Here is a 60,948-nt window from a genome sequence, read left to right as displayed (position 1 = left end):
CCCTGCAAAAATTAAAAATATTTTAGATTAATATTTAGTTGAATTAAAGTTCATCCTCTCAAAAGAGATTTTCTGACTTCGTCTATGGGAGAATATATGTTAGAATGGATATTATGGAGCGTAAGGTCACACTAGTTTCACTTTAACTAGTCATGTAGATTCGATGTGTCATGTAATGTTCCGATCCTTTAGTTTAATTATTTATTAATTTTTCTGCGGATTTCTGAATTCTAACTATATTTGGTAAGTAATAAATGGCATTTTGTAGGAAGAACATATTTATTTTTGAATAAATTTTACATATACTATCATGGTTGAATGGATAATACATGAATAAATTTTGAATTTCAAATTCAAATTTTGCACATATGTCATATATCAAATGGTGATAATGTATACAAAATTAATTCTATATATTTTTTTTTAGACTGCACAATTAAAAACAATGGACAATTCAATTATGAGATCGGCAAGACATAGAATGATGGTGATCTCAAGCGTATGTCTCACTATTGCGTGATACATACTACAATATAGGATTATAAATTTTATGGGCGAATATTTCATACCAATATGTGTATCCATGCAGATTGGATGTACAAATTGTGAACTTGTTTTGTACATCTCTTTCACTGGAAGGGAATTTTAATATCTGTAGTCATGGTTTGGCTATACAAGCCATCAACCTTAGTGATATGAGGTGGAATAAGCACTTTTCTTTGGGATTTAAGAAAGGGGCACATAATAATTCTCTAACTTTATCAGCAATATGTATTTGATTTAATTCATACATATATTTATTTGATTTCACCCACAAGTATAATTAGCTTGTTCAGATAAAATTAAATAGAGATATATAACATAAAATTAAATCAAATAGATATATTCATATATACATGAGTTATAAAAAACAAGAAAAAACTATTTGTACACATGGTCAATGAGAGATAAAAACTTTATTTTATAAAATATGAGGGACGAAAAAATTCATCTTATGAATTGTGGGAGATTATGAATCGGATTATGTGAAATATGATTTGACAATGTTGCCTCTAAAAAATGATCACGTGTAAGGCTTGTGGTGAATTTCGAATAAGAACTAATCGGAAACCTAAGTAGGGATCAAATTTTATGAATGTGAATTTGTAAGGGACGTAAAATTACACTTTTAAAAATAAGAAACGAAAAAAGTCATTTTACAAAATATGAAACACGTTTTAAGCAATTTTCCCAAAGAAAATTTCACAAAACACCTCTCAACCATCATTATCTAGTACAAGAAATTGCTCCATGGTTAAACATGAAGTTTCTACAAAAGCACAAGATAAAAAAAAAAAATCAACTTTAATTGTAGTTTGTATTAGGAATTTTTTTTGACACGGAAAATGTAGTGCGACAAGTATTGCCAATTTTTATGTTTTCTAGATCAGCTAAAATTTCTTTTAAATTAACGTGTATTACAAAGCCAATCTTGCGTCAAAAGTACAGCTTTTGACTATTTGACCGAGAATTTGATTACAAGTACTCAATCAAATTTAATAAATTATTTCTAGAATTAGCTTTTTATGCACTAACAGTGTAGTAATTTTTTTTATATTAACAAATTTTTATATATGCCATGTGTATATGATTTGAATTTTAAATTTAAATTGATATTATGTGGCATGATTTAAATCTATTAGTGTAAAAAAAATTGTACACTAACAATGTATAAAAAAAAAAAAAGTTATCCTTGCCTCTAGAAGTTTAAATGGTATATACTTATATGGGTCGGGTACCCATGCTCGCCAATTCTCAAATTTATGATGTGTTTGCATATATGCAATATCTACTTCTAACTTCAATTCATTGATAATAGACACTGAAAGCGGATTTCATATTTGTTTAAATATGCAAGAATTAAAGAAAAGTAAGTGATACCAAAACTCGAAGCTTCACTCACTTGAACCCAATGCAATAAGAACATATGAAATTCATAATGAAATGATAGTATTAAGCTTGAAGAGGCAATTGAAATTCGAGAAGCAGTTGAAAGCAAATTGCGTTTCCAATAGAGAAATGTTAGTTGCACTCTATATTTTATTACTTGCACTTTATTTAGAGAAATGTTATTTTTACTTACATTATTTCATAAAGGTTCGTGATTGGGTAACTTCCTTTACTACTTTTTATGAATTGATCATGTTTTATTTTCATTTATTTCAAATTTTGTGATATGTAATTTATGTGTTTGATTATAAATGAACTCTTTTGGACATGGCAATCAATTTACTGAGCATTATTTCATCGAGGTTAATAGCTTAACCTTTCTTTGTCTCTATTAAGCTCCCAAGCCAAAGTTTCTTGCTTCCAACAAGATCAAGATTCACCTTATTAATGGCTCTAGGTTAGTGAAAATTAAGGGTGTGAATCGAAATCGAAATCGGTAATTTGGAATTTTGAAATCGAAATTTTTCGAATTTTTGGTATTAGAATTTTCGACCGATTTCGATTTCGAATTCACCAATTTCGAATTCAATTCGGACTTCAGTAAATTCCGATTTCACCGAATTCATGAACATAAAAATTATTATTATTATTATATAAATATTATATTACATATATATATAATATTATATATATATGTGTGAAAACGAAATTGAAATCGAAATAGGAATTCCGATTCCATCGAATTCATGAATATAAAAATTATTATTATAATATAAATGTTATATTATATATACATATGTGAAAAACAGATTTGAAATCGAAATTCAATTTCGATTTCAATTTCGAATTGTGAATTCGAAATCGAAATTTTCAATTTGAAAAATCTCATTACCGAATTCGACTAATTCGAAATCAGATATTCCGATTTCCATTTCGAATTACCGAATTCAAAATTCCAATCGGTAAATCGGAATTTTTCGATTTTTCACACCCCTAAGAAAAATGACTTGAAAAAAAATCAAAAGATTATTAGTGTTTAAGCATGAAATTGTTTTGGTGACTCTATACACCTAGAATGCAACGTTGAGGGGACATTTTAAGGTTTTTGAAAGGCTTTTTCCTATAGTGTCTTAAATATTGTATCAAAAGTCCCATTTAAGACTTTTTCTTTTTTATTTGTATGTATTCATTAGTTTCTTCCTTTCACATTTTATTTTACAACAGGATAGAGCTCGTGTAGAAAGTATTAATTGGTTTCTTGAAGGAAATTTTGTTGGGATAAATCAAACTTTTTTAGCCCAATGCGTATTTGTCCACAAGACGCTAGGGGGAAATTCCAATAACTGGTTTACTGCTGCCATTTTGAAAGGATTAAGGACTGAAGTAATGTATAAAGTCTAGACCCAATGATGGGTAAGAATCCCAGAACAAGAAACACCATCTTAATTATCTCAATAACTAAGCCCGACTTAGGATCTTAAGATAAGAAATAAAATTTTAAAGGAGACGAATAAAAGGGGTAAAAACGATCTGAATTTTGTAAATGAAACAAAACCAAAATTACAAAATCCATTTTTATCTTATTTAAATGACTTTCTTGCATGACAATTGATGAGTTTTGATCAATTGAAACTTTAATGAGCAAAAATTGTTAATCAGACAATTATTGATGCCTAGTCAAAATAACCACTAAAAAGAAAGACTTTTTTTTAACCTTTTCACTCCTAGCTATCATATCTAAAATTCAAACCTTGAACCTAATAGGAGGAAGAGCTCTAAGAGTCCTTCTTTAGGCTAACTCCAGTGTTTAATCCAAAAAGAAAAACTTGTAAATGGAAACCAATAACCAAAATGTGAGACACCATACTGGATCGATGGATTCTATTGCTATACTCTCCAACTAGTTTCAAGGATTTTTTTTTAACTTCTTTGTTTATACCATGAACTACAAATGAATCAACCCAAAAAAAAAGTTACACGAAACAAAAAGATGAATCTAGGAGACAAGAAATAAATTAGTACTATTTAATTGTTAGCATTTTCTTCTTCTTTTTTTTATTCCATAAATTACTAGGAAATACACCCAAAAAAAATTTAAGAGGCAAGACATAAAAAGAGGTGTTCTAGCCGGGAAACCTTTATAATTTGTTTTAACCATTGATCCATCTAGTGTCCCTCTTGGAGTGCTGGTTGGGGGATCATAATTCCTTGCTAGTATCAAGCACCAGAAATTCTAAATTTTTTAAATTTAGCGAGTACTACAGTGCACCCATTTAGTTTATAAGTGATTTAATCCCTTTTGATTCGCCCTCTTGGGGTGCTGCTTGGGTTGTTAAAATTCTCTAGTCAAGAATTCTAAACTTTTTAAATTCAGGGGGTGTTATAGTACACCCATTTAGTAGTTGGGATGTGGTTTAGTACCTTATGGTTCCAATAGCTCCATTGGACCTATCCCTTCCTTATATAGTGTAGGAATAATTATAGAACGTTGCCATCTAAAGAAAAAGAAAACCGATAACTCCAGCCTAAGATTAGACAGCAACTTCCTGTAATTTATGGGCCACTAACTTAAGAAAATAACAGATCAAAACCAAGGCCCACAAGATATACATCAGTCTCAACAGGGTGAACGGTGAACAGGCTGTCCACGCCCATGTAAGCACAAAAAGCTTCCTGTAACAAAATCAGCCGTTTGTTTCTTTGTGACGCCTGACCGGCCACGCGAGGCTCAAAAAAGTTTATTAGCTTCTTGACAAACAATTATTGAAGTAAACTCCACAATTTTTTATGATTCACAACTGTACACAAACACAGGCCCATGCTCCACGCGGCTCATTATTTCACCGTAATTAATACAACACTGCCATAATATTTAGCACGCCAAGAGTAGCCAAGCCCATCATTTTACATTTTAGAACGGTAGCCTGTCACTATAACAATGGTTAGTTTAGTCGTTTTTGTAAGGTGTAAGAGTTTTTAAACAGGTTATAATTTATGATTAATTGTTTGAGCATTTTTATAGAAAAAGTTTATATTCAATTAGTGTTCACGTGGATTTATACATCTTAGTTGAGTCAAAGTTAGACGTTATATTTTTTTGTTATCATATTTTGAATTTTTGCCTTATTGATAAATTTTAGGCCATAAACCTTTTGGACGGTTGACAATTGTCCATATCTCTTGTTCCTATCCATTTTGTCATCGGACTCTCAATTGAAATAAATTACCAATATCAAAATGTAATAGTTAATTGGGTTTTGTAATTGGTCTCATGTGTGAATTTTTTTAACAAAAGCGAAATTAAATTGAAAAAAGTATTTAAATGTAAAGGACGGGGTGTACTGAATGTGAGTTTGTACATTCAAATAGTAAATTGGACGTAGTTAGATGTACTAGGAAGTATTGCATTAAAAAAGACCTTAATTATTTTGAATAGTAAAAATTTAATTTTCATGATCAACTTTGCATGTGAAAAATGATGTTTGACCAACTAGAAGTATATTCTTTCCATGATTGCTTCTCAATGTAGATTAAGAAATTGATCATTTGCCTTTGAATTTTTAAATTTTTAAAATTTTCTCTCTGGAAATCATATGAAGTGTATAAAGGGTATAATAGGGATGTTTAATTTCCTCTCTGAGTGTCCAACCGATACTAAAAATATATTTTAACGAGTGCTCCATAGATACCAATTAGACAAACCCTTTGTATAATAAAGCAACGCAGAACGAAATTTACCAAAATGCGTACGTAAGATAGAGTACTTTTTAAGCAAATAGTGCACCAAAACTTTAGATTATAGGTATTCCTCCAATAGAGATATATCAGATATTCTTTCTATCAAAGGTAATAGTAGAATTATCCTCGTAGAATACAAATACATTTATAAACCAATAAAGCTCATGTTTAATAATTTTTTCCACCCTGTACTTCCCATTACTTTTTAGTGTTCATCTTGGTGTAGGATTTGCCACGAATAGTATTTACTCTTCATACTCATTTCACTTTTCCCTAGAATTTCCGCAGGAAAAAGGAAAAGAACTTATACAACGGAGGTGTGACATTCAATAAGGTCTCAAAAAGATAATTACATTCTGTTACAAAATTATACAAATAATTTATCTATCAATGAGGGTGTAAATGAGCTTAAATAAGCTGAATACTTTAAGCCTTGTTTGGATTGCCGGTTTTCGTCGAAAAATTACGTCGTTTTCCGTGATCACATTTCCCTATTACCTTTTTCCCTCACATACATCAAATCGCTACAATAATTTTTTCATGAAAAATTACGAAAAATGCAATCCAAACACGACCTTAGTGTTCAAGATTATTTAATTATTTTGAGAAATTTGAAACTTTGTTGACTTATTTACTTCCCAAGTCAAGCTCAAATCGGTTTTTTTATCTGGTTGAGAATTGAGTTTGAATAATTTGAACTTTTTATATAGTATAAAATTTACTTATATACTAATCAAGGTGAATTTGAGTCGTATTTAAAAGTTTATCTAATCTAAATTATTTCCTTCGTCCCACTTTGATAATCCGGTTTCTTTTTCACACTGTTTAAGAAAAAGTAGTTAATTTTGTTGGAAAAGTAAATTTAGATTGCTATTTTCTTAAAATACTCTTATATTAAATATGGTACAACTTTATGGGAACTTGAATTAATGGTAAAAAAGAATCAACTCTCATTAAATGAGGTAAGTTTATAGTAACAACTACTTATATTGAATAAGGGTATTTTAGAAAAATTAAAATACAACTATATTCTTTAATTGAAAAGTGGACTGTAATTTGGGACAAATGAAAAAGGAATACAGGACTATCAAAATGGGACGGAGGGAGTACTATTTAACCTTAGCTAACAAACCAAATTTGCGTCAACTCTTCCTTATCCAAATTTAATTTGAGTATTAAATAATTTTGTTCGTCTTTCGGTCTTGTATTACGCTATTCAAGAACCATTGTCCATTTGTATTGCCCACTAACACTCTACTGTTAATGCCAATTTAGCAGCAGAGACTTATCAGCTGAATGTTCATTTTCATTGTTCAACGAAAAAAGAAAGAAAAAGCGAATTCACAAGTCCTAAGCAGTATATTCAGTCCACCATTTTCTCTCGAAATTCCTGGTTTTTAGGCGGGAAATTAATAAATGGGCGGCCGGCGCCGCAGCAGCAGCAGCTACAGCAGCTCAGTCGCCACGGTGGTCAGTACCGCTGATTCTTCTCCCTCTTCCGCCGAGTCCTGCTTCCGCGAGCTTGACGATGTCTTCTTGCAGGTACGTTTAATTTTTTTGTAGTGTGTGATTAATATTTAAGATTATTTAGATTAATCTACTTGTATTTGCCAGATTGATTTCCAAGAAATGAGAATTTTTTTGATTAATGAGATCATAATCGTGATTTTTAACACATTCCAGACACAAACGAGGATATGGTTAGGAGAGGTGTTGAAGATAAGATTGGATGAAGGGATGAATATTTCCGATTTGCTTGCCGATGGGGAGCTGCTGTAAGTTCTTCCCTTTTTGTTATTTTGTCTATAGCTTCAGAGCTTTTTGTTTTTCATTAGATTTCAAGAAGTAAAATAAGAAGAAGAAAGAAATAAAAAAACAGAGAAATTTTGTGAGGCCTAGATAAATTATCTGGTAGTCATGATTTAGTTTGATAATGGAGTAATTGTTTTGGTGTCAATAGATATGTCAATTTTTTGAAAACTTTTGAGTTACCTTGTACGAGTTTTTCGATATTTTTAGAAACTTTGATTGTTACCATCCAAGAACTTAACTTACATGGTATACTGGCTTGGGCATTGTTAAATGGTACTCCAATTATTTTTAATGGCACTCCATCTTGTTTGTAATTTTGCAAAAGAACATGAATCAAATGGAGTTCCATAAAAAAAAAGGTGGACTACCAATTTTAACAATTAAGTTATGGACTAGTTTTTGCAGTGCAATTTGGTCCCTCGAGTGTGAGTGTGACTTAAGAGCCATATACTTTCAAGTGTCAAGCTGTTGCATTGTTTGTTCTACGTATGGCTTCGTTTTCAAGGATAGTTTTAAGTTAGGTGTCCTTTGTATTGATGTTTTGGGCAAAAAAGAAACGTTGGTCTTCAAATTCCTGTCTGAAGCTTTATTTTATCCTTTCTTGATACTCATGGACACAAGTTTCACCAGTTTATATATCTGAAAACTTGTTTCAAAAGATGAGGAAAGTTGAACTGCTTCTGGATTAGACTAATCAAACTGCAAAATTATGTTTTCTAATGAAATTTCTTTGACTGTTTTTCAGAGTAGTCTTAAAGAAGACGTGTTAATAGTACATGTTTATCATCTGATAGTGCCAGACTTTATGCCAAAGATTGCAATTTGTAAATTCAATAAAGTTTAATTACTAGCTATCAATTGCTTTAACGTTTGGTTGAATTGTTAGCTTTGAAGTCTCTAAAATGGTGTGGAATATGTTGTTGGAGAAGTCTGTGGAGCTTAGACAAATAAAAGCTTATCAAAGCCCTCTTGGTTCGAGGAAGAGCAGTGGGAGATACAAGCCTTACTCTAACGTTGACTCGTTTCTTAAGGTAAAGCTAGCTTCATGTGCATGTTTCTATGCAATGATTTCTACACATGGTCCGCAAGTATTATTTACTTATAGCATAATTAGCTGGTTAAGTTGACACAAATTATGTCAACCCAAATTCTTTTACATTTTTTAGAACTTAACAAAAATAAGCCCGTAAGATTCTTAACCTGAAATAGAATTTAACTTGGTGTTTGTTGCAATTGGATGAGTTGTAGCAAGAAATACCGGTTTGGTGTATCTAAATCAAAAGACTGGGGGGAGGGATGGGTTGTTTGGTTTGGGGAGAAGGAGTGTAAGTGAGAGGTCTGAGGTATGAGCCCTCCCACTTACACTAAAAAAAAAAAAAAAGAAAATCAAAAGACCAACTATCTGACATTTATTTATTCAACTAAACTTCTGGGCTTATTTGCTTGATTGAATCTAGGACTACAAACTTTTTTTTTTAAATAGTAATTCTGGTGGATATATCGTAATGAGCATCATAAAGACAATGGTAATTCATTCTCTGCTAATTAGTATCATACAAGAAGTGTCTATTCAAAATTGTAAATCTCAAGTAAGTTGAGAGGCAATTTCAAATGCTTTTAGCACAGAAAGATTGGATGTTAACTACTGTGGATAATGCAATCCATCCGTCTTGACAAGGAAGTTGTTTTCAACTAGATATTGTGAGTGGAAGGCTGGGATGGAGTTAACATTTAGTTGTTGGAGAGATTGAAATGTCCAAATTATGTTTCACCTCTCATGCAACCCCATTCAGTTCCCTCAGCTTTTCGCTTGCACTAATGTGTCCATGGTGTAATGCTTCTAAGATAATTGCCCAAGTATTTCATCTTTGATTATTGTGATCCTTCCTTTGCTTGTGGCTGCAAATGAAGCATTGCTTGTTGTGTAGTCAGGTTAATAACCTATTTGGAAGAGTAAAAACAAAAATTATGTCTCCCTATATTAACCAATAATTTTGAAATGCTGGAAGTGTTGGTTCATGCTAAAGCATCATCTCTGTACCATAAATTTGTCACCTTGTGTTATAATCAAAAGTTGATTTCTCTACTGCCTTTCTGTATCTTACTTGGTTTTTTTTGTTTCACTTACTTTTTTAGGTTTGCAAAATCTTGGGATTGAATGGTATTGATCTCTTTTCCCCATCGGATGTTGTTGAGAAAAGAGATATTCGGAAAGTCTGCATCTGCATACGAGCACTATCGAAAAAAGCCAGATCTAAGCAATTAAATGTAAGAAATCGGCGCATATAGTCCTCTTTCATATTGCACTTGATATCTTTTCTAAAAGAGCGCATGTGGTTGTTAAATTTCTGCAATAGAAAATGAAATAACTGTAGTTATGTCTTTATAGGTCCCGGACTTTGATTTGGTCACCTATACGGTTGTCATGCCAACAGATATGGTAGGATGCATCCGGAGAAGCTTAGAATCATCACAGTGTAGCATTTCAAGTTCTTCTAGTTGCCATTCCTATAAAGGAACAAGATCCAAAAGGCAGCAGGTAAGCCAATAGGCGAACAACTACCATTGAAATGACTGGAATTTGTTTACCAAGTAAAAAGAAAAAAAGAATATTTTGTTTGACGTCCACAAATCTCAACAAGCTTTTAATTTTTGACTAGAAATATTTTTTATCTTCTGTAGAAAACATTAATTCCATCTTATAGTGGACACTATGATTCTTGTTCTGAAGAGTCTGATGAGGCAGAAAGCGCTTATTGTGGAAGGGAATCATATAGCTTATTCACAGACAAGTTTGATCATCCTGCCACCCTAAACTCTTGTAAAGAAGACTCACCAGGTGCTTTTTCAGCAGTCAGACCTTACACTGCAAGGCAAGCTGCATCGAGATCAGACATGAGAAATGGTCTTGGAATTCATTGTTCTTCGTACAATTATAGAAATGGTTATCAGGCTGACAACTTGCATGCGAGTAATGACTTACGACTTACCTATAATAATAATGCTTCAGATCTAGCTGATATCGACTATGCTCTGGGGAAAGATGCTTCTAATATATTGGATTCATTGGGTGAAAATGTAGCAGAGAGGGACTTTATTGCAGATTATTTAGCATTTTCAGATTCAGTTGTCCTTAGAAATGATGGCAATAGTCCCATTTTCTTTGATGGAGAAGACAATATTTGTAATTTCTTTATGAGTATGGATTCTCATGGATTAGGCTCAAAACAGAAGGTTTCTCAGAATGGGTTTTCTCACAGATATTCAGATGATATGGAAGATGTGGAAGTGGCATCTATGGCAAGCATGACCTCCGTTTTAGGTAGGGTGCTTAACCTGGAATTCGATGACCAATATAATTACGGGGATTCTTCAATTGTGGAACACAACTCCATTGAGTTTCTTGGAAATGAAACTGACGACCAAGGCAAAGGTTTTCATATGGAAGGTCAAACACAGGACTCACCTCCATATGATATCCTGTCCGACCGTTCAGGCACTGATATTAAAGAATCACAGTCAAAGATGGTACTTGAAAATGAAGGCTTTTGCACTGCTTCCCTTTCAACTTGTAAGGAGAATGGACAACCAAGTGCCAGGGAGTCAGAAAAATCTGAAGTATGTGGTCATTCTCAAATATATCTGGGAAGCATGCATCCTGCAAGCTGTGCAGGCTTGGCTTCTGCAGAAGATGACGAGGAGGATATTAGTAGTGGAGATTTGGAGAAGGCAGTGATGGGTATGTGTGAGTTAGATCCTTATTTGGAACAGGGGAAGGATCAAAGTCCTCTAGAGACTCTACATCATAACAATTTTCGGGAAGCAAAGGTTTCATGTTGCAGATGTCCAATGAAGGGGAATGAAATACACGTTTGCAGCATGCAATATGAAGATGTAATCGTCAGAGATATTACTTGTCAAGAATCACAGCATTTACAGAAGGATTCACTTTGCAATCATGATTTTGCTTCTCTCGCAAATGAATGTAAGTCAATGGCAAGCTCCTCTTCCAAGAATTCACAGGATGTTAATGGAGCGGGACATCAGGCTTCTAGTGGAGATAACAAGACTAATCAACATCTCTCTGGAGATGGAAATGAGGTGAGTACTAGTTCTTTTTGTAGATCTTCGTGCCGTGGTTCTCTTGAATCTCCTATCATCTTTGCATTAATGAATGATGTTGTACAGGATGGAAGAAATCAGAGCAACCTTGACATTTGTGCAGCAAATGTTTTGGATGGGAAGGAGGATGCAGGAGGTGGTTTAAAAGAGCACAGGTTCCTTAGAGGGTCGCTGCTTAAAACATTTGTTAAAGGCACAACCCTTGCTGGAGTGTTGTTTCTCATACTACACATCAGGTCCGTGTTGCCATACATATTAGCTATAGCATATGGTTTGGATGTACATTGGTCTTTCTTTTCAACGTCCAGTTTGCTCATTCTTGTGGATGTGGTATTTGACTTGACAGTAGAAGAGGCAAAGAGCAGGCTAACAAACCAGAAAAGCCACTGAAGACTCGGCAATTTGGTGGTGCAAAGCACGCTTCACTAAATGCAAAATTCAGTAGATCAAATGGCACTTATCCTGCTGAAAAGCTCAAATTCGGTAATTAGAGATCGGTTCCACGAGAATTGATCTTACTTTAATAGATACTTGCTACATTCCACTTCTCAAGCCTTGTGCTTATGCATGGAAAAATGAGTTATAGCTAGGTCTTCTTCACAGGGTCTTAGATTTGGACATCATCTGTTACATTGAAGATAGGTAAATACCGATTTAAATGAGCTTGGAAGCGGAATTAGTAGCACTTTTCCCGTATGACTTTGCATTTAGCTGTCTTCTCAACTTCTCTCTGTCCATGTATACAGTAGCCAGTATTTTTTTTTTTTTTTTTGGTTGCACAAAATGAGTATAACGAAGCATGATAAGCCCCTCAGACTTACGACTCTAGAACTTCATTGTCATTAATGAATATGTGGACTTCTTGGGATGTTTGTAGCTGTGGGTTCCTTTGGACAAACACAAAGGACGATAATCTTCTGAGTTAGATTATCATCCAAAGCCTTCTCTGTTTTCTTCTTCATATACTGTCCATGGATTTCGGTCAAGAATTAGCTTGCTGTAGTCAGGTGCCTTGTAATCAACAATTATCTTCAGTGATGGACTAAGTTTGTACTTAATAAACGATTTTTCCACTAAGTGTTCTTGATCTAAATACAGTATATAATAATCCAAACCACTGGCGGAATCAAAAGTTGATACTGGGTAAGACAAGTAAATAAGCATGTGCTTAATAGGGCATTAATTCCGACATTTTCGTTAAAATGCTCCTAGGGCAAAGTTTAATGTTTTCAAGGATATTAGTGAAAAATCTGGACATGCCTAAGGATATACAAGGATTTCTAAAATCTTTGGGGGGCAAAGTCTAATTTTATGAGGATACGAAAGAAAAGTTTTAATTAGTTTAAGGGGTTGCTTAAGAATTCCTAAAATCCTGGACCAGTTGTACAAACCCATCATGACCTGAGTCAATTTAGCCAGAATCACGACATAATTGTCTGAACACAAAGACGTGGATCTGTTAACTTGCCAAAAGTCCCACTATTAAACCTTTCAAAAGAATAATAAAAATGAATTTCAAAAAGAAATTTCTTTTAAATGGCAAACTCCGTACACTGGAGAATGATACTAGCCTAATTTATTAAAATAATAAAAATGAATCTAACAATTAACATTTAGCACCATTCAAATTCCTTGCCTCAAATGATTTTTTTCCAATAAAATGCAATTGTCAACCCATTCAATAATTTCATCATTATGATAATCTTGACTTTCATTTACTTAGTTATTTATTTTTTGCTGGTTCAAGGGAGAGAAGGTGAAAAAGGAGGCCTGACATCTGGATCCTGGGACTTCTCCAGCGATTTGTCCATTAAGAAGCAAAATATAGCAAACATTAATAATTATCCATTGCCAAAAAGCAAAAAGGGAGATGTAAGTAACTTCTAATAGAAAAATGAATAAGTTCTAAGATTGGATATATAACGTCGAATAAATATCTCTCTATTTCAAAAAATAAGCAAAAAGTAAATATGAAAAAAATGAGAAGAAGTTGCTATGCCAACAACTTCAAACTGAAGTGATATTTGAAAAGAATATGATTTCAAAAAGTAACTATGAGACAACCAAATTAAGTGATGAATTTCTCTGCAAAATGGCAACAATAAAGAAGTACTTGATAAAGATTCCAACAGCAAATTCAATTCTGAAGAACCAATGTAAAATCCCAATTGTCCAGTTAAAACCAGTCTTCCATGATTCCGTGCCATGGGAAATAAATTATATGCTACAGTAATTAGGGCTAATATATTTAAAAGGGATGAATATATTTACTTACAAATAAAACATAAAAAAAATAGGCTTATTTTGATATAGAACAAGGGGCCTAATTCTTCAATCCATCGTTCTATATCAATAGGGCTATCAAAAAGTTAATTAGGGCTGAATAACGAGAGTAGTCATGGTATATTATTAATAGTTGTATTATTATTTTTATTTATTTCTATTGGAGTTTTATTATTATTACTAGCATGGGACAAATATGAAATTTAGGAATCATGGACCAGATGATGTGCAACCCTATGACCGGCCCTATGTCAAACGCTAGACATTATCGCAGCCAAATACATACGTTTAGGATTTTTAGTGGTATTTGTTTTCCATTTTGAGTAGGACTTTCGTAGCCTATAAAAAAAAAAAAAAAAAAAAAAAAAATTTTCTGGGACTTTTGTAATCAGTCTTTTATCAATTATTATATCAAACTTGGTAAGTTTTACTAATTGTTGTGAGTTTTCTCAAACCTCACATTTCTATGAATATTTTATTCATACCTAAATTTCATTTGTGTAGACTCTCATATGGAAACTGTTCGTGTAACCTCTTCGCTTTTCACGCTTCCACTATCTCATCATAGTTCATACATACAATGTATGACCTATTGAATAATATGAGAAGTATAATTAATAGGAAAATCCTATTCTAATCATGTAATACAACTGATACAAATTAAATGATAACCTACCTCCTTGATTTTAAAAATTTTCATGTTTGAATCTATCGCTTAGACACGTTATGATTTTCAGTCACTTTTGTAGGTGAACTATAATTCACATTGATATCATTATTTATCAACTTTGACAATCACCAAATGCAAGGAAACAACAAATAAGAACCAAAGCCGAATTCTTCAAAGGCCCAAAAAAAAAAAGAGAGATAATTAAAAAAACCCAATATAATTATAACAATTAATGGAGATCATCCATACTGCATCCAGACTAAAAGGTAGTAAATTGCGAAAAAGTAATCCCAAACATACCCGGGGGATAACATGGTGAAAGTAACAGAAAAGAAAAATTTTGGCCACTAAAAGGCGCCAAAAAGAAAAAAGATGCAGCAGCGGCTTTGTGAAATTGGGAGAGAGGAATACGACACTTACACAAAGCAAGTTAGCCAGAATTAAAAAGAAAAAAGAGAAAAAATTAGACTGTATAAGGTAAAAACAAAGATTTTTTTTTTTTAAATTTTCTCGGGAGAGGAAAGCAACAAAATACATTTAAGTTGGCAATGTATTGTCACGCCCTAAACTTAGGGGTTGTAGGATGGGTTCAAGACATGGCATGCCATATTCGTGAAATCTTATTCTCACAAATACATTTAATTAGCCAAAAATTCTAGGTATGAAAATGACAATATTTATTTTTAAATCAAATTAATATAAAAGATGAAATATATTATATGAGAAGTATGGAAAAGATGTGAAAGTCATTAAAAAGGGAGAAAAGAGAAACTAAAAATCGTTAGATAAAGAATATTAGGTTGTTTAATTAAATAAGAATTTTGAACATAATTAACAAACAATGGTAGATTTGGTAGATAAGATAAGATAGTTGAAATAATTCTATTGATTCTTATCAGAATTAAGCATTCAGTTAGGATTCTTGTGCTGAAAAAAATACACACAGGTTCAGCACTGCTTAACAAGTTCAGCAATTAGATTTTCATTTATCAAACACTCAAAACATCTGAATGTCTGAAAAAATTCAGATTCAACACTTTTTTATATTATCAAACAGACCCTAAGACTTTTATCGACTATCTCATTTTACTAGGATTTATCACCATTTTTCCATGCATAAAAAAATGTGCCACTCAATGTCATCATAACATTTCATACATTAATATAATTATGCATGAATCATTTTTGCATAATTGAAATAAATTAAGACAAAAGAGCACCCCATGCCATACACTAATTCTGAAGATGATAGAAAGGTAAAAACCCTCCCGTTAACTTGCAACAGCAACTGTCATAAATCATAAAATAGCATTTGGCTTTGTTTGGATATCAAATTTTCCTAAATAATATTTCGTTTGTATCATAAATATATTTGCCAATCCACCTGTTTATATTTTCAATCACTTTTTTATTTCACATATATCACATCACAAAAATACTATAATAATTATTTCAAATAATATTCTATCCAAACTTCGTGGTCGTGAACTATATCAAAAGGCCAAACTATTCCTTGGCCAACGGAAGAACACGTCTGGGAAAACGTGCCATGATCCAATGCGGCAATCAGGCCCATCATCGTGGAATGAATTGGCTCACCTGATGAGATTCAGTTTTGGTCATTAAAATGGGTCTAGTAATTAAAGTCAATCCCTTCACCAATTATGATTGCATTTGCAAGTGGCATATTATTTAATGAGATTTAACTTGGTTCACGTTAGTCATGTCCGTGTAAGGATCCTGGTTTTACTCTCAAGCCTTTTCTCTTCGCCTCTGTAAGGTTTGAAGTTTCCTTATGAAATAAAAACAAAAATGTATAATTAATCAAAAAAGAAAAGTCAAATTGTTATCTTAAATGACTAAAATCCCCTAAATGCAACTGATGAAACTTACATAAAATGGAGAAAAACAGTATTAACCTTTATAACTATGCTGGCCTTAATTTGGAAGCTTAACCCACAAGAAACCTCCCAATTTTTGGTAAAACTTTTTTGTAACTCAACTTAATGTAAACAGCAAAAAAAAAAAAAAAAAGATTGATAATATAAAATAGAATGCTCCAACACTCCGATCAGTATAAGATTCCTCCACAAGTTGCATTGTTATAGGAGAACATACTTACACGCGCGCAAAGGATAGCAGTATGAGATGAAGGAAAACAACCAAAGATTAAGCTAAACATAACTGGAATAACTAATCGTCTTCACTTGCTTTATTGTGTTTGAAGCCCATCTTATGTAGTCCAAAAAACTTTTTTTAAAATATTTTTTTCTTAATAGGAAAAGGATGGAATTTAAAAAAACAATGAGGGAAACGAGGGGACAAAAAACTTTCTGGATGGCACAAAAATATGCACAATTATACATTCATGTGAATCATTTAAGTTGCTATCGATTATTGTTTCTTTATACTTTGTTTTATTTCTTTAAGCTAGCATTTATCATTTCAATAAAAAGAAAGAGATTCATGCTCATCATTTCAAGGTAATTTTTTTTTCAAAAGAATATTAATAAAGAACTTGAAGTTCCGTCTCAAAACTAATAAGCAGTGAGTAAAGACGCCCTATTTAGTCGAGAAGATCTTGACCAACCAACGTAAGATTGGTTTGTTTGGTCAACATCCTCTCTCACAAACTAAGGCAGATATCATTATTAGCTAGTCTAGGGGATCTTTAACTAAATGATGGCATATCCAAACATATATAGAGTGAGTAAATCAGAGCATTGGCATGGTAGAAACTATATGAAACCAAGGCCCAAGGGAAGTGTCTGAATTATGTAGGTTTGGCCGATGTCCAAGGGTGACCCTAGTACCATGATGAACAACATGAAGTTCCATCACAAAATCTACTGGCGGCTAACACTAATTGAGTGTAGAAACTCATAATCTTTTATCAATTAGTCCAGAGGGTCTTGAATATTGATGTGAGATTATTTTGTTTATCATTGTTATCAATATCGTCTTAAAACAAATTGGTTTTAAAGTAGAGGAAGATGAAGAAGTTCTGTAGTGTATTCTATTGTCTTTTGATATCACTTGTAATGCCATCATTTTCACACTAGCTCGACTAGAAAGGTCAGTTCAGCTAAATGAAAAATGATAAGCGCCACATAAAGATAAATATCATATCTTGAGGGAGGGAAGATACAACAAAGTCATTATCACAGTACTTAGTCATAATTAGCTTCGTATATTTGTCTAGCAAGAAACAAGACTATCAAAATCATATTAGGTGTTCTACTTGTCGAATGTGCAGAATCCAATGAATCATTACAACTTACGTAAATTTTCCGTTCTCTGCACATTTATAGTAGTTAATTAATATATTTAAGTGATTACGTACATATCAGAAACTGAGTTTCATTCTAACTCATAAAGTGCTGCATTTTGTCTTGACCTTGAATCTACTTATAATTTGTCTCATAAAGTTTATTTATTTTCATTAACTTGGTCAATACGTTTTGTCGCAAAAGTTAGGGGTGGACATGGGATGAATACCTCCCATATTAGCCTTTTTTTGACTCTCGCTTCACATGTGAGCAGGGACCTATTCATCGGGTATCCTCTAGGAGAGGGTTGAAAACCAAGCACATGCCCTGCACCTCTTATAATTTATTTAGAAAATAAGTGTGTTTGGTTTAAGAATTATTACACCTTATTTGCACACACTAACTTGCTTTCATTATCAACATATTTTCCAATCACCTTTTTATCTTACATACATCATATCAAAAAAGTGCTACAATACTTTTTTCACAAAATTGTCTCAAATAATTTACAATCCAAACAAAGAATAGTGTAGACCAATTTCATCTTGTATTTTACATGTTCATATAAGGATCAACCTAGATTTACCCAAAAGTCTCATGCCTAATGAGGGAGAGAGGGGTTTTGGGAGCAACATTATGAAAAAGAAGAAATGCATTAAAACTTAGAATCGAACACCATGATGAAATGCTACCGCAATGCTTATATCATCTTGAGATTTGATAATAGAAAGGTGCATTAGCAGTTAATACATTATAATTGGCTAAGTTACTAGGAATATGACAAAATGAAAGATCAAGTAAATAAAGAAAAATGCCCTAAAAACTTTAAAAACAACAAAAGCATCCAAAACCAATAAGATTGCATTGAAATTCTTACTCAAATCCCCAATACAACTCAATGGGAAGGTCAAATTGTTGCTCAATTTTTGTGTTCTTAATGAAAGAATTTTGAGCCAAAAAAAAAAGAGAGAATCAGATAATTCTAAGCCAAGCATGAAATTTTAACATTTGGTTAAACTAATTCAAAAAGATAAAAATTTGAAACAAAGAAAATAAAAATTGATAATCATTCTTCCTTATATCTTCTAGAGCAGCTAAACTCTCTCTAGAAATAAAATTATAGCCTTTACAAGTGAACCTTGTAAATAAATTATGATCTTTCAAAATTATGTTGCAATTTGCTCAATGAAATTATTTAATTATCTCTAAAAGAAATGGTATCTTGTGTGTATACATAAGAATGGAAAAAAAAATACAAAACATATATTTGAGATGAGTCAGGTACCCACAGGCCGTGGGTACTCAAACCTCTACCCTAACATACCCTACTTATTGGATACCTGAGCCTAAATTCTGGAGCGAAACACAGGCGGGTATCACGGGTCAACAGTCTTTTTCTTTTTTTTTGGGTCTGCCATAGCAGAAGTTACTTGTTTAGGATAAATCACCTATTTGGGGTGTTGTGAGAGGCATAATATATATAAATGGAACCAGAAAATCCATTTTAATAGAGTGGATTTTAACATATCTAAATTTAAGTGTATAACATAAACGTTTTAAATTTTTACAGGATAAAAAAAAAATTAAACTTGAAAGGAATACTTTTAAGATTTTCAATTTTTTTTAGAAAGGAAAACATAATTTCATAAAACTTACGGGTAAGGGAAGCTCCTACTAGTTCCGACTATGATTGTACATTGATTAATCTACTCGATTTCCATAGAATCATAGCTTATCGACCAATTATAGATTCTGTTTGTAAATGGGGGAAAAAAAAGTACTCATCAACCGATTATGATGAACACCTTTTTTAAGAATAAATAGCTAATTGATAGGAATATGCGAATTTGGTTGTAGTTTCCTCAAAGTGGAGATTATCAATGACCAACGGATGATTTCTTCCAAGCTTCAATAGCTGTTTTCTTTTTTCTTTTCTTTTTAATTTCTCCTTCTCATGAATGAATTTTAAATTTTGAACTTTGGAAAAGAATATTTGGAAATATTTAAAACTTATGTTTCTGTTTCGAGGGTGATAAACATTGAAGTCGAGACCATCCTGTCCTAAGCCAATGGTGAAAATGAGTGAAAGTTGCAGGTTTCGACAAACAAAAATGAGACTGTTATTATACTTATGTTTTTTTTGGGGGGGGGGGGGGGGTTGTAAAACACCTAAATGGCTGTCAAACTATATAGTTGATTGGCTTTTAATCTTCCAATTTTTAAATGCATATTTTTATCCCTCGAACTTATACAAAGGTGTTCTCTCCACCTTTTTAACTAGAGATAATTTCATAAACCTCGCTTGAGATTTACATTAATATTACTTCACATCTTTAAAGTTTCAGAAATATCATTCAACTATCATATTGGTGAGATGGGACCATTAATCATTATCATAACACACAAATTGACAAAATTATCTTCACCACTTTAACAATTTTTGGGCAAATAATTCTGAAAAAGGCAATTTTTAGGCAAAGTATATAAATATTATAGTATAATCGATTAGGCAGAAAATTCAATATTAAACAAAACAAAAGAATAGAATTAGGAGAAAAATATATCTCTCTTGTTAAATGATTATTATAAAAATATTTTAAAAATACAAGGGTGAAATTATTACAGAAGATATGGTTTTAGGGAGGTTAGTGATATTTTTAAAACTTTAGAGATATCAAGTAATATTAACGTAAATTTTAGGAAGGTTTCTAAAATTATCTTCAATCAAAAGGTGGAAATTGTACCTTTTTTCAAGTTTGAGGGGCAAAAATATGTACTTAATACTTGAAGGATCAAAAGTCGATTAATTTAATAGCTTTGGCCCATTCAAAAATTTTGCCACACTTTTATGCATTCAGCATTCATCAGTGCAAACGTCAATATGCACCAATTTCCATGTACGGCAGGTTGCTGTGTTAGTGAACCCAGGCATCGGATTTGACGGTCCAATTATTCTACGTATGTTTGACTAAAAGCTAGAGGTGGCAAAATGGGCGGGATGGGCGGGATTTGCTTGGGTTTGTGATGGAACCGAGTCATATGAGTTTGGGCCCAATCTTACCCATATGTGTTTTGGGACTAACTTGGGCGGGATCACTTTGGGATGGGTTTAGATTGATCCCGCCCAATACCCAAATCTATTTTCTACATATTTTTTTTTCTTTAATTCATTTTTTATTTTTTTTTATATAATTTTAATATTTTTGATTTATTAAATTTTTTTTAGTTTTATTAAATAAACATGCAAGTGCTTTATACTCAGGATTCCCATCAAAAATTGGATTAACAAATAAAGGAAAAAATAGATATACAGCCATATTCCAACATATATCAAGATGGCCAAAGTACTTAAGGTGTTGAATATTTATCCTTATCATTGTCCAAAGATGGCAGGTCTAAATTGACTGAAATGTTGAAAATTCTTGTGGATAATGACTAGAAAAACTATAAGATTATATTCTCTAGTATGACGATAAAAATTGTTAAAGATAATTTTTGAATCTAAGACTCCGTTTGGATTGGTTATTTTTTCAAAAAATAAGGTTTTCAAATACAATGTTACAGTAATATAAAATAACTCAAAAAACATCACATCCATATTAGTATATCAAATATTTCAAAAAAATTTTATAGTAAAAATTTTTCATATACACTGCTATAATAAAATATTTCAAAAATACCCCCCAAAAATAGCTAAACCAAACAGAGCCCTTGTTATTTGAGCCCAATGGGTACCCAAGTATTTCCCAAGTATTCCCATCAATTAATGGGTACAATTGGGATTTGTCCCATTTTAAACCCAATATCAAAATCCAATACCCATCCCGCCCAAAGTCCCCATGGGTATGGGTAACCCATTGGGACTTGGGACAAATTGCCACCTCTACTAAAAGCAGATATTATTCTACACATAATATAGTAAATAAATACCGCTTCATTTGAAATATGGAAAATATGACATGCAATTTTGCAAATACTCATAGTTATAACGCTTTTATTTCTTCAGTCTTGAACTCGTGTTACTTGACTTCTATAATTTCAATTTCAACATATTCGGTTTCATAGATTTGATATCGGGATAATTTAAAAAACCTACCCTAAGGTTTCTAACAATTTCATTAGACTCCCCTAAAGTTTATAAAATTGCACAAACCTCCCCTGAGGTTACGGTTTTGATAACGAAATTAGTCAAATTAGAAAATGTAATATTAAAAAAATATTTTAAGAAGAGAGCTGAAATTTTTACTCTATAATTATCTCTTATGCATGTATATAAGGAGGCAAAATTTAAAAATTTTCTTTTCAAAACCACAAAAATTATAGCAAGCATCATGTCAAAAGAGATGACTAGTCTATTTTACTGAATCGTATGATCATTAGTATATTTTTATTGTCTATTTGTGTTGTCTAATTTATTAAATATGAACTTTTTGAATAGTGAAATAGATGTGTTAATTGTTAATTAGTTTCATTCTTATATACATGCATAATGGGTATTTATGTAATAAAAGTTTCATCTCTCTCTTTAATGTACTTTTTTAATGTTACTTTTTCTAATTGAACTAATTTTGTTATCAAAACCTTAACCTCAAGGGAGGTTTGTATAATTTTACAAACTTCAAGGGAAACTAGTGGAATTATCAAAAACCTTAGGGTAGGTTTTTAAAATTATCCCTTTGATCTCCACATCTTGCTATTTGGTCCTACCTGTCTTCCAAACCGTTTTATTTATGCGAACACAAGCTAAACACTCCAAAGATGAAAACTTGAAGTATCAAAAAGAATCATACCAAACTAAAAACTTTGGAAATACCAAAAGTACAAATTGAAAATGAAACTGTGTCCTGTTCCAAGACATGAAGCTTGCTAGATTTGTAATTAAAATATAAAGCATTGTTAATAGGCAATATTAGTAGACATTTTCAGATTATCCTGTTCAAAACCTCCAATTGTCCGTATTCCTTTTTTTTTTTTTTTGAAACTTACAATTGTCCAGATTCTAATTCCGCCAACATATACCAATTGATAATAACTAAGTTTAGCTTAGCATTTTAGTACTTGTCATCATCTCTCGCAGCATATGCATAAATTCAAGCTAGAACATAACTTAAGACTCAAACTTAGAGAGAGAATTATCATCAAAATCAAAATGTCTTCAGCCTTCATCTGGACAACGTTCATACTAGTTGCAGCTGTTCTTCTCCTCGATTCATTGTGGAGAAAGAAAAAGAACAAGAAATTGCCTCCTAGTCCAAGAGGCCTTCCTATTCTAGGACATCTTCATCTTTTGGGGAAAAATCCTCACCGTGATTTCCATAAGCTGTCCAAGCAACATGGCCCTATCATGCATTTACGTTTCGGATTTGTATCAAACATCATTGTTTCATCTCCTCATGCGGCTGAGCAATTCCTGAAAACATATGATCTTGTTTTTGCTAGTAGGCCACCTCATGAGGCCGCTAAATATATCAGTTTTGGGCAAAGAAACCTATCCTTTGGGCAGTATGGTCCATACTGGCGCAACATGCGTAAATTATGCACCTTAAATTTGCTTAGTAACCTTAAGATCAATTCATTTCAGTCTATGAGAATGCAAGAGCTTGAATTGCTTTTGGAATCACTCAAACAGGCTGCTAGTAATTGCGACGTTGTTGATATTAGTGCTGAAGTTGCTGCTCTGAACGCTAACATGAGTTGCTTGATGGTCCTTGGGAAGAAGTATGCTGACAAGGAATTTGACGAGAGAGGCTTCAAAGCTGTTATTAAAGAGGGGATGCAATTATCTGCAACACCTAATGTTGGAGATTACTATCCTTATCTCGGAGTACTTGACATTCAAGGCTTGACCAGGAGAATGAAGGCTATTGGCAAAGTTTTTGATGAATTCTTTGAGAAGATTATTGATGAACATGAGCAATATGCAAACCAAACTAGGCATGTAGATGACTTTGTCTACACCATGTTGGCCCTCATGAAATCAGGAGAAACTGAATTCCAATTTGATCGCCGCCACGTCAAAGCCATTTTGTTGGTAAGTCATGATTTAAGTTTGCACGTATGAACGAAGTTCATAACTCTCCTGTCAAATTGGATACCAAATTTTTTTCTCAAGTCTGCTTCAATCTAATTTTTACTTTCTTAAAAAGTTAGTCTTACTGCTTATATAACATACAACATTTTAGTAGGTTTCTGGTGATTATTACATGCTTCTTACATTTCTTCACTATTATGTTTAATCATTTGCATCTGTTCAAAACTTTTACCTTAATAACCATTTCAATTGAAAGTAGGATTTTTTGTTCAGGAACAGGCGTATATGTACTCAGGCCTGATTGAATTCTGAATCAACTTCTCTATAATCATGATCATAGTGTGAAGTTAATTCATAGTGTTCCGTTTTAGTCCACCAATACGGAGTACTTATTTGCTTGTGATTTTCCTCAACATTAACTAATCTCCTGAACAACTTGGATACAAAACCACCTTCCTTTCAGGACATGCTTGCAGGATCAATGGACACTTCAGCTACAGTTGTTGAATGGATAATGGCAGAACTCCTGAAAAACCCCCGAGTAATGAAGAAAGTCCAGCAAGAGTTGGATGAAAAAGTAGGCCTAGACAGGATGGTCGAGGAATCAGACTTGGACAACCTAAGATACTTAGACATGGTTGTAAAGGAAGCACTAAGGCTTCATCCTGTGGCACCATTACTAATCCCTCATGCAGCCATTGAAGATTGCACTGTTGATGGTTTCCACATACCGAAAGATTCACGAGTAATTATCAATGTTTGGGCAATCGGGAGAGATCCAAATGCGTGGTCTGATCCTGACATGTTTATACCAGAAAGGTTCATTGGGAACAGTATAGATATAAGAGGACATGATTTCCAGCTTCTTCCCTTCGGCTCAGGTAGAAGAGGTTGCCCTGGAATTCAACTGGGGCTCACTGTAGTTCGTCTTCTAGTGGCACAATTAGTCCATTGTTTCACTTGGGAACTTCCGAATGGAATGCTGCCTTCAGAGCTGGACATGACCGAGGAATTTGGCCTTGTAGTGACAAGGGCGAAGCATCTGATGGCTGTTCCAACCTATCGATTGAGCAAATAATTAAGTATTTATTAAAATGCTTTATATCACTTCTTTGTACGTTATTGTTAAAGTCTACTGTCCTGCATCGACTAATCATCTTCCATTAAGCAATTACAGTATATAGCGTTTACTCATTTGATAAACTAGTAAGACAGCTTCTTCTTGTCACCTGTGTCAAAACAATGTTAAATACTGTGTCTTTTGTATCTCTAACAAAGACAAATTTTCTTGTCACGATATCGTAGTATATAAATTGGTATGTAATTTGACATGGCTGCAAACTAGGAAGGATCGAAGGATCTTTCTCTTTCAACCGTTTCCTTTTTTTTTTCTCCTCTCCATCTTGTTTTCTTCAATATAATTGTTCTCGTACCAAGAACCTGCATGCTAAGGCCTGCTAGTAATGAAAAACTAGCATTGATTATTAACTCCTTGACTCCTGAGGGACTTTATAGCCACTTCAGGGGATGAAAAAAATTTACATTGTAGGGCCACAGTTATTACCTGATTAGCACAAATCGTGGTGAGGAATCTTCCCTATATGTTGTAGGCTTCCAATAGTTGGAAGCCCTTCTAGATAGGGATGGCAATGGGGGCGGGTGACCGCGGGCACCCGCCCGCGAGGGGCTAATGGGGAGGGTGTTGGGGCGGGGGGTGGGGCAGGGACGGGGGGAATTTTTTTCCCCCCGCTTAGAAACGGGGCGGGGGGCGGGAGAGTGTACCCCCACCCCGCCACCCGCTTTAAAAACATATATATATGTGTGTATATATAATATATAATTTAATTAGTTACAAACTTATGATAATGATATTAATAGTTATATGTATTATATAATGTCTATTAGTATATATAATATAATTGATATTATTAATTATACTAATAATTATATATGTGTACTAATACAAATTATTAATTGGTTATACTAAATTTACTAATACATTTATACTAAATCCCTAATTACACTTAATACAATACATTTTTTTCTTAAAAAAAGTACAAGCACAATAATAAATTAGTGATTGTATTTGTGCCAAAAGTGAAAACTTGACTACTTTAGTTATATTTATTTCATCATGTTGGATTGTATTCAAATAATTTTTATTTGATTATTTTTATAAGTTTCAATTGTAAAATTACAATGAATAATAATTTGATGATGTTTTGATATTTTAGTACTTGATTATTTGTTAAAATTTAACTATAATAAAATTATATAACAATTTTTTATTAACCCCACGGGGGAAGCGGGCCGGGGCGGGGGGAGCGGGGGACGGGGGATGGGGCGGGGGCGGGGGGAGTTTGTAGGCAACCCCGCCCGTTGCCATCCCTACTTCTAGACGAGGAAGCAATCTTTTTTTACTTTTCACGAACAACAAATCTTGGAGGATCTAACAAATTGCGGTAAAGGGCTCAAGGCTAGTGTTTTCAATCAATGATTGCAAACTAGAGTATTTTGTGATCTTATGTACAGTTTTATCCAACAAAACCATTATTTGAGCTTCCTTCACCAACTGTGAGGGACTAATGCTTGTGAACCATGGACTAAAACTCATAATTTGATGACTGCAATTCATATGTCATATATATACCTAATAAAAAGCTGTTCAAATTCCCATTTTGGTAAGTTGTTGAGTTAGTTATTCTATTCTTCTATCAAGTGGACTCGCTATCTTTTCGTCGCGTGGTCAAATTTAATTTTTTTTATTCGAGTAGCTTCTAAATATTTTACTTTTGACAACAGTCAATTCTATTTTTATTTTTCTTATCCACTTATTTTCTTTTTTTTTTTACTCTCTTAACTATAGCAACTTTCAATGCTTTTAAATATTTTATTTTTAGTACCAATCAATTCTATCTTTTTTTTTCCATTCATTTATTTTCTTTAACTTTTTTCACTTTTTTGACTATAACAACTTTTAATCAATTTTTTGATTTCTTACTTTATATAAGTTTTTATTATGTATGTCTTTCTAACCTTTGTTTTTTTGTCAATCACCTCATAATTTTTCTATTTTTTAATTCTTTTCTATTATTATTTTTTTGGTTTGATTATGTATTACTATTATTGAAATTTAAATAATTTTCATTCTTTCTAAAATTCAATACATTTTTGATAAATTTCACTAAATCTATCATATCATATCATGCCTATCATTTAAGAATTTGCTATTCAATTCTCTATATGGTAAGTTATTGTCTTGACTACTCTCACATTCAGCCAAGTGGAAGCCTTATCTTTTTTGCCACGTTTACATATTTCACAATTTATTTGGTCAACTTTAAATGTTTTATTTTTGTTAAGAAGAATCAATCCCCTCTTCTTTTTTTCCATCCCCTTTTCCTTAATTTCCATAATTACTGTTTTTAATAGCTAATATGGACAAGTTTTAGTTGATTTATTTTTTGTAATAATTTAAAACTTAATTTTTTATTTTTGTTAACAAGAACCATCTTTGTCTTTTTCTTTTCTTTTTTTTTTTGAAGTTTAACTTGGGCAGGATTTAACTATTTTATTTTTTATAATGATTCACCCTTTAAGGGTCCGTTTGGTAGGGAGTAAAATATTTTCTTTGGAAAAAGTCTTTCACAGAAAATCCTTGACAGGAAAATAGTTTCTCTTCTCTATTATTTTCCGGTGTTTCGATACTGATAGGTCATAATTTGTTGCTAAATTTATAATTATTCTTCCCTTGATTTTAGTCAAATATTGTTTTAACTGTCGGATTCTACTTATATTTGGTTAATGGTGCTAATTGTAGAAAAAGGAGCAAAACGTAATTAAAAGTGACAATTTTCCAGTTAATTTGATGGTGGTACGTTCGGGACCTACATTTAAGGCCAGAAAGTCGGGATTGATATTGGGCAGTTTCCCAATCCAAGTCAAATTCCGAGTTTTATAACTACTGGAACTTCCCTATTTGTATTGGACATTATTTCCGATTAGGGAGGAAGTTCAATGTATTTTGGAAACTAGAAAATACGAAAAGAAAAGGCCGGCTCCCGTTTGATTACTACTTCTTAGGGAAGAAAAGAGGAGGCCGACAGACTAGTAGTCGTATTCTTTTTCTTCTTTTCGGTTGCAAGAGACAATGAGAAACATTCTCTTCTTCTCCATGATGGGGAGCTAAATTCTCTTTTTTTAGTCGAAAGTCAATTTGAGAACTCGATTCCAAATATCTGTGAGATCGAATTATTTTACTTATTTCTTTTATTCATTGGTATTTGTACGTTTTCTGATTTAACTTCTTATGATTGTTATGTTATTTGAATGTCAAGGGCCCGATATTCGAATTAACCTAGTAAACTACCGTCAGATTAATTGATTGAATCCGTAATTGTTTAATTGATTAATACTAGTGGCGACTACCATGATTGGTTTCATGTTAGGGAAACGTATGATCTAATTTAAACAAACCCTCATAGCGTGTTTGTTAGTTAGGGTTGGACTTTTCTAATTCTTATTGCAATCGAGAAATTAAATTCTCTGGTCGTAATTAGGGTTATTTCTTGGTTAGGAAAATAATTAATGGTTGTACCTTGACTATCGAAAAAGTAAGGAAAGGCTAGCTGTTCATCACGTGTATGACAACTATAACCAATTTATTAATGAGTAATTGAATTATCTTTGTATCGATAATCAGTTGAATGGACCGTGTCTGAAAAGTTGCACCTTTGGCTAGTGTCGTATTGGTTATTGATTAATTCATGTTATTTTCATTAGTTGTTTCATTAGTTGGTTAATTAGTTATTTTATATTCTCTAAAACCCCCATACTTCGGACTCTAGAAGAAACGAATTATCCCCCGTCCCTGTAGATTCGACCATACTCACCGCTATATACAAAATTTGTATTTTTTTCGAGTATGTATTTATTATTGCACAGGGTCGACACCCTGTCAAATACTTATTTACAAAAACACCCAAACTCGTCATAATGACTGAGCCCATGTTACTGTGATTAACTTATTCCTCTTTTAGCATCCTTGTCGGCTCTTCTTCTATCATCATCGTCATCCATTTTCCCACATTTACATCGGCTGAAGAAACCACACATAGACGTACCAATCATTTTGGTAGGGTTCTTGTTTTGGGGGTTCCTGTGTAGGGGATGAAATGTTTGTGCATCTGGAGGCGTTGTGTTCATTACAGCATATTTTTCCAATTGCGGCTTGCATCTCATGGATCTTGTCTACCCGTGCAACCGTAAAACGTAGGGACGACGAAGATGGGAGTATGGACTGGAAGGTGCTGTTGTCCCTTTACTCCAGTTCATCCACAACTCCATTACGGTGCACAGAGGGGAAAAATTGCGCAGGGACTGTCGAAGGTGGCGCTGGTTTGTCAACGGATCTTGCCTACTTGTTGAGGTGTAGTCCGATGGGAGGAATATCTAACAATCGCAATTGGCGTTCCTCACAGGTCGAAAGTAGTGCAGGGTGGGTAGTGCAGGTGAGTTAAGTAGGTATATAGCGCCCAGTATTTGCAGCTTATGCATATGTTTTGAAAGCTACCATGCATCGCCACTTTGCATATACTAACTTCCTTAGCCATGGATTCTTGCAGGGAAGTACGTTGACAAGTCCAATGAATTTGATAAATGTGAAGGAAATGATTGATTGGCTGACAACGGACCAAAGACAAGTTGTATGTGGCTGTGGTTTCACTGGCATTCTTGAACTTATGCCTTTTACACTGGATCCACAAATGTTGTCATGGATTATTAACAGTTTCAACACCGAAAGTGGTTGTGTGAGTGTCCACGGCCACTTTGTGCCAGTCACCGCATCAGATGTTGCGGCATGTTTTGGAGCCCCACAAGGCAGCAGGGACATATCCAATGGTTTACGTAGCACAGGCATTAGTGCGGCAATTGAAGATGAGCTCCACATCCCAGTTATAGAAGGATGTATTGTGTACAGCAAAGTGCATCAAAACCTTCAGAATCTTCAAAGTTGCGGCACAGAATTTAGGGTTAAATTCTTTCTACTTTTGATGTACAACCTACTGTGCCCTGTGGAAAGTGACGGTTTCTATAGGGAGTTTGCGTCGTTTGTTGCGCGGACAGGGGAATTGGCAGAGTACGACTGGAGCAAATTTGTATTTGATAAACTCATGTTTGGGATAAGGACAGCACAAGCCTTAGCAGTGCGCGAGGTGTCTGGATGTGTGACGCTTCTTGTGGTGAGTTGTACGACTTATGTCGTCGTCATGAACTACATTGCAACATAATAATTGGTGAAGTAATGATTACAACTGATGCGTGCATGTTTGTAGATAATGTACTTTGGTCGGTTTGGCTTGGGAGATGATCGTTTGCAGTCCAAAGATTGACCATGAAGACACATGCAGAACGTGAAGAATGTTCAGCTGCTGTTCAACCTCCTCCGTTGATTGACCGTAGGCTCACTCTTCTTGAGAAAAGCAACAATGAGTTGAAAGCGCACCTAATAGCTGTAAGAGAAATGATGAGCAGCATGGGGCGGTCGTTAGATTTGGTGAGTGAAGCATTGGTGAGAGAGGATGAAAGGACTTGTGTAGCAGAGGGTGACACTACAATTAGGTGTCGAAGCAGAGGTGATGCGCACCTCCTCCCACCAAGGGTGTGCCAACCGTGCTGCAAATCTGGCTAAGCTGAACGCCACTTCCGTTGTTCAGTTGTCGTCGTCTGGTGGCGGATACCAGCCTCAGTATGCAGATGTGCAGGACTCTGGACATAGGCTGAACCCTTTACACATTCGGGATTCCGACAGTGGCCAATCAAATGATATAACCTCCCCGATAAAGGATAGTAATGTGAACGTTACTAATGGTATGAAACCTGGGTGCATGAAAGCACTGTGGCCCTCATCTGCTGCACCAATTGATGCAATTCGGCTTGCTCCCATTGCGTCGAGGGAGAACTCTCAAATGTCGACCGCGGCCTTCAAAAAACTTCGGCCCATTGGAATAAAGAAGTGTAAAGGTTTGAAAAGGTCAGCAACCTATAAGCTAAAAAGCAAGCTACAGACATCAGCGAGACGTCGGCAAAAGGTGGCTGTTGTATAGTGTCTGTGCTTGCCCACGTTACTGTGCTTGACATATACCCCAAATCCCTTATCCCCATCGGTGTAATTCATAACTATGATATGCACGCATGCATCTGTGTGACAGATGGCGTACATTATGCTAACATGTTCATAATGTGTAGGGTAAGTTTCGTGGAGTGAGTCCATCCTCGCAACCAGAAGCATCATCACTTAACCAAATATTCAAGATTGGAGTAAGTGATAACTATTTGTATGTGTATAATTGTTTGTGAACTGAATGCTTCACAATAACCCCTGTCTTACGTGTTATTATCCCCAACGCTGTCTTCTGCCGCACCAATCATAGGACAACAATGGAGTGGATTGCGAATACTTACCACTTCACACGTTTGCCCAGATCGTTGACTTCATCTTCTATAACCGACATATGCAAAGGTATTATTGTTGCTTTCGTGTACCATTATTTTCATACGTACATATGCTTACGCGTTCCTATTGTAACATGCAGTGAAACGCTGCTCCTCATGTTGGGTTAGATTGCATGTCGAGACCATCTAATGAATTTGTCTCCCAGAATTTGGATAAGTTCTGAGGTACCCTGCTAATTAGTACCTCTTAACTTGAAATGCGGTCCAACTAATATGTGTACCAATTATAACAAAACTGAATTACATCACTCATGCTGTGCTGCAAGTCATCAACTGTTATGCTGTTTGGCTAACTTGTCGATCTCGGCGACTCAACCTATTTGCCACGGCAGCAACATGGTTTCTCCCTGCAGTTGTCTAGGTACGCATAAGCCGTTTTTTGGGCTGTATTTGCATAAGTTAGGTTATATGGACGCCAATTATTGAACATATGCATGAACATGTTTTTGGTGTACTTAACCTTCCTGCTTACCCAAGTATTCGTTACCCAGCACATTTATTTGCAGAGTCAATTGTGCGTCTTATGTTGTGCACATGCTGTTCGATGTTCCACCTAGTCAGCCTTCAAGTATGTGTAATAAGCATGTGTCACCATCTAGTCTGCTTTGAAGCATACATGAACAGCATATCTATTAAGTTACGTAAGGCATGTCCACCCACCCAAATATTGTTTCTGCCTTGTCTCATTAACTGACATTTTCTTCCTCTGAATAGCACCTGGTATTGTCAACCAATGTGGCTGCCGAGACATTGTATACGGACTATCTAACAGAGGCATCGTTTGGCGAACCTGTGTATGCCTGCAGCAAGGTATGGCATACAAGTGGCATAGCCATTTGTTCTCTCTATTGGATGGTTCTTGAGTTACAGCAGACTTGATACTTTCACATACGATTGTCTGTATGGTGTAATCATAACATGTTTTATTTCTTGCATTCGTGGCTTGCAGATTTGTGTCCCAATGAACCATCGATATGAGCACTGGTTCCTCTGCATCGTAGACATGACCGAGGACAAAGTACTTATATACGACAGTTTGCCTGATGAAGAACAAAATGCTGGCCGTGAGGCAATTACAAGATTAGTGGTCAGTTTATCAGCATTCATCCACTCACCCATCTCAACATAGTATTGTTTGACATTAAGATGTACCTCTTCGCTTTCAAGCCATCAGATACGGGCCTAGTTTAGTCAGACATCATAAGTCCTACCTTTGCCCTTTCTCCAGCCCACCCCAACTAATGTAATCTGTACATATGTTTACTTATAAGCCAGCAAATAAGATCGTAATCTTTTTTTTCTTGCTTTCACTCCATGTAGCTGCGCAGAATTCATGAGGCTCTGTTGTTCGATTTTGGACCACGGTACAAGCAGAACGTATGGCAGTTTCCCATTGAAAGGGCAACGTGGTGTCCTCGTCAAATCAACACGTTACGACTCTAATCTTACACTTCATATGGTTGTCCAATCCAACCTCCCTAACCCATTGCTTACTTTGTTTCAGGCTTGACTGCGGACTATACGTCATGAAGTTCATAGAGCACATTAATGAGCTTCGCCCGGGATTGAATCTTGAGGTTTGACACAACAATAACTGCGCCTTATACAAATGTCTCATCCGCTGCCTTTCAAAACATAACGCACTATTTATGTCACTACAGTTGATGTCAAGCCAGGAACGATTCAAGATAGCCTGTAAGAACCCTCATTTAAAACACAAATTTCCCAAATTACTTGCTTTACCCTAGGATTTAAATCACTTATTATATGCCCTCACATTATATTTCTTATGTGTTATAACAATTTCTATACATTACATTTTATTTCCTCTTACTTCAATTAAAACAATTTTCTTGAGATAGTTATATTTTTCTACCATTTATATTTTACCAAGTGTTCTTTTATTAGAGGGTGAAACTTTACGTGTAGGATTAGAGGTGTTAAATATGTATTGGTACATTTGGAAAGGTTAGTGTATCATTAGTCAAAGATTAAGAAAGGATTGGACAAGGATGGAGTCAAGTGGCAAAACCCTAGCCATGGATCTTGTTTGACCAAGGGATTAGAAAGAATTTAAACCAAATTTGGCCCTTTTATTTCCTCTTGTTGGCCGACTTTCTTGAAGCTTAGAGAGGAATGAGAGAACTTCATTTTTCTTGTTTTCTAACCTTAGTAAATCAAGAGCAAAAATCAAAAGAGAAAGATCTTAAGTGGGTTGAGAAACTTCCCTTCATTCCTAGTGGTTGATCCAAGCTTGAAGCTTCCATCTTGGTGGATTGTTTGGTGACCTAAGCAACTTGTAAGAGAGCTAAATGACCTTTAAATTTGAGGGTTATGATGTTATATTATCTATTTTAAGTTTTCATGGTGAAATACAAGTTGTTTTGGTTGAGATTTGGGGTTAATTCCTTGAATTAAACAAGTAGTAGTTAAGCTTGTTAGTATGCCTACCAAGTGTTTGATGAAATGTCTAAGCTTTGTTCATGGTTGTTTATGATGTATTTACATGTTTTAAACCTCTTTTGAGTTAGATTTAACACTTGATATGTGATTTAAATGAAAATCATTTGAGGATGAATGTTGGATGAATAGAGAAAATTGTGGACTGTTTTCATCCCCTTGGCTGACCGGCATGAGAAGAAGGGGTTTCATCTTGATTTTTGTGATTTATTTACACCTTAATCATGTCTAAGAAACTTGGCTAGAGAATGGTTAAACTCATGTGTGAATTGGAATGAAATTTGAGTGAGGAAGGTAGTGGTTTTGGTCTATATAGTGGACTGGTTTGGTTTTCTTGAATGCTAGGCTGCTATGGTTATTTATTTCATGTTGATGTGTTATATTTTGAACTCCAATGGTCCTAGGTGATGTGACCCCCTGTATATGAGCATTTGAGAACAGATTTGGGTGAATTTGGACTAAAACAAATGAAAATAGTAGCAAGAACCAATGTAGTTTTGCTTGTGGTTAGGGCTAATCTAGGGTTGGAAAAACAGCAATTGTTTGAACTACTGGTACTACTAGGAGATGAACTAGAGTGTGTAATTGGTACCGTTGGAAAGTCCTTTGAGTCTAGTTTCCAACGCCACTGACGGCACTTAATTTTGACATTCCTACAGTGAGATATAGTCGTTTTACTGAGACTGCGCGGGCGTGACTGTTTTACGCGCGAAGAACGATTTAACCTAGAATGAAACTTTTCTTTTGCCCAACTTTCATGCACTTATTGAACTTGTTTTCTCATGAACTTTTACTGCATTTTGGGCCAAATTTGCATGATGAATTGTGTGGTTTTAACCACTCACTTGGTCTCTAAATGAGCCTACGATTGAGTGAGAAATGAACCTAATTGTTAACGATTTTCACTCGTTGCCCTAGGAGTGGGAAACCAAGGTGGTCGTAACTGAGACACTTGACGTTTAACTACTGCTTGGCTTGACAGGTGAGTGTTCCACTACTTGCTACCACTTGTTATGTGATATAGTTGGATACTTGAAATGCCTGATTTGTTACTGTTAAAATCGATCACTGTTTTGATAAAATAGGGGCGAGTGTGTACTTTATCGCACTCGATCTCCATTGTTTTCACTGGAGCTCAATATATTGTTATTATGAGATGTGATATCTCCATGAATGCCTGTGATTGAGTTGTTTGGGCGATATCCCATCAACTACTGCTACTGTTTGGGTACACAACCTCAGGTGAGTCAGTTCTATCGAGCCAGCAAGGGTTTGGTCGAGAAGACCGATAAACCTTAGGGACCGATTACTGAATACTGGAAACTGGCATACTCGAGTATTACCTAACTACTGTTTATGGAGTGCGGGCCCGGTAGGGGGTTGATTGGTGGACGGAGATTGGAGAAAGTGGTGTTCTATGGACTGTATATTCTTTAAATGCAAACGTTGATGGAGAGTCAACGGACCTTGGTATGATCAAGCTCAAGGGATTTTAGCTTTTGGAACCCACCTGTATGCTTGAATTGAACTGTGATTAAATTGGTCATTGTATTATGCGGTATTTATTTGGTTATTTTATGCCTTTATTTGGTTATGTGTTTACTTGTTTTACTTGGAATCTCACTGAGCTTTAACTCACCCCACTCCTTTTGTTTTCCTTAACAGATCGGGGATGGACTAACGGTCGAGCGGTTTCTTAGCTTTATTTTGCTTGAACTTGTAACCCTTTTGTTAAGACGACTTTACTTTTGACTTTTGTAAGGTTGAATTCATAAGTTCGACTTATGTTATGTAATTGTAGTATGGAGTGGTAAGTGTGACTTTTAACTTACCATTTTAAGTTTGGGAAGTTGGCTTGACGTTTATATGCCATTAGGGTTTGTACGCTTTGTTTTGAAGTTATTTCACCAGTTATTTTGAGTTGTTAGTTCTTTGATTGACTGAGCCCCGACGAGAGCTAGGCAGGCAATCCGCTGATACCCTAGGGTTCGCCCTAGGGAGATGTTGGGCTGTCACAGTTGGTATCAGAGTCTAGGTTTGAATTAGCCTGGGCGAGTTAGAAATTTCTGACTTGAGGATTATCTTTGATTATTTCCCTTAAGAGTACTTAAGTTTATCTACACTTTTGTGTAGGATGGGCGGACATAGTGGCCCTAGTGATAGTCCAGTTGGTGAGCAGCCTCGTGGAGTACTCCCGATGATTAAGTATCAGATCCGGCCAAGAGGGGCCACTGTACGTTGGAGTCCGGCTAATCGCCATCGGCGTTGCGAGTGCCGCCATACCTATGCTTATCCCAATACAGTCGTTTTGGCCGTGGTAGAGGAAAGGAAGGAGTTAGCAAAGGACAATGCTAGGCTTGAAGCCGAAGTGAACCAACTTGGAGAAGCGCAGGAGCGCATGGTTAAGAAAGCCAGGAAAGCGAGGGTTAGAGCTGAATCGATTTTACACATTTGTGATGATTTACTTGGGGATGAGAGCGATGAGGCTTCTTTTATAGGAGGCGAGGTCGGAGATGAACTCGCCCAGTCTGATGGGTCAACTAGTCTTACGACAGACTAAACTTTTGCTTCTAGGCTACTATTTTGGATGATTTGATCACCGTATATAGAAAGGATAGGGGAGGTAGTGACGTGGTGGTTGTACAGCTTCCTTTTGACTGCTCGCACTAGGTTTTTGCTTGATATAATTGTACGACTATATCTATACTTTTGAGACTCGTACTTGCTACTTTTGGTTTTGTTACCTTGTAAATGACTGTTATGAGCCTGTTAATATATAATGCTTTGACTGTTGACCTTGATCTTTGACTTTTGACTTTTGACTGTTGACCTTTGATCTTTGACCTTTGACTGTTGACTTTGACCTTGACCTTGACTCTATTTCGACATTTGGCTTTAACTGTTTTGCATTTTCACTCGCTTATCGTAACTCCAATTCCATTTCTTATTTGACTTTTAATAAGAAATAGATGTTACGGTGAAAAATAGGTATCCTTTGCCACACATTAACGAGTTGTTTGACCAGCTGCAAGGAGCAGTAGTTTTCTCTAAGTTGGACTTGAGACAAGGTTATTACCAGTTACGAATTAGGCAAGAGGATATACCGAAAATTGCCTTTAATTCTAGATATGATCATTTTGAATTTGCAGTGATGCCTTTTGGTTTAACGAATGCTCCTGCCGCATTTATGGATTTGATGCATCGAGTATTTAAATCTTACTTCGATCAATATCGATGATATTTTGGGGTATTCTAAGACTCGAGAGGATCACGAACAATATTTGAAAATAGTATTGCAGACTTTAAGAGAACATCAGTTATATGCCAAGTTTAGCAAGTGCGAGTTTTGGTTGGAGCAAATTTCTTTTTTAGGGTACGTAATATCTAAAGATGGCATTTTCGTGGATCCAGTGAAAGTAGAGGCCGTATCTGAGTGGAAACGACCGAAAACCCCAACTGAGGTCCATAGTTTTCTAGGTTTAGCTGGTTATTACCAACGGTTCATCAAAGATTTCTCCAAATTAGCCGGTCCTTTAACCGATCTGACCAAAAAGCATGGTCAATTTGTCTAGAACTCTAAGTGTGAAACTAGTTTTCGGGAGTTAAAGAAACGGTTAACGTCGGTACCTATTTTAGCTTTACCAAATGGAAAAGATAGTTTCACTGTATATACGGATGCCTCAAGGAAAGGTTTGGGATGTGTTCTAATGCAAAATGGGAGTGTAATTGCCTATGCCTCTAGGAAGCTAAAAATCCATGAGCGAAATTACCCCACTCATGACTTAGAATTGGCAGCTGTGATTTTTGCATTAAAGAAGTGAATACATTACTTATATGGGGTGACTTTTGAGGTGTATACCGATCATAAGAGTTTGAAATATCTATTCTCTCAGAAGGAGTTAAATTTGAGACAACGTCGATGGGTAGAATTTCTCGAGAATTACGACTGTACAATTAACTACCACCCGGGGAAGGCTAATGTGGTAGCGGATGCTTTAAGGCGGAAGGTACAAGTGACTAGATTAATGGTTAAGGAATGGAATTTGTTGGAGAAGGTGAGTGAATGGAACCCACGATTGGACCAGCATAAGGTGATTTTATGCAATAGGTGAGATCTGACTTGTTAGACCGAATTGAAGAAGCTCAAAAGAATGATTCGATGGTACCGCAAGATTTGTGACTTGTGAGTCCCGAAAAGTGTCTTGAAATTTCGAGAACGGATAGTGGTACCGCAAGATGAAAGGATAAAAGGGGACATTTTGGAAGAGGCGCATCGATCTAAGTATACAGTACATCCTGGAAGTAGTAAAATGTATCAAGATTTGAGGAGACTGTATTGGTTGGATAAGATGAAAAAGGAAATTGCTCAGTTTGTCCAAAAATGTTTAGTGTGCCAACAAGTGAAAGCTGAACATTAGAAACCCTCAGGTCTTCTACAACCTCTGGAAATCGCTGAGTGGAAATGGGAACATATTACTATGGATTTCGTATCAGGGTTACTCCGTACCCAAAAAGGTCATGACGCCGTTTGGGTAATAGTGGACAGGTTGACCAAGTCTGCTCATTTCTTACCTATAAATATGAGATACTCTTTGGAGAAATTAGCCCAATTGTACATGAATGAGATTGTGAGATTACATGGGATCCCTGTAAGCATTATTTCTGATAGAAATCTACGGTTTGTGTCTCGTTTCTGGCAACAATTACAAGGAGCCTTGGGAACTAAGTTGAACTTTAGCACTACTTATCATCCTCAAACTGATGGACAGTCAGAAAGAACTATCCAAACACTTGACGACATGTTGAGAACATGTATTTTGGATTTTGGTGGAAGTTGGGGTCAATACATGGCTTTAGTCGAATTTGCATATAATAACAGCTATCATTCTTCTATACAAATGGCACCGTATAAAGCTCTCTACGGAAGGAAATGTCGATCACCGATATTCTGGGATGAAGTAGGGGAAAGAAGGATTTTAGATCCAACTGCCATACCATAGATCGAGGATGCGTACGAGAAGGTGAAAGTGATACGTCAGAGGCTTCAGACAGTTCAAAGTCGACAAAAAGAGTTATGCTAATAATCGACGAAAGGACTTGGAGTTTGAAGTTGGAGACAAGGTATTCCTGAAGGTTACACCACTGCGAAGTCTTACGGCGGGAAAAGGAAAGAAATTTCAACCGAAATACGTAGGACCTTTCAAGATCCTTCAACGAGTAGGTAAAGTGGCATACCGGTTGGAGTTACCAGCAAATCTATCCAGAATTCACGATGTGTTTCACATTTCTATGTTGAAGAAGTATCATCCAGATCCTACTCACATACTGAAGCCAGAGGAGATTGACATTGATGAATCTTTAACTTACGAGGAAAGGCCTGTGCAGATCTTAGATCGAAAGGTGAAGGAATTGAGAACTAAACAAATACCCTTGGTAAAGGTCTTGTAGAGAAATCATGAGGTAGAGGAAACGACCTGAGAAGTGGAGGAAGACATTCGTACCAAGTATCCTGAGTTATTCAATAATCAAGGTGAGAATTTCGAGAACAAAATTCTTTAAGGGGGAGAGAGTGTGAAAACCCTCACTTTAAAACACAATTTCCTCAAATTACTTGCTTTACTCTAGGATTTAAATCACTTATTATATGCCCTCACATTATATTCTTTATGTGTTATAACAATTTCTATACATTACATTTTATTTCCTCTTACTTCAATTAAAACAATTTTCTTGACGTAGTTATATTTTTCTACCATTTATATTTTACCAAGTGTTCTTTTATTAGAGGTTGGAACTTTACATGTAGGATTAGAGGTGTTAAATATGTATTGGTACATTTGGAAAGGTTAGTGTATCATTAGTCAAAAATTAAGAAAGGATTCGACAAGGATGGAGCCAAGTGGCAAAACCCTAGCCATGGATCTTATTTGACCAAGGGATTAGAAAGAATTTAAACCAAATTTGGCCCTTTTATTTCCTCTTGTTGGCCGACTTTCTTGAAGCTTAGAGAGGAAGGAGAGAACTTTATTTTTCTTGCTTTCTAGCCTTAGTAAATCAAGAGCAAAAATCAAAAGTGAAAGATCTTGAGTGGGTTGAGAAACTTCCCTTCATTCCTAGTGGTTGATCCAAGCTTGAAGCTTCCATCTTGGTGGATTGTTTGGTGACCTAAGCAACTTGTAAGAGAGCTAAATGACCTTTAAATTTGGGGGTTATGATGTTATATCATCTACGTTAAATTTTCATGGTGAAATATACGTTATTTTGGTTGAGATTTGGGGTTAATTCCTTGAATTAAACAAGTAGTAGTTAAGCTTGTTAGTATGCCTATCAAGTGTTTGATGAAATGCCTAACCTTTGTTCATGGTTGTTTATGATGTATTTACATGTTTTAAACCTCTTTTGAGTTAGATTTAACACTTGATATGTGGTTTAAATGAAAATCATTTGAGGATGAAGGTTAGATGAATTGAGAAAATTGTGAACTATTTTCATCCTTTTGGCTGACCGGCATGAGAAGAAGGAGTTTCATCTTAATTTTTGTGGTTTATTTACACCTTAATCATGCCTAAGAAACTTGGCTAGAGAATGGTTAAACTCATGGGTGAATTGGAATGAAATTTAAGTAAGGAAGGTAGTGGTTTTGGTCTATATAGTGGGCTGGTTTGGTTTTCTTGAATGCTAGGCTGCTATGATTTTTTATTTCATGTTGATATGTTATATTTTGAACTCCAATGGTCCTAGGTGATGTGACCCCCTACATATGAGCATTTGAGGACAGATTTGGGTGAATTTGGACTAAAACAAATGAAGATAGCACCGAGAACCAATGTAGTTTTGCTTGCGGTTAGGGCTGATCTAGGGTTGGGAAAACAGCCAACTTGTCCAAGCTACTGGTACTACTAGGAGATGAACTAGAGTGTGTAATTAGTACCGTTGGAAAGCCCTTTGAGTCTAGTTTCCAACGCCGGTGACGGTACCTAATTCCGACCTTCCTACAGTGAGATATAGCCATTTTACCGAGACTGCACGGGTGCGACTGTTTTACGCGCGAAGAACGATTTAACCTAGAATGAAACTTTTCTTTTGCCCAACTTTCATGCACTTATTGAACTTGTTTTCTCATGAACTTTTACTGCATTTTGGGCCAAATTTGCATAATGAATTGTGTGGCTTTAACCACTCACTTGGTCTCTTAATGAGCCTACGATTGAGTGAGAAATGAACCTAATTGTTAACGGTTTTCATTCGTTGCTCTAGGAGTGGGAAACGAAAGTGGTCGTAACCGAAACACTTGACGTTTAACTACTGCTTGGCTTGACAGGTGAGTGTTCCACTACCTGCTACCACTTGTTATGTGATATACTTGAATATTTGAAATGCCTGATTTGTTACTGTTAAAACCGATCACCGTTTTGATAAAATGGGGGCGAGTGTGTATTTTATCGCACTCGATCTCTCTTGTTTTCACTGGAGCTCTATATACTGTTATTATGAGATGTGATATCTCCATGAATGCCTGTGATTGAGTTGTTTAGGCGATATCCCATCAACTACTGCTACTGTTTGGGTACCCAACCTCAGGTGAGTCGGTTCTATCGAGCCAGCAAGGGCTTGGTCGAGAAGACCGATAAACCTTAGGGACTGATTACTGAACACTGGAAATTGGTATACTCGAGTATTACCTAACTACTGTTTATGGAGTGCGGGCCCGGTAGGGGATTGATTGGTGGACGAAAATTGGAGAAAGTGGTGTTCTACGGATCGTATATTCTTTAAATACAAACGTTGACGGAGAGTCAACGGACCCTGGTATGATCAAACTCAAGGGGTTTTGGCTTTTGGAAGCCACCTGTATGTTTGAATTGAACTGTGATTAAATTGGTCACTATATTATGCGGTATTTATTTGGTTATTTTATGCCTTTATTTGGTTATGTGTTTACTTGCTTTACTTGGAATCTCACTGAGTTTTAACTCACCCCACTCCCTTTGTTTTCCTTAACAGATCGGGGATGGACTAACGGTCGAGTGTTTTCTTATCTTTATTTTGCTTGAACTTGTAACCCTTTTGTTAAGACGACTTTACTTTTGACTTTTGTAAGTTTGAATTCATATGTTTGACTTATGTTATGTAATTGTAGTATGGAGTGGTAAGTGTGACTTTTAACTTACCATTTTAAGTTTGGAAAGTTGGTTTAACGTTTATATGCCATTAGGGTTTGTATGCTTTGTTTTGAAGTTATTTCACCAGTTATTTTGAGTTGTTAGTTCTTTGATCGATTGAGCCCCGACGAGAGTTGAGCGGCAGTCCGCTGATACCCTAGGGTTCGTCCTAGGGAGAGGTGGGGCTGTCAGATAGCCGTTAACATGTTCCTCTCCGAATGCAATGCAGCAATGAGGGCGGTGGTGCTGAAAGGCGTGCCGGGGTTCGATCATATTCTTCGTGTTGCACTTCCCGAGCCACCAATATGAATGGCGAGATTTATATTGGGCAGTTTCCCAATCCAAGTCAAGTTCCGAGTTTTATAGCTATTGGAACTTCCCTATTTGTATTGGACATTATTTCTGATTAGGGAGGAAGTTCAATGTATTTTGAAAACTAGAAAATACGAAAAGAAAAGGCCGGCTCCCGTTTGATTACTATTTCTTAGGGAAGAAAAGAGGAGGCCGACAGACTAGTAGTCGTATTCTTTTCCTTCTTTTAGGCTGCAAGAGACAATGAGAAACATTCTCTTCTTCTCCATGATAGGGAGCTAAATTCTCTTTTTCTAGTCGAATGTCAATTTGAGAACTCGATTCCAAACATCTGTGAGATCGAATTATTTTACTTATTTCTTTTATTCATTGGTATTTGTACGTTTTCTGATTTAACTTCTTATGATTGTTATGTTATTTGAATGTCAAGGGCCCGATATTCGAATTAACCTAGTAAACTACCGTCAAATTAATTGATTGAATCCATAATTGTTTAATCAATTAACACCAGTGGCGACTACCGTGATTGGTTTCATGTTAAGGAAACGTATGATCTAATTTAAACAAACCCTCATAGCATGTTTGTTAGTTAGGGTTGGGCTTTTCTAATTCTTATTGCAATCGAGAAATTAAATTCTATGGTCGTACCTAGGGTTATTTCTTGGTTAGGGAAATAGTTAATGGTTGTACCTTGACTATTGAAAAAGTAAGGAAAGGCTAGTTGTTTATCGCGTGTATGACAACTATAACCAATCTATTAATGAGTAATTGAATTGTCTTTGCATCAATAATCAGTTGAATGGACCGTGTCTGAAAAGTTGCACCTTTGGCTAGAGTCGTATTGGTTATTGATTAATTCCTGTTATTTTCATTAGTTGTTTCATTAGTTGGTTAATTAGTTATTTTATATTCTCTAAAACCCCCCATACCTCGGACTCTAGAAGAAACGAATTATCCCCCATCCCTGTGGATTTGACCCTACTCATTGCTATATACAAAATTTATATTTTTTTCGAGTATGTATTTATTATTGCACGGGGTCGATACCCTGTCAGATACTTATTTACAAAAACACCCAAGCTCGTCATAATGACTGAGCCCATGTTACTGTGATTAACTTATTCCTCTTTTAGCATCCTTGTCGGCTCTTCTTCTATCATCATCGTCATCCATTTTCCCACATTTACATCGGCCGAAGAAACCACGCATAGACGTACCAATCATCATCACCAACCTTCACCCAAATATAGACAACTTGAACAGTCCTCTGGATCTAGATTAATTAATCTCCAGAGATTTGAGTTTGTCAAAATTTTTTGCCTTAGCATATGTCTGTGTGTGAGAGAGACAAATAGAGGAAAACGAAGAGGGTGCATGTGCGGGAAGAGGGGGAGGAAGCATGGCGACGTGATTGCTTGACTTCAATGTTTCCATTTCTTTAAGATAGGGAAAATAACTTTGATTTCCTTTTTGCTGAAGTTATTTTATACCATCGAGCATAAAATCTTTTCCAAAAGAAAATATTTTCATATGTTATAAATGAATCAAACACTTGAAAATTAGGAAAACATTTTCCAGAAAATGTTTTCAGTCCTAACAAATAGACCCTAAATGTTTATTTTTGTCAAAAAGAATCAATACCGTCTTTTTTCACCTACTTTTTTTTCCCATCCTTTTCAAACCAATTTTTGTCAACAGGAATCAATCCTTATTTTTAACTGATTAGTTCTCTGTATAGTAACTACTAACATGATGGTTATCCTCACAATCTGCTTAGTGGATTCCCTATATTTTTGTCATGTGTACATATTTTACATATTTTTGTCATGGATTCCCATCTTTCAGTGTTTTTCCTGTTGCTCTTCACGATCTTTTGATCATATTAGAGCAGTCTTGCTAGTAGTTGTGCTTTGGTTTTTATGGAAGTTTAGAAACAATGTGCGTTTTAGAGGTACAGAGGGAGATTTGGATTCCGCATTCAACATCCTTGCTCCATTCATTGGTGTTATGTTTCCTATGTAAAAGCAAGTTTTCCCTTGACTTAAATTGAACACGGATACTAGTAGTGTTCGAAATGGTTAAGCTTTTGGTGGTGGGATTCTTTGAGATCATGAAGGCAAGATGATTTTTGCTTTATATAAAGAATTTGGCAAAGAATAGGGGCGGATTTACAGTGGAGGCACTGGCCTCCACTATCCCCTTAAATTTCTATAATATCCATAAAAATTTGATATAATTTTGAGTGTGCCCCAAGAGTTTTGTGTATCCATTGATTTATATGTGTTCCTAAAGTTGCCTTTGATTTTACTTGTTGTTACAGCTACCATAGAAAAGGTTTCTCAGTTATGAATATAGTGAAGAATTGGTTATGAAATAGAATGGAAGACACTTGATGAATAATTGTTAAGTTAATTTTATTGAGAAAAATATACTTCATGAAGTTCAAAATAAAAAAGTTGTAAACCGTTATCAAAATATGAAAACTCATAATGAGCAATTGTAAATAGTTTAGTTCGTTTTTTGAAATAAAATTATTATTATATTAATAATTTTGAGTTTTTTTGAATGTTTTTTATAGAATATATGTATCATTTGTATTTGTTGATGAATATTTTTGTCTTAAAAAATTAGAAAAAGAGTAGGTAAAAAATTTTAAAATTATTTTTGCCCCTATTGAAATTTTTTTTGGCTCCGCCGCTAGCAAGGAAGATGTAATAATGGCGGAGTGTTTAACTTTACTTCATGGCCTACAGTTGTTTCTTGAGAGGAAATTTGATTCCTTTCAGGTTGAAGTTGATTTGCAATTATTAGTTCAGTTAATTACTTCCAGTGCCATGGCGTATTGGGTGAGGAGGCTTCTTCACTTGCGTAGAGCATCTAGCGGTCACATTTTTCGTGAGGCAAAGTTCTACTTCGGATAAGCTTGTGGCTCTTCATTTGTCTGCAGACAGGCTTTTTCCATCTGCTTCTGAATGGCCTTTGGCAGTAAAGGCGCCATTACTATTACATAGTTTATAATTACCCTTTGTTAGAAGCTACAGTGCGAGAGAGTAGTAGTTTGTATTCAATGACAGTTTTCTCTAGGTCAGGCCAAGCCCCCCCCCCCCCCCCCTCTTTTCCCTTCAAGCTTGTAACATTTATTATTATTATTATTATATAGGCTAGCATCCCACCCTCGAGGTTTGCCGAAAAAAAAAGAAAAAAAAAGCTTTAAGTGTTTTATTTTTCTTAACAAGAATCGATCCTGCATTTTTTCCACTAGCATTTTTCCTTCATTTTCGTGGTTACTAGGTTTAATTTTTAATTTGGTCAGGTTTAAGTACTTTGTTTTTCATAATAGTTCATCTTTTAAGTGTGTTTTATTTTTGAACAGATTCAAAATCATATTGCCATATCTACAATAATTCGCTATTAGTTCACGATGATGTTCTAATTTAGACAAATTTTAATTATTTATTGCAAATTTCATTTAATATATTAATATAATACTTTATATAGGTTTATACTATTTGTACTATCTTTTAGCAATTAATTCATAGTTATCCTTTTTTTATTTCTCTCCAATCATGTACTCTACCCTTATTGCTTGGCTAGATTATTTCTAAGTACATTTTAAAATTTTAACAATTTTTATTTTTCAATCCTTCTATATTCACATTTTTTAGCATATTACTCATATAATTCATTTAACTTATATACTTAGTTATTCCTCTGCTAATTTTTTTGAATAATTATAATTTTTTTCAGTTGGAATCCAATTTCTCTGCAACTTACCTAACGTTATATCCATATAAAAATGGACATAGGAAAGTTCTCGATTGATTTTCTTTTTATGATTTCTTTCAACAAACTAAACAATTACCACCGAAATTAATTTTATTTTTTCAATTCTTTATTTATAAGACAAAACAAGATATTCTTCTTTCTCCTTGCAGCAGCCTGCTTCCTCATTCTCTCTTTCTACCCGAACAGCCCTCACTCTCTGTCGTGGAAATCTGGAGAAAGGGCCTCGAGTGGGCTATATTAAGCCACGTTGGCATGTACCGAATCACAAGCCCAACCCAAAATGTTTGAGCTATTTGATTACTTTAATTATCTTTTGGATTTAACAGGCTCGATGTGGGAAATGACTTACTATCAATTGTTGAATTTACATACAAAGACTTTTCTCTCACAAATATTCTCTCTTTGACTCGTACACAAATATTCTCTCTCTAAAACGTATGCACCCTAACACTAGTTTGCACAATCACATGAAATTATCATATTGTGTGATGTTTCATTTAAGTGCTTAAATTATGTTTGTTATCAAATAGACATAAATTTAATAATTTGATGCTTAGTTCTATATATGGTAAGTTATTGTCTTGGCTACTCTCACGATCTTCCAAGTGGAAGCCCTATCTTTTTTACCACATTTACATATTTAACAATTTATTTTTTCAACTTTAAATGTTTATTTTTATTAACAAGAATCAATGAGTTTGTTTGGAAAATAGTTTATTTGGATGATTTATTTGAGATATTTACTGTAGCATTTTTGTGATGTGATGTATGTGAGATAAAAAGGTGGTTGGGAAGATAAAAAGGTGATTGGAATTTGTGAGGCAAATTTTTTTTTTCTAAATTTCCTTTGTCCAAACAGACTCATTCTCTTCTTCTTTTTTCCCTTAATTTTTGTAATTACTATGTTTAATATTTAATCTGGATAAGTTTTAATTGATTTATTTTTGGTAATAATTGCTTATTTTTGTTAACAAGAACCATCTTCTTCTTTTTTTGCTCCAACTTTTTTGCTTAATTTTCATATTTATTATGTTTAATATTTAATTTGGGCAGGATCTAAGTATTTTATGTTTGGTAATGATTAACCTTTTAAATATTTATTTTTGTCAAAAAAAAAAATCAATCCCATCTTTTTTGACCTAAATTTTTCCCATCTTGTTCCACCTAATTTTTGTCAATAGGAATCAATCCTGTCGTTCAATTGATTAGTTCTCTATATAGTAAGCTTCTAACATGGTTTTTCCCACAATCTGCCTTTGCCACGTGTACATATTTTACAATTTATATGGTCAACTTTAACTATTTTATTTTTCTTCACAAGAATCGATCTCGTTTTCTTGTTTAATATTTAATTTGGATAGGTTTTAAATACTTTGTCTTTCCTAATTGTTCAACTTTTAAGTGTGTTTTAATTTTCGATAGATTCAAAATCATATGCCATATATACAATACTTCACTATTTTAGTTCCCATTTTGATAAGCTGTTAAATTCGCTATGTTCATGTTCTTTTAAATCTTAGAAAAATTTTAATTATTTATTGCAAATTTCATTTAATATATTAATATCATACTTTATATATGTTTACACTATTTGTACTATCTTTTATCAATTAATTCATATTCATCTTTTTTATTCTCTCCAATCATGCACTCTACTCTTATTATTTGGCTAGATTATTTATAAATACTTCCAAAATTTTGATAATTTTTATTTTTCAATCCTTCTATATTCACTTTTTTTAGCATATTACTCGTGCACATTCATTCAAATCGTATGATTAGTATTCTTCTTTTAATCTTTCTGAATAATTATAATTTTTTTCAGTTGGAATCCAATTTCTTTGCAACTTATTATAGGCTAACATTATATCCATATAAGCACATACATAGGAAAGTTCTCGATTGGTTTTCTTTTTATTATTTCTTTCAACAAACTGAAATAATTGCCACAGAAATTAATTTTATTTTTCCGATTCTTTATTTATATGACAAAACAAGCAATTCTTCTTTCTCCTTGCAGCAGCCTGCTTCCTCATTCTCTCTTCCTTCCCCGTCAGGCCTCACTCTCTGTCGCCCGGACGGTTTTGCCCATTTTCAACTACGCGTAACTTTCTTTGTACATCGCGTAACTTTTTTTGCACATTGCGTAACTTTAGAGCAAATTTTTGTGGGTCTCACACATAGCGTGGAAATCGAGTTACAACTTGTGATCTCAGCCGTACAAATTTTTGAGGCCAGATCATGGCCATTAACCGTTCAGGGACGGTCATCAGTATGACCGTCCCTGCCCCATTTTCCTCTCTGTCTCTTTCTGGCAGTTCGGCTTTTTGTGGAAATCTCGCGAAAGGGGCTCAGGTTGGCTACCTTAGGCAAACCTATAAGCCCAACCCAAAATGTTTGAGCTATCTTGGTTCTAATTGATTTGCACTTAGGCCCTCTTTGATTACTTTAATTATCTTTTGGATTTAACACTTTCGATATCGGAAATGAATTACTACCAATTTGTTGAATTTAACACACATACAAAGAATTCTCTCTCGCAAATACTCTCTCTTTCACTCATACACAGATATTCTCTCTCTAACACGTATAAACCCTAACACTAGTATGCACAATCACATGAAATTATCATATTGTGTGATGTTTCATTTAAGTGCGTAAGTTAAGTTTGTTATCAAATAAACATAAATTTAATAATTCAATGAGTTAATATTTTTAGTGCTTGATTTTCATACTAAAATTTTATCAAACGGAATTTAAGTCCACAATATGTTTATTTATTATCCAAGAAACAAAACTAGCTAATACAACCTTTTGGTCAGCCCAACTCAAAGGTAATTAATAAGGCACATAATATTTTCTAATTGTGTAAAGAAAATCTCTAGGGTATCATAAAATTAGTAGTGGCAATAGGCCGATGAGAAAGTTTTGATGTAATGATTAAGGTTGAGATCTTGAGAACTAGATGTTTTGGATCATATACGTGTTGTATAGTTATTGTATAGGTGTCATGCTGTAACCTAATTATTAATGCATTGATCCAACTCGACCCATTTAAACCCGTTAAACATTTTAAACATTATAATTGTCATGACAACCCATTAGACACACATTTAATATATTGTTTCATGTAACATATTAACTCTTGCTATTGAAAAGTTTTCAATGACAAAATGCATAATAAAGTTTTCAAAGTATAAAATAAAGTCCAAAACTTTAACGTTAGTTTTCAACAAAAACAAAATTCGATAGTGAAATATAATAATACATAGCAAAACACAAAACTTAAAAATCTTTACAGTATTTAAAAGGATAATACATAATAAAATCTTCTAAGTATAAAATAAGTTTCAAAGTTTAGGGTTTTTAATAATATAAACAAAGTCTACTACTACTGCTAGTTTGCCACAAATAATAATCCATAAAACCTTTTTTTCGTAAAAGAGAAGTCGTGAATTCAAAACTTTTTAATTACAACCCCTCCCATTTTACAATCCTACCCAACCCTCCCCCACTTGAAACCTTTGGGTTTCCAAAACTTCTACTTGAAATCTTCAAGCCAAACTTGCAAGCTTATCCAATCATCCATCTTACCAGCCTTTGTTTCTTTTCCTCTATCTTTAATTTTCTAAGCAATAACAAGAAAGCAAAAACAGTTTAGTAATGTTCATTTGTTATCAAGTTAGCACATCAACTTGCGGGTTAATCAACCTAATTAACCTATGGGAGGCAGAGCAATGGAATGGATAACACGAGAGGAGGAAGTATAAGTGAGAGATCCCAGATTTAAAATCTCTTACTTATACTTGAAAAAAAACTAATTAACCTATTTATGTTTGTGTTGTTAACAAATTGACCCAATAATGATGATGTATTGTTTGGATAAGAGATTATTTGAAATAATTATTATAATATTTTTTATAATATGATATATGTGAAATAAAAAGATAATTAAAAAAATAAAAAAAATATGTTACACATTATGCTTGTGATGCATAATTTTTGGCCAAAGCCATCCAAACACACTTATGTCATGCCAAAAATTGCTTTGCCTATGCATCATGATTGCGGCCGTTCTAGAAGTAGATCTCCAGGAACCTATCCTAAGGCATCTTACTTTGAACTGCATGTCAACATTGTGTGCAATGCCTTTCTCTCTCTCTCTCGCGTTTTTGTTTTGTGCTTGGTGAGTTGGTGTTGGTCCGTGTTACTTTTAAAACCAAAATTTGATGGCGGAACTACCATTTTGTGAGCATATGGTGTCAAAAATATTATACTACTCCCTCTATCCCACTTTGATAGTTCTACTTCCTTTTTCACACAGTTTAAGAAAAAGTAATTAACTTTGTTGGAACTATCAATTTAGGTAGCTATTTTCCTAAAATACTCTCACATTAATTAGAGTACAACTTTATGGGAACTTGAATTGATGGTAAAAAAAGAATAAACTCTCATTAAATGGGATAGGTTTATAGTAACAACAACTTACATTGAATAAGGGTATTTTAGGAAAATTAAAATACAACTACATTCTTCAATTGGAAAGTGGACTACAATTTGGGACAGACCAAAAAGGAAAATAGGACTATCAAAGTGGGACGGAGAGAGTAGCAGATATAGTTATAGCATATAATTTCTCTAAATTCGAAAAATAAAATTAAGGACAAATTCAATAAACAAATATTCATATATTACTTCAGATGGATGAATACAGGTGATTGATCAAGTTGTATTCTAAATACAACACTACCTAAGACATCAGGCCCCATGTACTTCAGTTATAAATGTCACATGCACTTTTTTTTTTTCTTACATTTTCTCCCAGCAGCAGGGGAGAGCTACTAGGACTTAAAAATAGCAGGGAGGGAGGGAGCAAGAAATTTTAACTCAGAACCTTTAATTTCTAAAATTTCAACCTTAGACGTTAGACCAAGATTTTCTCCGCTCAATACTAGTTGACAAAGAATAGCCTATCCTATTCTTTTTTTCTTTTTCTTTTTCTTGTTAGTTCCCTTTCCTAACCCTCCCATCTCTTCTTGGATTAACAAAAAGAGCAGAGGACCAATAGATTTACCAAGGAACCAACAAATTGAATGATTTACATAGTTGTCTTCATGAAGCATTTGGTGAGGCGATTAGAAGGGCTTCTGCATGTACAAGAACATATCCTGGTATGGGTAGACCTGATCATTGTACTGCATTTGATTAGAAACAAAAGGATCATCTTGAAAGCCATCCATATTGAACTGAAAATCAAGAGCCCTCTCCAAATCACTCCATTTGGGGGCACTTTGGACTTCCTTCTCGTAGGCGAATTCCGGCGATAAAACTTCAGGAGATAGAATTTGCTCAGATCCACTTGAATCTGTGTGCAACCTCGGTGCAGACTCAGAAGTCTCAAAATGCAAATAGTCATTCATCATTTGTTGTGCCATTGCGTTTTGCTGCAATTGCTGCATTTTCTTTGCTTCTGTTGTTACAATCCCATTTTGTTCAAAGTTCATCAGATTTTTGGGCTTTTGCTCTTCCATTTCTTCTTGGGAACTCAATGCCTTTTGATCCACATTGTAATACTTTTCAAGAGTACCCTTTTTGTTGTATATGCGGCACAATACCCAATCATCCAGCTGCAATAGTAGAATCAGAAAAATCAGATTTCTTGACCTAAACATATTAGACTATGGGAAAATAGTCAAACTTTGAAAAGTTGAAATCAGAAACCCCTAAAAAATTCCCCAAGGAAAAAAACCCAAATCCCCCCAAAGAAAAACAGAAAAAAAAGGGAAATTATTTGTTAATCCCCAAAATCCAAAAAAGAAAAATATAACAAAACAAATCAGAAATTAGTGTTTAATGTTACTCCATTTTTGCACCCTAGAGTGGGCAAAAAAATAATAATAACAATGCTTTGTTCCAAAGTTCAAAATACTACTGTTGAATCTGGTGAATGGACCATTCTACCCCTCCTAGTTTAATGTGAAATTGTGAATTGAATGCAGACAAGGGTAAAAGAGAAAAGGACCACATACCCTCAAATTGTTCCTCTTGCCAGCGGACCTGTCCACGTTAGCCAGGCGGTACTCGTGCATTATCCAGTTGGTTTTGATGCCTTTCGGAGCTTTTCCGGCATAGAACACCAACGCCTTCTTTATTCCCAGAGCCTTTGGCTTCCCGATCGGTTTATCGGCTCCGGTGGCTTTCCAGTACCCGGTCCCAGCCGCCCGATTCGGCCGTGAACCGTTCGGATACTTCCGATCTCTCGGAGAAAAAAAGTACCACTCTTTTTCACCGTATAAAGCCATTTCTGAACAAATCAATTTCCATAAGAACATTTTTAGTACGTTTGTCTTCGATCAGGATTCGAACTCGACACTTCACACAATTCAGTAAATTCAGTAGAAGAAGAAAACAAAAAACTGGGCTAAAGCTCATTGGTTCAGTAAGATCTTTCTAGTGAAGGATTCAAGATTTAATTTGCAATCTTAATTTTTAAAAAAAAAATTTTTGAATCCAATTTATTAGATAAAAAGTTGAAGTATCGATTAATTCAAATTTTGGTAAAATTATATTTAAAAAATGAAGTGAACTGGGAATTGAGTAATTGGGGCAAAAAGAAATTAAACAACCCAACAGAAATGAACAGAGATATTTACCTGGAAGCTCCCAAGGATCAAATTTGTAGAGATCAATTTCAGCTATAATTGGGGCAGAAATCGGCTGCGTCGCGCATTTCCGGCACAGATAATGCATGACCAGCTCCTCGTCCGTCGGATGAAATCTGAATCCAGCCGGTAAGCTCAACTCCAGATCATCACCATCCATTGTCCTTCTCTGACCTCTATATTCCATTTTCTTGAATTATATCTGATTTCGATATAATTTATGAAGATCCTCTTTATCTCTCTGTTTCTGGTTTTCTGAATTTCTTCTCCTCCTGAAACTTTTTAGTTTTTAGTAAGACCACTTCACCTGAACTGAATGCTGAAACATGAGACTCCAGGGAAGACTTACCCGGCTATATATACTTGGGAGGAAAACAGAGGGGATGGATCAGCCATTTGGGCACGTGAGACATTTGACCTCACCCAACTGTGGTCCAAAATGACAAAGGTTGTACATTATGGGCCCACTTTGAATTTTTTTTTTAAGAGTATAGTCTTTTTTTTTTCATTTTAGATTATAATTATATTTTTTTCAATATTTTATGTTAAACCGAGCAGCCATTAAGAGAGACATCAAGTGTTAGGTTATGTTTAATAAACCTGAATGTGAAGTCCAAACTCTAAAATTTAAAATCTAAATCTGTTGATTTATTAAATTGTTAAATATCGAAATCCTAACATTTAAATATATTCTGTATTAAGTGATAAGTGAATAATTTTTCACTTATTTTTTTAGTAAGTTTTGCCTAGATAATTCAGAATCATCTAATTAATTTTGTTATCAAATAAGCTTGAATATATTAAACATATTAAGATCTGAATTTATTAAATTTAAATTATGAATTGAATTGTCAAACAGAATCTATTGTCACAAAATAGTTAATCTGAAAAAGTGTCAAAATACGGGGATATAAATAATGTGTGTTTGCATTCGTATATTAAATTAGGTGTAGTTTAGGCATGTAAACGTGAGCTACGATAAAATCACCTTTATGTTATTAGAGCATATCTATTTAGTGTTACAAGGGGTTGTTAATTAGATTTCAAGTGTTAATTTTTGAGAAAGCGAATTTAAGTCAAGTAAATAACTAAGTAAAACAAAGGATAATTGTGTGTATGTACATTTGAATTATCAATTTGTCGTATTAATGTGCTGTCATTAAGTAAATCTATCTTATTATACCTAAACTTAGTGGACTTTTTGTTTGTTGTCATATTTACTGTTTTTTTCCAGAATACTTATGTATTAGAGATTGTTGAAAGTCAATCAGCACTACGTATGCAACTTGTAATTTTGAAGTATCTATTTTACCCTATTAAATGCTCATTCTTTAGTTTTTATTACTCATTTCTTGTATTTCGGACCAAAAACTTAAAATTTTCAATACTTTTAAGAACTTTTATTCGTGAAAAGGAAAAAAAAATTAACACAAAGAATATGTGAAGAAAATTACACCCTAGAATCTTTAGTGGAGAAAATTCACAATCAGGCCCGGACAGATGGGACCGAAGAGACGCCAGGCGGAGAACAGTTGTGAGTCCTCGAGTCGGGCAGGTTAGTAGTGCAGTTCGGTCCGATGGGCGGCTGACCGCAGCCTTTAAAAGGTATATTCAACGGTCTAATAATTGGCTGCCACGTATAGAGGCGCGCCTTCGTGCGGGGGATATATGTCACTGCTTTCGTCACCAGCTGTGGATTAATGTTATGAGTCGGCCGCAAACAGTCAACGGCTTGTGGGGTGATTGGTTGACTCGTGGGAATGGATTCTTCAATTCTGCTTCATCCCCAAGTAATTGTATCTTAGCCATATCGTTGTGGGTAGGAAAATTCTATGAAATGCGAGGATTGATGCGAAGCATATTACTAGAATCTTACTGGAAAAAAAAAACTAGAGTTCACTTTAAAAAAGAAATGATTGAAAATCAGGACATGTAAAAGCAATAGGTACGAATATGAATTTTCTAAAATTAGAAAGGTGAGCTACGATTTAATTTATATCTATTGTATATTTTGTATGTCGTCTAATGTAGAATTTTTAAAAAATATATATATAATAGTAGAATCTATGCAACTTAGTTATCAACTTTACTAGAATCAAATATTTTACAAGCATTATTAAACTATGCAATTGTGCTCGCATTATGAGTACAGTTTTTTAATCACATTTTTTATCATACGTATATCACATTACAAACAAAGTATTATATGTTATTTTGAACAATTTTTTCAAATAATCTCCTTTTTGGATAGGAGATTGTTTGATTCTTTAAAATAATATTTTAATAATTTTTTTGTGATATAATAATGTATATGAAATAAAATATAGTTGAAAAAATTGATTGAAAACATGTTAATGATACAACTTAAGGAAATTAAACTCTATTCTTCAATCATAAAATGACTCCAACAAATTTCTTTAAATTTGGCTGAATTTTTTATTTTTTTTAATGATGCATAAAATTTGCCCAAAAGGCTGCAACATGTTACAAGGTTTCAAAAATGACATGGCATAAAATATTAAATATCAGTGTACATTGCATTTACACTAACCGTGTAAGAAAAATTTACTCTTTTATTAAATTGTAAAGTATAGAAGTTCATAAAAAATTGAGTTAACATTTAAATATCACTTTTATTTTGCAACATCAAAAAAGTGAAAATATGATATTAACAATCAAGAAGATGGGAGTATTTCTTTTAGCTCGGTGTTAGATCCCTTCTTTTTGTTTTTAGGGTCCGTTTGTTTCGGGTGAAAATGTTTTTCAGGAAAATATTTTCCTAATTTCCCGTGTTTGGTTGCACAAAAGTTACTGAAAACATTTTCCTATGTAAAATATTTTCACTCATCTTATGGAAAACAACTTCCCTTCCAAACTTACTGAAGTTGTTTTCCGAAATGCATGCATCCCGCCTGTAGTATGTTCCAAACTTACTGAAAACATCTTGTAGTATGTTTTTTTTTTTTTTTTAGTGTAAATAGGAGGACTTGAAACCCAAGATCTCTTCCTTACACTCCCTCCCCAGTACCACCCAACCCAACCCAACCCAACCCTCCCCTAGTATATTCAAAATAAAAAAAAAATCTCGTCCTGCTCATCCTATGCTAGTAATTAATTATGTATAATAGGGACATTCTTTTCTAGAGACACTTTCAGCAGTGAGAGTGCAAGATATATGTCACAATAAGCATTGCATGTGATTGATATTTGACACTAAATGGCCAGCAATTTGTTTATTGCTTAAGGAGATATTTTTTATTCATATATACATTTCTCCAAGATTTTTTAAAGTTAAACAATGAGATAAATTTTCTTATTTTGCATGGGAAGAAGTATGTAGTTATAATGTGTAGAAAGTAAAGATAGAGATAAAAGTGAAAATATTTCAAAAGTTAAACAAACACCAGAAAAATGAAGTAAGAAAATATTTTCAATAAGCTAACCAAACACCTGAAAATGATGAAAGGGAAATGATTTTCATAGAAAATTACTTCCACGGAAAATATTTTTCCAAGGAAAACATTTTACTTCCAACCAAACAGACCCTTAATGTCAAACTAAAGCAATTATGAGAGATCTCATGTTAGACTAATAAAGAGTATTCTATGTTGACTCTTTTCTTAAAATATAAGCATAGTACTCGAATACTTTGAATTTTAACCCATGATAGTTTTTTGTTATTTTAAATTATCTGTCAACTCCTCTGTAACAAATCTATTATTTTATTTGTCTTTTTATTTTTTATCAATAAAAATGTTCATAATCTTCACAATCTTGGTTTGCAAAATTGTTTTGAAATATAAAATGCCATCATATTTAAATAGTCTATAAAACAAAAAAAAAAAAAGTACTTCAGATGTCTGGCACTACATCTTTGCTTGCAATTAACTAATGAAAAGTAAATTATTCTGTGACAACAATTACGCAATTAAAGTGAAACTATATATGATAAGAAAATGATTCTGTCCTTGTTCTCACAATTTCTCTCTACTCCGTTTATTTGATAAATTCTACACTCCTATTAGTTTGTGGTAAAAACTTCTTGCAATATTCATTCTTGTTTGCTTTTCCCTTAGCATCCACTAGGTGAGACGTATATGAGGTTTGTTTAGATTGGACATTATTTGGGAAAATTTTTTTGTTGCATCGTATATATATTTTTGAATTATTTTTTTATCTCACATATATTATATTATAAAAAGTGCTACAGTTTTATTTTGAGAATTTTTTAAAATAATCTTTAACCCAATTTGTTTGACTAGCATTTTCACTTTCCATCTCTACCACAAGCACCCTTAGTATCTAGTTCAGCGCCTGCAATCACTCCTTTTCCATCTCAAGCGGTCAAATTTCCCTAGAAGCCTTGAGCGACAACTGAGAAGGAGAACAGAAAAGAATATAAAAAGGAAGAATAATGGAATGAGACTAGTAGAATAACTAAAAAAGCAAGGAAAAGAAATAAAAAAGATAAGAAAGAAAGACATTGCTCACATTTATTTCTGGTTACAAGTGGTGTAAAGGTTACATATTTGGCCAACCTCAATTTAGACCTTACTCCTTTGAAGCACAATAAAAAAATTAAAAGAAAAGAAAAAACAGGAGAAATTTTAGTTAATGGGGTATTTTGTCCTTGAGATGTACCATTATTCTTACTCTTTGAGGAAAAAAAAAAAGAATTGCCAAAAATGTTGCCAATTTAGGCTCCATTTGAATTCTATGATTCAACAGTTTTTTTTTTTTAAACATTGATCGAATACTTTTTCTATAGAAATGTATGTTTTGGAAAAGAAGTGGTTGGGAAACATGTTTAAACGTTAAAAAAAAAAAAACAACCTTTAGAAGCCTAGTCTTCACTAGTCACAATTGTTACGTAGATGACATTTTCAATTACCATTGACAAGTTACCATGCACTCTCATTTATGTCGGGGAAATGACATTTATGATTTTCTTTCCAGGCATAATCCAGATTAGATATTTGTTTACGGTAAAAAAAAAAAATCTCTTTAGAGCAAAAAATTCGAGTCATCTAAATTTTTTCAACACATACTAGTGGTGAGATCTTATGATATGCAATTTCTAATTAGTAAAATATAGATGGATATGATACAAAATATTATACGTTCATACATACTGTAAGAATTTGATTTTTAAAATATGAATAAAATTTTGGCTTGAAAATAAGTGCATACGCATAATATGTGTGTGTCTCTATATATTATACATCATTGTTATTTTAATATAACTCATATGATTCATCATTATCCTTACACAAATTTTAAAATATTTTTTAAAAAATCAAAATACAACTCAAAAAGCGTAGTATAAACACAGAAGTTCGATATATACAGTTAGATGAAAATTACAAACACAGAAGTTCTTTTGAGCTGTGCGTCCAAATGTGTATTATATGAATATAATACAAGTTTTTGATGGGCACATTAAATATAAATTCACTTGTATATTGAATTATTTGTTACAATACCTAAGTATTTGTTCCAATTGTTTTGCTAAAAGGTCTAGACCTTTGATGCTTGTGTCACTTTGATATACAAAAGAAAGAGATATCCTCCCAAAACTAACTATGTAGTGCCAAATTCATTATTAGCATTTTTGTATGGATTAATTTTTCTTACACTGACAATGTAACAGTGTATACACTGTCAGCGTTGGATGAATGACAACTATGCAAAATTTGAATTTGAAATTCAATTTTTGCACATATATCATAAATCCAACTGTGATAGTATATACACTGTCAGTGTATATAAGATTTTCTCTTTTTGTATATGGTTGTCTTTTTATGGTATAAGTGAAAGAATTCGAATTCAAGACTTTTCACTTATATTTCCTTTTCTCAAATCATCTAACACATCCCTCCTCTGGCATATAGTTGATTTAAATTTATTACACTTGTATACTCTTCCAAATTAAATATCTTAAGTTGTAAATAAATCAGTTGAGAGTTGTAACATGTAAAATGTAATTGGTCTATTTTGTGTAATGCCTATAAGTTTCATCTGTCTAGATAAATTACTATCATTGTTGTGTTAGAAACTATTTCTCAATATCTACATAATCACTGTTATATAATCTTGAAAAACATCAGAATGTCCTGTCCAAATTAATTATTAAATATTAGGAAATTATATCATTCCTTTTGGATATCATATCCATGATTATAATCTAATAAACTCCTACCACATCATTTAATAATTTAAACTACTACAATCATTCAAAGGTTTATGTCTCCTTTTAAATATTCAACTAATAGTCATTGATTTAGTATCCAAAAATATTTTATAGAACTCCCTTAAACTATTAAGGTTTTTATTTGAGTCCGACATGTTTTTTCCCTTTTTTTTCCCCCCTTGTTTCTTTTGCTTTGAACATTTTGAGGTGACATGCCGACATAAGAAAGTACCCTTTAGCTTTTAAGGTGCATGAATTAATTATTAGTGTTGCTCAACAGCTGGTCGGCCGAACTTGGGGACGGTCTCATCTGGAGATTGGATCGGGTCGCGCCGCCACCTTTTTTCTTATTTGGGTACAAAATCTAGTGCTCCAACGCTTTCACTGTTATTTATTTAGTAGCTGGGAAGCTTTCATGTGGGCTTGAAGGGTCTCATGTCAAGCTCTCTAAACTATTCTAGAAGTTTTGGTCCGGTTTGGATGGTAGGTTTTTGGATTTTTTTGTTAAAAAAAAGTACAAGAATAAATGTTATATATATTTAAAGTGCATATATCATTATGATTAAATATACGAGACATATTCAAAATTTAGAATTTTAATTCAAATTTAAATTATGTGTCATGCATTCAATAATGAAAGTGTATATACTGTCAGTATATAAAAGATTAATTTAAAATATAATATAGCGATATAATGTATGTGAGGTAAAGAAAATGATTGCAAAATATATAAAATGAATTTTTCTGCAAAAACTCGCAATCAAAAAATGAACCAAGTAAGTTGTGGTATATCGGTTCGATGGTGAATAAAACTTTTCACGGGCACAATTAAAATGAAGTTCCTATAGTTCTGTAAAATAATATTGCGCAACAATAATATAGACAAATTTTACTGTATCAAAGTTTTTAGATTATATTTTGGGATATTTTCAAAAAAATATTTTGGAATATTTAAGAGTAGAATAGTTTCTAGAATATATTTTCAGATGTTTTTTAAAATTTTTAAAAAATTTAAACTAATTTTTAGATTACTTTTTAGAGTACTTTTTAAAAATTTTATTATATTTAAAAAACTAGTTTTTAAAAAACACTCCCATCCAAACAGAGTTACTGCGAGAATTCTATATATATAGAAAACTCGCCCATGAACTATGCACTTTTAACGTATTGAGTTTGTATGAGTAATCATCATTTAATTTAATAGATCATATGAGTTACTTAATTCTTTGATTAAAAATTTTTAATCAATTCACTCATCGGCACTAATTATGGTGAGTTTCTAGCATTTTTGAATTTAAAACAAAATTTTTGACAGCCTAATATTCAAATTATCACATGTTAATTTTTTTTCTTTGGTCAGTAGGAGTACATCTATAAATTAGTAGGGTAAAAATTCAAGCACTGTCAGGCACTTGCACCACTAACCAATGAGTGGATCAGCCAATGGCCCAATGCTGCCATTTGGGATCTACAAATATTGCAAAGTGGGGATACGTCCAATAAGCAATAAAAATTTAGAAAAATTCCGTTTTTACCGTGCTAATTTTAGCATGCTCACTGAACAGTATTGGTCCTTTGGACGGTGTATTTTTAAAATATTGTTTTACCTAAAATTTTTACTATAATTTATTGTAAAATTTTTACAAAAATTTTTTATTTAGTTTAAAATTTCATTTTTACCACACTAATTTTTGTGTGCCCACTCAATACTATTATTTCAGGCATTTATTTTTTGAATTAATCTATCCTATACTGACAGTGAATAATATTGTCACCGTTGGATGTATGACAACTATGTAAATTTTGAATTTGAAATTTAATTTTGCATATATGTCATAGATCTAATAGTGATAATGTATACACTATCAATACATATGAACTTTACTCTTTTTTTTTTTTTTTTTTAAAAAGTTGCTTCTACCCTCGTTGAATTTGTAGAAAGCCAACATATACATGACTAGGTCCTATTCCGAACAAGTGAAGTAAATGATTTCAAAGTAAAAGCCA

General features: G+C 33.9%; 3 protein-coding genes across 4 annotated transcripts; 2 read left to right on the top strand and 1 right to left on the bottom strand.

The window, feature by feature from the left end:
- Nucleotides 1-6,915: 6,915 nt before the first annotated feature.
- On the top strand, nt 6,916-12,678 carry LOC140011146 (uncharacterized). Of its 2 annotated transcripts, none has more exons than XM_072059585.1 (8): nt 6,916-7,209; nt 7,351-7,442; nt 8,366-8,510; nt 9,616-9,747; nt 9,869-10,018; nt 10,162-11,580; nt 11,668-11,837; nt 11,948-12,297. In XM_072059585.1, the coding sequence occupies exons 1-8, from the start codon at nt 7,084-7,086 to the stop codon at nt 12,090-12,092; spliced, it is 2,379 nt and encodes a 792-aa protein (XP_071915686.1). In that variant the 5' UTR covers nt 6,916-7,083; the 3' UTR covers nt 12,093-12,297. The 2 variants fall into 2 exon arrangements, with proteins under 2 accessions (XP_071915686.1, XP_071915687.1); XM_072059586.1 differs by having other exon boundaries at nt 6,938-7,209; nt 11,951-12,678.
- A 10,248-nt stretch (nt 12,679-22,926) lies between these two features.
- LOC113699691 (cytochrome P450 71AU50-like) lies at nt 22,927-25,228 on the top strand. The gene is made up of 2 exons (XM_027220051.2): nt 22,927-23,854; nt 24,318-25,228. Exons 1-2 carry the CDS (start codon nt 22,973-22,975, stop codon nt 24,930-24,932), a joined length of 1,497 nt encoding a protein of 498 aa, XP_027075852.2. The 5' UTR covers nt 22,927-22,972; the 3' UTR covers nt 24,933-25,228.
- A 25,739-nt stretch (nt 25,229-50,967) lies between these two features.
- LOC113698171 (protein ATAF2) lies at nt 50,968-53,088 on the bottom strand. The gene is made up of 3 exons (XM_027217882.2): nt 52,743-53,088; nt 52,119-52,393; nt 50,968-51,716 (listed from the first exon to the last, which is right to left on the bottom strand). Exons 1-3 carry the CDS (start codon nt 52,936-52,938, stop codon nt 51,225-51,227), a joined length of 963 nt encoding a protein of 320 aa, XP_027073683.2. The 5' UTR covers nt 52,939-53,088; the 3' UTR covers nt 50,968-51,224.
- Between the last annotated feature and the right edge of the window lie 7,860 nt (nt 53,089-60,948).

The sequence above is a fragment of the Coffea arabica genome, chromosome 7e (assembly GCF_036785885.1).
Source record: "Coffea arabica cultivar ET-39 chromosome 7e, Coffea Arabica ET-39 HiFi, whole genome shotgun sequence".
NCBI lineage: Eukaryota > Viridiplantae > Streptophyta > Magnoliopsida > Gentianales > Rubiaceae > Coffea > Coffea arabica.
Note: the sequence above shows the minus strand (reverse complement) of the source record. Positions and strands in the feature narration are given on the sequence as shown.

Coding starts and splice junctions, on each gene's coding strand:
- LOC140011146 (XM_072059585.1), top strand. CDS start 7,084: ATGGGCGGCCGGCGCCGCAGCAGCAGCAGCTACAGCAGCTCAGTCGCC. Junction 7,443..8,365: donor CTTGCCGATGGGGAGCTGCT/GTAAGTTCTTCC, acceptor TTGAATTGTTAG/CTTTGAAGTCTCTAAAATGG. Junction 11,581..11,667: donor TCTCTGGAGATGGAAATGAG/GTGAGTACTAGT, acceptor GATGTTGTACAG/GATGGAAGAAATCAGAGCAA.
- LOC113698171 (XM_027217882.2), bottom strand. CDS start 52,938: ATGGAATATAGAGGTCAGAGAAGGACAATGGATGGTGATGATCTGGAG. Junction 52,394..52,742: donor TGATCCTTGGGAGCTTCCAG/GTAAATATCTCT, acceptor TGATTTGTTCAG/AAATGGCTTTATACGGTGAA. Junction 51,717..52,118: donor GCAAGAGGAACAATTTGAGG/GTATGTGGTCCT, acceptor CTACTATTGCAG/CTGGATGATTGGGTATTGTG.
- LOC113699691 (XM_027220051.2), top strand. CDS start 22,973: ATGTCTTCAGCCTTCATCTGGACAACGTTCATACTAGTTGCAGCTGTT. Junction 23,855..24,317: donor ACGTCAAAGCCATTTTGTTG/GTAAGTCATGAT, acceptor CCTTCCTTTCAG/GACATGCTTGCAGGATCAAT.